The sequence below is a fragment of the Arachis hypogaea genome, chromosome 13 (genome assembly GCF_003086295.3).
Source record: "Arachis hypogaea cultivar Tifrunner chromosome 13, arahy.Tifrunner.gnm2.J5K5, whole genome shotgun sequence".
NCBI lineage: Eukaryota > Viridiplantae > Streptophyta > Magnoliopsida > Fabales > Fabaceae > Arachis > Arachis hypogaea.
Window position 1 is genome coordinate 136,920,927 of NC_092048.1, and position 70,818 is coordinate 136,991,744.

A 70,818-nucleotide genomic window follows, 5' to 3' on the forward strand; every position below is an offset into this window, starting at 1 on the left:
ATTTATAAAAAAATAATAAATTATTATTTTGATTTTTTAATTTATAAAAAATAATAGTATTAATGTTTGATATACTTTTTAAAATTAAATTATAATCTTTTAAAAAGTTATTTAATTGTTTATATTTTATAGAAAAATTAAAAAATATATTTTTATAATAAAATTTTATTATATTTTTTTAAAATAAATATTTTTAAATTAAAAAAATTAAATATAAAATAATTTATTTATAAACTATTTTTAATATAAAAATTTATTATTTAAATTATTTAAAAAATAATTAAATTATTTATCCAAATTTAATTTAAACCCTATTCAATATTTTAATATGCATATTCTTAGTTTAAAGTCGCTTGAGCTCTTTCCATGGTTGATGAGGAGGAAAACCTTATTTCAGTATGTCATGCCACCCACTTTTTATTTTTATTATTGAGATTGTGGTGGTATTTTTAAATAATGTGAAAAAATAGTGTATTTTTTTATATAGATAATCACAAAATTGAAGTACAGGTTTGTATATTTTAATTTTTTTTGTTATACCATAAATTTAAGGGTCAGATTTATGGTTTATCATTTTTTTTTCACAAAACTGACCCACCAATTTGTTGATCCTTTGAACAATTTTTTAGCTCATACATATCTGAGGCTCAAATTTCTCTATTACCCCAAATCTAATCCTAAATTTTGTTTCCGAAAACAAAACTGAGTTTTCGATTTGTGAGTTTCAATTAAAAATTTTTTTATTTCTATATCTATAAAAAACATACCATTTTTTTATAATTGAACATAACACATTTTAAATTTTCATAACTAAAAAAATTAGCCTCATGCCACCACCATAAAATACAATTAAATAATCACCATAAAATACAATTAAATAATTAACATCAGATTCAGAATTAAAAAAAAAGTTGGAAAGAGAGGGAAGATGAGAAGGCTAAGGAAAAGAGGGAGAAGTGGTGGTTTAGATGTGTGTGGTCGTGCAAAAAATAACGAAGGTGCTATCATGGGAAGAGATTTCAGTTACGAAGATTTAAGTGTTTGATAAATACATTGAAAGCACAAAAAATACGTTTAATTTTTTTGAACATTGTAATTTTTATGTGGTTAACTTTTTTTTTCTCTAAATTTTTACGTTTACTTAATCAATTAAAAAATTAATTGACATTCTATCAATTTTGTCATTTAATCTCATTTATAATAAAAAATACAAAAAAAAAAACAATCATCAGAATTATTGAAAATTTTTTTTCATAGCTATAACTATGTTTTATAAATAAATAATTTTTTAATATTATTATTAGTACACTTTGTTAAATTTTAATTTTTATCAATTTTTTATTTTTTTTTGCTAATAGTATGAATATTTTTGTTTATAATGTTTTTAATGTTTACTTATGTATATTATTGTATTTTTTTAATAGATTTTTTAGTATTTATTATTCATATAAATTTTTTTAATCATTTTTATTAATATATATTTTTTTATAGAATTTTATTTTTTTATTTGACTTTGTATATTTTTTATTATATGTTTTTAAATTAGTATATATTTTATTTATTATTATTAATTTTTATAATATAAATTTCATTAGAAATAATTAAATAAAAAAAAGAGTACTAAATTTTAACACATAAATTTAAATTATTTTTAAAAGAAATTATAGTCAAATAGTATTAAAATAATATAGTTTTGAATGATATAAATTTATGTCTTTCTTTAAGTATTTTTTGTCTAAACGTAGTTTTGAATGATGTAATACAAACTCTCATTTGCAAATTCTAATCCAAACACACATTTAGTATTTGTTTGAGCGCTAATAATAAGTTGGTAATTTTTTTTAATAAAAATTATTTTTTATTTATTTTTTAATATATTTAATAAATTTATAATAATAAAAATAAAAATATTAAAAAATAATTTTTTTGAGAAGTTATAATTTATTTTTTTAAAAAAATTATTTTTAAGTAATAAATAAATAAAAAATACTTTTAGATTGTTATATTTAATAATAATTAATAAATAAAAAATTTTTTTATAAGATATCCAAACATAAAATTATTTTTATTTTTTTATAAAATAAAAAAAAACTCAAAAAAATATTTTTTTAAAAACTCACCCAAACAAACTCTTAACCCATACCATTAAGTTAAAAACACATTTTTAATAAAAAATATTATTTACATGCTAAAATCAGCTGTAAATCTAATGTATTTTATATTACATATATATTTTATTTTAATAATTAATTTTGATATACACCTAAAGTAATTAATTTTAATGCACCTCTTAGTGAGCATAAAAATAAAAGTTAACAGTTAAATTTGTTTCTAAAATATTACATTATCTCTAAATTAATTTCAAAATATTTTAAAAAAATTCAATTGTATTAATTATAAGATAAATAAATAATAACACTCTTATTCTAATAATATTATTTATTTTTTTAAATTTATACAAATATATAATACAGTAATGATATTATCAAGAATTAATGATATTATTATTTTTCATAAAAAAGATTAATATTTTAGTGTAAAAAATTAAATAGCTAAATTTTAAAAAAAATATTAATAATCTAAAATTTTATAAGGTATGAAAGTGAAGATTTGTAGAAGAAACATGTCACCACTTTATAGCATCAGCGAATGAGCAGAGCCACCGTGTATATGAAACCAATAAGAAACATCCACGTGGAATTTTGACGTAAGTTTGCGCGCACCGATCCCACTCTCCTATTTTCCAATAAAAAACAAATGCATCGAGACCCAACCCCTCTCCCCCCTTTCTTCTCGTCACTCCCTGCCCCTGGACTGGAGAACTCTGAAGAACGGAAAATAAAAAATCCTAGCCCTTCATCGCCACCGCCGTTCTCGGGTTCTCAGCGCCGCCGCCGTTTTCGGGTTCTCAGCGCCGCCGCCGTCCCCAGGTCCTCAGCGCCGCCGCTTCTCCCTCTTCCCCGTGTTTGGAACCCAGTAGCTCGGCACGTCTTCTTCATCTTCGCTGGCTTCTCGGCACAGAACCCAGGTTAGTGGCTTCTCGTCTTCATCTTCACTGAACGTTCGGTCTTCTTCTTGGTTTGAAGTTCTGAAGTTGTTGTTCTTTGGTCATCTTCTTCAATTTTTGTTCCGTTTTTCTTCAATTCTTCTTCTTCAATCTTGGTTTGAAGTTTGGTTCTGAATGTATTTGTTGATGGATCTGTAATTAGTAATTACCCGGGTTAGTGTTTTAGTGTTTTCTCTGTTTTCAAATTTATTGTTCCTGTAATTGCTGGCTTTGATTTGTTTATAATTACCCAGGTTCTCAATGTATTTGTTGATGGATCTGTAATTGCCCAGGTTCTGAATCTATTTGTTGATGGAGCTGTAATTGCTGGCTTTGATTTGTTTTTAATTACCTTGGTTCTGATGTATTTGTTGATGGATCTGTAATTAGTAATTACCCAGGTTAGTGTTTTAGTGTTTTCTCTGTTTTCAAATTTTTTGTTCCTGTAATTGCTGGCTTTGATTTGTTTATAATTACCCAGGTTCTGAATGTATTTGTTGATGGATTTGAAATTGCCCAAGTTCTGAATCTATTTGTTGATGGAGCTGTAATTGCTGGCTTTGATTTGTTTTTAATTACCCAGGTTCTGAATGTATTTGTTGATGGATCTGTAATTGCCCAGGTTCTGAATCTATTTGTTGATGGAGCTGTAATTGCTGGCTTTGATTTGTTTGTAATTACTGGTTTACTAGTTGCTGGCTTTGATTTGTTTACTAGTGTTTTGTGATTATTGGTTAATGTTTTGGTTTGTTTATTGCTGAATGCTATAGGCAGATTTCAGATATGGTCTTGTCCATGATTTTTTGAGTTTTCATTGTGCTGTGGCTAGTCTTTAATTTCGTATCCGTTTTATTAATTTCAGTTATGGATAATAGTATTTAGATATGTTATTGATAAATTATGATGTTGGGATTTAATATTTAGATATGTTTTTTTACTATTTAACTTTTGAATTTGTATTTTGATAAGATCATGTAGATTTAGTTAATGATAGTTTATGTAGTGTTTTAAATTTGGAAGATATTTTAAGATTTATATTAGACTATAATTATATTTTACGGTGTTTATTTATAATTTATTTATTATTATATTCTAAAACGGTTTTTTCGGTTGAACCATTGGTTGGACCGGTTAGACCAATAAACCAGTAAATCAGTGACTAGAACGGTTTAATGACCGGTTCGGTTCTCAGAACCTTGCTTCCGAAGCACACACATATCGTGGCATTCATTCATCATCATAATTAAAGTACATAAACCTCAAAACGCCGTCGTTTCATTCATGGAGGCTCACGGATCCGGTCTCCGCCGCCTCCTGGTTCTGGGGTTCTGTGTCGCCGGCATCTGGTCTGCCTACATCTACCAAGGCGTTCTTCAGGAAACTCTGTAAGACACGCTGATTCAATCATTTCTGTTACGAATTTTTAAATTTCGTTTCTGAACTCGTTTTTCTTTTTAAAATGAGTCAGATCCACAAAGCGGTTCGGTCCAAATGGCGAGAGGTTTGAGCACCTTGCATTTCTGAACTTGGCGCAGAATGTGATTTGTTTGATATGGTCTTACATAAGTGAGCCCCTGTTTTACTTCTTTGTTTGGTTCTTTCATTTCTGCAAGTTACAGTGTAGAACGAAAGAAATTCTGTTTGTTCTGTTTTGTGTTTGTGCGCGTTTTAGTGTGGTTGCTTACGTTAATTTGATATTGCAAAATAATAATAATACAGTGATTAAGATATGGCCAAGTGGGAGTAGTGGTGGTGCACCTTGGTGGTCTTACTGGAGTTGTGGAATTACCAACACTATTGGTCCAGCGATGGGAATTGAAGCACTCAAGTATATTAGTTACCCGGCTCAGGCATGTTACTTTTCTTCATTGTATGAGCTCTTCAAACTCTTTTTTTGGAAAGAGGCCTTTTAATGGTGGTGATATATTTCTGTGTCTTCAGTATACTGGTTTTTAATGGTGGTCTATTTGCTTTGTTGTCTGCTTGCAGGTACTGGCAAAATCCTCAAAAATGATTCCAGGTCAGTATATGTATATCACTGTCACTATTTCATGCTCCAGAAAAACTGAATTTATTTAGGATAATTCGAATCAATTCAAAGTGGTATAGCCTTTTTATGTCTATTTGGGTTCAAATAGAATCACATTAGGTGGAATACCATGTTATTACCAATCGCGTAGTAACCTTGCATTTATGAGTAGTAATGCAATTGTGTTTAATCATTTCTATTTGTGTTTCACATCCTTTCATATACTTATAATAGGAGATTAAAGATATCTATTTGGTGAAGTTTGAAAAAAAAAAAAACATTGTTTCCTTACTGCTTACCACCTCTAAGTATGTAAAAATGGAGAAGTCTGAAGCCTATGGTCATTTCTTATATAAAAGCGTTCTGCCATAACAAGTACTCATTTTACCATAACAAGTCCTCATTTCTTTAGTAGTTATTTTATATTTCATAACAAGTACTCATTTTACCATGATACAGTTATGTTGATGGGTACTATAGTGTATGGTATAAGATACACTTTTCCAGAATACGTCTGTACATTCCTTGTTGCTGGAGGGGTATCAACATTTGCACTTTTAAAGGTTAGGAACTCATCAGAATAATACGGAAAAAATATAATCTATAGGGATACACTTTCCCATGTTGCCTATAAAAAATTCATGTGGATTGAGAATGCAGCTTAGCTTTCAAATTTCTCATCTTTGCTTATGCTTATTGGCAGACTAGCTCAAAGACTATGAGCAAGTTAGCACATCCAAATGCTCCCCTTGGATATGGACTATGTTTCCTAAACCTTACATTTGATGGATTTACAAATGCAACTCAGGATTCCTTAAAAGCAAGGTAAAATAAGCAAACCTTGTTCCTCGATCTGTCTGATTGCTTGTAAACTGCAAAACTTTTGGATTCTTGTCCTTCCTTGACATAATCCCCCCCTTCTTGATTCACTGACTCTGACTTTTCCCCATTATTCCAAGATAATGATGTGTATAAGTAAAATTATGATGAGAATAATGACGCTAAATGTAAAAAAATTTTAGTTCTACTTTTCGGGTGTTTGAGTGTTGACTTTTCAGCAATGTTTAGATTTTAGAATGGGAGATGATTCATATTTAAGACTATATCAAGTGTTATTAATTTAATTCAATTACTGGTTTTTGTTACTCAGGTACCCTAAAACAAGTGCTTGGAATATTATGTTGGGAATGAATTTATGGGGAACCATATACAATATGATTTACATGTTTGGCTGGCCCAGTGGAAGTGGATTTGAAGCTGTTCGCTTCTGCAAACAGCATCCAGAGGCAGCATGGGATATTCTTCTCTTCTGCTGTTGTGGTGCTGTGGGCCAAAACTTCATCTTTTTGACAATAAGCCGATTTGGCTCTTTGGCTAACACCACCATTACTACCACTCGCAAATTCGTTAGCATTGTGGTATCTTCTCTGTTGAGTGGAAATCCGCTTTCAACAAAACAATGGGGTTGTGTTTTTATGGTATTCACTGGATTGTCATACCAGATCTACCTCAAGTGGCAGAAGCTACAACGACTGCAGAAGAGAAAAGCCACTTGAGGAGCAACCTTCAGCAAATTTGAATTCACACGTTGGTGTTGGCTCATTTGCCCATCAACCATTGTTATATCTTGATAACCTTACAAGTTTTGATGAACCCAATTTAGATTTATAAGAATTTCATAGAAATGTTTCTTTAATATAGTTGTAATTGTACTCCGGGCAATATACCATCCATCCATCATTTGATCTCAATGTAAATGTAGTTCATATCTCATTCCGTTGTGGATAAGTGGTATGTCGGAATGGAATAATGGCTATATTCAATTAACACTACACCCGTTGTAATTTGGTATTGATAAGTGATAACTCCAGTTGAGTAGATGATATTTTTAAATAGAAGTTAAGGTTGAATATTCCGTTTCTTCTTGGTTCATATATTTATTTTTACATGCCAAAATTTCATTTTATGAACAATTCCTTGCCTATTCTTTATAAATTGAGTATAGCAAACTATCTTTATATGAGAAATAAGAGAATATAAATTAGCCGTCAGATCTAAATAAATAGTTTGGATTAAATTTTGAAATAAAATCCACTCACTTGCACCTTCCTTATTTGTTTCGTTGAAACAATTAAATGATTACAATTGAGGCCTAGCTCAATTCGTAAAATCATATGCCTCTTATTACGTTGTACTCATCCTTTCTAGAATTTGCGCATGGGATTCATAACGTGTACTTTACCTCATTTTCTTCATAGAAACAGCAGATTCTGTTGTTGCATCTGTGTATAATTATGTTGGAAAACAATTTTCTTGTTATTTGAATTAATGTGTGATGAAATGCTGTTCTCTTTAGCTAAAGCTTCATATTTTTGCCTCTTTCTGCAGAGCGTAGAGAAGCGAAGATTTGTAGCAGAAACATGTCACAACATTAAAGTATCAGCCAATGAGAAGAGCACCGATATTCTACACATAAAACTCCCTAATGACCCTATCTAGTTTAATTTTATTTCTACCCCGAGACTATTGGCTTGTCTAGAGTAATTTCATGTTAGTTTTCTCTTTCTTTATACCCTGTTATATATATATAAAATGATGTCAATTACTCCACTGTTATGTATGATACCGAATTAACTCAATTATGGATTTGGTGAATCTAACTTTGAGATGGAAAGCGCCAGGGATCTTGGTATGTTGCAACTTGTATATCATTTTTTTTTCTTCTTGACTTTTAGCCAGTGTCTTATTCCAACTCTCAATTGAGTCTTTAAATGCAATGATCGAGATGTTGCTCCTCCTTTTACCTTCAAATCAACAATGATGGGAATCTAATGGTTTTTAGAAAAACAAAAACAAGAGTCCATTTGATATGTCTGGATATTATTGGAACTGAAGAGAGTTGATGGCTTATACTCAAACAACTGGATTAAGAGTCACTATTGTGAATGGTGGTAAATGACGTTAGTGGTGGTAGGATTAGGGGTGTTTGCAGTGTGCTTTGGTTCAATTTAAAAAAAAAAGTTATCGATCTAAATACTTATTTTATGTGCGGTGCAATTTGGACGGAATAATTTTTTTTGTAGAAATTTGATCCGATGCGATTATAAATGATTTGGATTTGTTTGAATTTACGGTTTTTAAATAAAAAATAATAACTTAATTTACAAAATTAATACTCCGTGACATAGTATAAATACACACTACTAAATTACTAATAATCTCATAAACATTATAAAGTAACATGTCCAACAATCCAACATAATAATAAAACATAAATTTCATAAACATTATAAGATAATCTATGCAGCAATCCAACAAATTCAACAAGTTTTGATAAAATAATAAATTTTTAACATAAAAACAAGTTTCAACAACACAAAATTAAATAACATAACAAGTCTTAATAAAAGCATAACATAAAAAACTCTAAATTGAGAGATGAAGCACTGATCACTAATCATATTCATCACTAATCATATTTATTACCAGAGTCTTCTTCATCTATTAATTAAAAAATTGGTTCAAATTCTACAATAAAATATAACAAAATAAATATTAATAACTTAAACATATTATAAAATAGTAAAGTTAATCAATATACGTAGATAAAATAAAACCTTTCTCAAGTTTTTCAAATTATTCAAAAGACTCTTTAAGATTAATTGGCAATGAATCGGCTCAAAATCAATTTTGTGCACAAATCAAAATTTCAACAGTTTTTGGGGTAAGAGAGCTCCTATATTGATTAAGCACTCTACCTCCTGTGTTAAAGGTGGATTCAAAAGCAACCCTTGACACATGCATAGCTAGAATATCATCCCTCGCAATTTGACTAAGAACATAATATTTGTAATTGTTAGAGCTCACTTTTCACCAAGTTAAAATGTCAAAACTACTTGGATCAATTGGTTTCTTCAAGGACTCCATGAGGTACAAATTCATTTTATTTGTGTTGACACTCTCATTGGCTTATACATCATTTTCAAATACTGTTGCAAAGTAAATATCATCAAAGACACTATCATTCATCTCCACATTTTGGTTGTGTTATGCAGATTCGTGTGCTTGATCACTATTAAGAGCAATCCTATAGCTGTTAAATAAGTCATTGAATACTTCTTTTATCTTACCACATAAAAAATCAGCATCTTCCTTCTCAAACAACCTTTAAAAATTTCACTCAACAAACTTAATCTTATATTTAGGGTCAAGTACTACAACAACCAAAATCATTATGTTTATATTTCTCAAGTTACCCAAATATTTTTCATGCCTAGCTTTCATTTTTGTAACCAGATTCTTAAATAATATGTAATTATTATTAACCCAAGTCTTCAAAGAATTAAAAATTAAACAAAAATGATAAAAATATGAAGAGAAGGTCATAAATATAGAACTCAAGACTTTTTTGGCTACATCCAAAAAAATCTTTAAAAATTTCACAAAGAATCTTGCATTATCCCTATTTTAATTCTTTGGAATGCCCCTTGCATCATTATAAATTCAGCATCTCTCTCATTTAATCTATTAAAGGCCTTTTGAAATTTTAAAGTACTATATATCAAATATTATGTAAGTAAAATTTTATTTAGTGGGGACATTTAACTACACACAAGAGCAGTTTTGGATCTAGCCTCTTTAATACAATTTTTAAATTTATCCATGCAATTAGGAGAAGGACAGACATATCTAACAGTATTCCTAATTTTGCTAATTAAAGAATGCATATCTTTCAGACCATCATTCACTACTAAGTTTAAGATATGAACACAACACCTAACATGTAAATGTTCAAAAAAGTAACTATTGAAACTTTTCAAACGTGCTCTAAAGACTCTACTTATATCCCAATTTAAAAAAAATTTCTATTTTTTTACCAATTATTTCACCTTATGATTCTTGATGAGACAAAAGTTAAAAATTTTCTTTTGGAACTTCCAATATTAATCAATAACATGTGCAGTGAGACAAAGTTAGTTTAGATTTTGTACAGAAATCTAATAATTAGTGGTCAAACACACACTTTGCTTTAAATTTATAAAGACATTCTTCAACTTATATTTTTCATTCATAAACAAGTTCTAACAATCCCTAGCAATTGAAATCCTTCTCGGAATATAAAATTTTGGCTGCAAAATACTCATAAAATATCGAAACCCTTCCATTCGACAAATTTAAAAAGCAACTCATCTACGATTATCATTTTAATAAGAATTTATCTACATAAATCAGAATCCAATGATACAGCAGTCAAACAATTATCTAATCTATTTTGTTTTCTTTTTTTTTTATGTTGATACATAACAAGTATATTTTATGTGAATATTAAGTGAATCTTTTAAAAAAATTTTACATTGACACCAAATAACTTTTAAGATTGTGGATACCATTTTTATATGAATTAGCCACATAAGATGCTCTACTTTAGATTAGGGTTTGTATTTGTGGGGAATGGACATGAGGCGTGTGACTGTGTGCGGTGCTATGCTACTGCTAAGTACCAGGGAAAAGGGAGTAAGGGTCTTAGATCATTTTTAGTAGGGAATTCATTTCAATTTTTATTTACGTTCCACATGTTATAAAAAGTAATTCCACATCAGTTTTTATATCATAAAAAATAAATAGAAACTCAAAATATTTTTTTCTTCTCCATTAGTAGGAATTAACTTTAGTTCTTATTGTGACATCACTTAATTAATTAATTAAAATAATTAAAATTAATGTAGTTACTATTTTTTTACACTAATATTATTAAAATTTATAAATTTAAAAATAATTTACTATTAAAAAATATTAATATTAACAAAATTAATAACTTCATATATAATAATAATAATAATACACAATATATAATTAAAATTTATTTCTTTAATTAATTTACCATGTGTCAAAATTTCATTGGATTGGAAGAGTTAGTTCCTTTGAGAAGGGACTTTCCTTTTTTATTCCTGAAAGAACTCAATTTTTTTTCGCTCCAATGCTTCAAAGTCTCTGAATGTCAGAGAATGGGCTCCACTTTTATACCATTAGAGTTGCTCTTATAATATTATTATTATTATATTCAATATTTATATTATTATTATATATGCGGTTTGATTTGTTTTGATTGTGCAGAGTAAAATTACAAACTAAACCGAACTGTAATAAAACTAATTTAAAACCCAAAAAATTTTAAAATTGAGCGATTTGTTCGATTTTTAATTTGAATGGATGTAATTTTGTGTTTATTTTTAAATCGATTTAGATCTAAACACCCATAAATAGGATGATGTTAGTAGTGATGATGGTGGCAATAAATACTGTTCTGTGCTTATGGATGACAGATGGTGTAAAGCTGAAATTAGTAGGAGAGATAGTTGGAGATGGAAGATGGATGACATAAGAATTAGAGTTTAGAATTAATGTTAAGTTATATTTAGTAAGATTAATTATGTGTAGGGTTAGAGTTTAAGGTTAATTAAAATTAAGAATAAATTTAAAAAATATTGTTTTTATTTTTGAGATGAGTCTCAAAATCATCTCTAACATTATTTACTCTATTTTAAATTAGTCCAAAGTTGTCGAAAAAAAAAATAGTCCATTATTTTTTCTTTCTCCAAATCAGCCCTCCAAGGATACCTTCTTTCTCCTCCGATGACTTCCCCGTAGACATTGACATTTATTCGGAATGAGTGGTTTTATGACATGGTATTAGAGTTCTAGATCTGAAAGGTCAAGAGTTCGATCTTTGGTGAACTCCAAAATCAGTATCGGATGGTTATTCTGGATAGTATGAGTGTATTATATCTGATGTTCATTTTTTAACTCATATTAGGTCAAATAAATAGTCCATTGTATTGTACACATTGTACAAATACTCCATTGGAGATTCATAAAGAAAAGGTATTCACCAATTTCTCCCGAAACACTCGCACATATTGTGGCATTCATTCATGATTCATCCTCAAAACGTTGTCGTTACATTAATGGAGGCTCACGGAGCCGGCCTCCGCCACGTCCTAGTTATGGCATCTGGTCTGCCTACGTCTATCAAGGCATTCTTCAGGAAACTCTCTAAATTTGTTGGTTTTTTTTCGTTTCTAAATTCGTTTTTCTTTTTTTGGAATGGTTCAGGTCTGTGAAACGGTTCGGTTCGGTCCAAATGACGAGAGGTTTGAGCACTTTATATTTCTGAACTTGGCGCAGAATGTGGTTTGTTTGACTTTGAAGATATCTTATTTATTTTGTTCTTTCCTTTTTTTTTCAAGTTACAATGTAGATTAGGTGTATATGATTCGGTTCGGTCTGAAAATTTGGCACGAACCCAAACATATTTGAGACTAATTTGGTGTGATTTCATTGAGTTTATAGTCGAATCCGGGTCTAAAAAATAGAGACGATCATTATTTAGGGCTGAAACCGGATCAAAGTAAACCCGACTTCATCCGACCTATGTGTATCCTAAGAAAATTAAAAAAGATATATGTTTTAAATTAATTTCAATATTATGTTATATTAACTATAAGCTTATTGTTTTATTTTTAATCACACTTGTTGAATTAAAAAATAGATCAAATAAGTATCAAATTAAAATTTATGAAAAAATTCAAATTTAAATATGGATATCAATTTTTCGATAACAAAATTTTTCTTTATAGATAAATACATTATAAATAAATTTATTTATAAATAATTTTTTTTTATAAATTATTGTTAAATCTTTAAAGACCCAATTTTTATTTGATTTAGACTCGATATAATTGTAGTCCAAAAATATTTAGATTTTATTTAATTTAGGATCAGATTAAAATCTAAAAAATTAGACCCGATATATATTTAATATCAGATCTAAATTAAAACAAACTCGGTTATAGTCAACTTATATACACCTCCCCTAATATTAACATAAATTGTAGAATGAAAGAAATTCTGCTCTATTTGTTCTGCTTTGTGCTTTGCGTGTGTTTTGGCGTTGTTACATATGTTAATTTAATATTGGAAAGAATTTTTTTTAGATACAAAAATTTAAATTTTTAATATATTTATTTTTTATTTGTTAAATGAAAATATTTAAAACATTCTATTATTAATACATGTTAGTTAAACCTGAAAAAAAGTTTACAGTGATTAAGATATAGTTAAGTGGAAGCAGCGGTGATTAGAGATGGCAACACCATCCGAATCTGCAGGTATTCATTCTATCCATACTTACTTGGGGCGGGTAATTATCCGCCCGCACTGGGATGGATTTTGAATGGATCGGGTTTTTAGGAGGGTCGGGTTTAGGTAATACCTGTCCCTACCTGCCCTGACATATATATATATATATATATATATATATATATATATATATATATATATATATATATATATATATATATCCATTTTGTTTCTTAAAGAATTTCAGACCAGACACTTTAGTCCCCAACTAAAATTAATTACTCGATTGGTCCCTAACAATTAACTCCGTCAGTCACTTAGGTCCTATACTCCGTCAACTCTAACGGAGGACAAAATAGTCCTTGACAACTCTAACAGAGGACAAAATGGTCCCTGATCTCCTCTGTTTGGAAATGACACTGTTCTCTCTCAATTTTTATCATATCTTACATAACACTAGGTAGCGTTTGGTGGAGAGACAGAGACGGAAAGACTGAGACTGAGAGACAGAGACTAAGAGACAGGAATTGAAATAAATCTAAGTATTCTGTTTGGTGCAAAATGGGAGACATAAATTGAAACAAGAATGAAACTCTAATTTAATTTGCATAAAGGGTAAAATTGGAATTAATTAGTTGAAATAAAAGTATTTTAAGTATAAAATGTTCTTAAAGTTTTAGTCTTAATCTCTAAAAATTTCAGTCCCCTGTGTCCCTACTTTTTGGAGGTACTGAAATACTGAAATTTTAGAGACAGAGACAGAAATTTTAGTACCAGTCTCTGAACTAACAAACACGATACTGAGTCTCAGTCTCTCAGTCTCTGTCTCAGTACCTCAAAACAAACGCTACCTAACAAACTAACACTGTAACTTCAAGCTACACAATGCACACTCTATAACTTTAATGTTCATATGGAAAAAAAATCCTCAACTTATTCTCAATCAATTCATACTCAGGAAATTAATGACTATGTCTCTCAACTAATTGTCGTCTTCGATGGATCATATGAATCTAGACAGCAAGTCTAATTTGTTAAGACTCGTCGTCGTCGTTGTCATCTCCCTCCTCCTCTTCCCTATCATCTCCATGACATCACATTGTCCACCACTCCGATCGCTTCCTTCAACTTCTTCTCCGAACCAATGTTCAGTAATCGCTTCAATTTCTATATGAGCAGCAACGGCGACATTGCTCGTTGTACTGATAGCTTGGATGCGAGGTCGAAACTGTCTACCAACTTAGACTCCGGAAAAGAAGGAATGAAGCACTCGGTGTCTATTTCAAATGAGAATTTGCATATGATGTCGAAGGAGAATCTTCTCATGATGTCCTAATGTCCAACAATCTATATTGCTTATCGGAGAGTGGAAAAAGGCGTGCCCTTGGGGTAGTTGTGGAACTTGGTCTTAAGAATGTCGTGAACGTTGTCGGGGTTGGAGGTAATGTTATTGAAGACGTGGAAGTTGATGCTTCTGATGGGTGAAGTGCAGATGAGGTGGATGTACCAGTCACAAAGATTTAGAAAGTGTGTGGTCTATGACATGTTGAGGTATGTGCGACACGTGTGGCAATTATACCATGGCTTAATCTTGGAGCTAAAGAGGAGGAAGAAAAAGATGAAAAAGAAGACTGTGAAGGTGAAGAAATAGAGTATGAATATTAGAGTTATACGAGATATGATAAAAATTGGGGAAGAACAGTGTCATTTTCGAATAAATGGGTCAGGAATAATTTTATCTTTTGTTAGAGTTGTCAGGGATTATTTTGTTCCCTGTTAGAGTTGTCAGGGACCATTTTATCTTCCGTTAGAGTTGACAGAGCCAAGGATCTAAGTGACTGACAGAATTAATTGTTATGGACCAATCGATTAATTAATTTTAGTTTGGGACTAAAGTGTCTAGTTTGAAATTCTTTGAGGATCAAAATGGGTATATACTCTATATATAATATATGTAAATAATTAGCAAATGATTAATAATATTGTATCATATTTAAATTTTTACTTTAAGGCCAATGAATGCACAAGCCAGATTCAAACTTGATACTTGCTTAAGCGGATTAATAAACTACCCACACCATCCCAAGTTTTTTTTTTTGGACACAACCATCCCAAGTTTGTTACTATACTTTTTTTCATTATATGGGCTTTTCAAACATATATTTCTGGAAAGAAGCTTTTATAGAGATTTTGGGCCTATCTCGCACTGCATGGCTGTGATTTATTTGTTTATTTCTGTGTTTTACTGGTTTTTAAGTGCGGTTATTTTTGTTATCTTGTCCAGGTCAGTATATGTATATCACCAGCACTATTTCATGCTCCAGGAAAGCTGAATTTTATTTAAGATAAATAAAATCGATTCAATACCATAAAAAAAATCGAATCAATTCAAAGTGGTATAGAGTTATTTTTTTTATGTCTAATTGGGTTCAAATAGAATCAGATAGGCGGAACACCATGTTATTACCAATGGCATATTAACTTGCATTTATGAGTAGTAATCCACTGTGTTTAAGCTTTCTATTTTTGTTTCACCTTATTTCACATTTTCACTTATAGGACATGAAAGATATATATTCGGTGAAGTTTGGGGGAAAAAAGTTTCCTTATTGTTTACCATCTCTATGTATGTAAAATTGGAGAAGCCTATGATCGTTACCGTTGGGATGCGTTATGCTGTTATGTACATATTCACCTTTAAATACACTAAAATCTTTTATGGAAATACAAACTAAAAAAAAAAAATTATTTGTGTTATTACTTATTTGTGGTATTAAATTAAATATGTAAAAGATCATTTCTTTAATTCTTTTACAACAGTTAAACTAAAACACAGTCCCCTAAGATAAGGGTCTCATAAAGTTCTATGATAACATATGATTGTGTAACTGTAACTTAAATCTAGACTTTGAATCTGTGGCACCAAAAAAAAAAAAAATCTATTGAAAATTGTAAATAATAGTAATTGCAAGTCAATGAAAATAATGAAGGGAACAGTTAGATAGAATTAGCTGGTAGCATCACTTTAGAATTCTCAAATGACAAATATGTTGCTAAAAAGACACTTTTGTTGGATAGAGAGTGCTGCAGGATTGATTGAAAAAGCACTTATTTAGTACTAAAAGTTAAACATTTTATCTAAATTTCTCACCCTTGAAATTGCATACTTGCATGGAATTATATGAAGAGCACTACAGATTTTCAAAAAACTCACTAAAAGTGTTGACTGTGTAGTCAAAAGAGTCATAGGTGCAGTTTGCCTTTAATGAAGAAAGTTAAGAGTAAAGGAAGGCGCTTTATTTTGTAGATTGTTCCCTCCTTCTTTATAAGCTAATGCCTTTTTCATATTCATCATTATATTATGTTATGTAATAATGCCTTCTGGATTCCACTTCACAACCACCATCAACAGCCATGGAACTAACTCATTAAGATGAACTCTTGTTCCACACAGCACAACAAGCACTCCATGAAGGAAAGCTCTGCAATCTGCATGCAGCATGAATCTGCCACAACACAACACAGGGTCCCTCTATCTTATGTAAGTACATAATTTTGTCTAGAACCCTTTTTTCTTCTTCTGTATGAAAGGACAATGTACATGTCTGGTTTCATGTTCAGAGAGTGAGAGAATTTGTTTATGCCTAATTGGGATTACTTGTTTGAAGAATTCTCTAGATTTGGTTGTGTAAGAAATAGATACAACATTGAGCACACCAAAACCAAAATACCACTCAATTATACTTAAGTTTCAGTACATCAGAAACAAAAAAAAGGGGAAGATAATTTATTCTATAATCTATGCACACCAAAAACAAACAAATAAGAATCTAGGTTCCAACTAATTAATGAAAATCCTCTATTACACACTTCTTTTCCCCCTTTTTTTTGGCAACTTTTCTCTTTATGTTTTTGTTCATTATATGTAGTAGGAAAGGCGATATGCCAATGTATACATATGCGCAAGATGACTAATGATAACACACCAGGCTCTGTACATAAAAAAAGGCAAAATGCTGGATTGGAGAAAAACAAACCCAGAATAATGTGAAAAGAAGACAAACCAAAGAATCACACTCTAAAAGCACACTGATTTTTGGTGCCATTATCTAGGAGGTAACCCTTGAGTGAAGGGAAGGATATTGTTAGATATGTTGAAGATGGCAAGAACATACCATTACATTCTTGCCAAGGGTATGCCTTTCAAAGTTTTAGGGCAGAATAAAATTGAAATGTTTCTCAAACTAGGCAAAGAAGGATGTCAAGGATTCAGAAAGGGGAAAATAACCTATGGATATTGAGATCTAGGATTGTAAACTGTCTAGTAGGGCTCTTTTGCAGGGTGGCGGTTGTGATGGTTGAGCACTTGGGTTGAGAGATGGAGACTCCACTCCTAGTGTTTTCCTTAAGAAGTTCCTTTCCTGAAAGAAGTTCAAGAACAAATGGTTAGTCTAGCTTCAAACTTTGATAAATTGGAATGCATGACAAGAAAAAGGGTCACGACTAATTGGCTAATTGCTCATAGCAAGTATACAGATGAAACTAATTAGGAGGAGATAACAAAATATGCTTCATGGCTATGTATTTAGTACTGTTATAATACTCTAGTCCTTCTGTTCTAGAGCTTAGCTTAATTATGATTTAAGCAATGCATATGTCTGTCTTGTATAATTGCAGATGCTGATATCATCTATCAACTTCCACTCTCTTACATTAAAACCTATCCAACACCACACCTAAATTGCACTGCATTATCATGTTACTGCTAGAATGGATAATTTGATAGCTTTCTCGAAGTCCTGCTTCTGATTCATATTGATTATTGATTTTATAGGAACATTGGTTCAGTGCGGTTTCCAAATATACAATGTTATTAACAGTATATTCATACTTGTTAGTTGTTACTATTACTGTGACAGTATTTCTGTTGCTCTTAAAATTGTTTACTCCCAAGATGTTTGGGTAACTTACACTTTCCGAAAATTGTGGGCTGGGAATCCCTGCAGCCAAAGATCTGAATATCGGAGTTACTTGAACAGGGGAACCAAACTCCACTCTTGATGAGGCAGAAACAGTGCTATCATTGTTTATTTGTTCTTCCGAATTCGGCAGCATATCTACTATGGAAATATGTATATCTTATTAGCATTTTGGTTCATTAAAATGGTAAGGGTATTAATAAATGAGGGAGAAAAAGTAATATACTTTAGAAAAATGATAGAATTTTCATTCTTAATAATGAATTATGTTACCTTGATCCAAGGTTGCAGTAACTAGAACACCTCTCTCACATCCATCTACTTCTTTCTTATCTTCAATTTGTGTGGTTTTCATTTCAGTTTTTATATCCCGGTGTGAAGAGTGTTCCATAATGTCACCAGCTGAGAGAGGGAGGATAGTTGATCCTGTACTGTATTCAGAACTGGCTGGAGAGTCTTCATACAGATCCATTTGCCTGAATCATATTAAAAAAATATTAGTCTTCTTGTTAAGCATACAGGAAATTATATTTTTAAAGTCTTTAAAGTACCTCCAACATGGCTGGCCTCCCTCATTACTACTCAAGTCTTCAACCATATTTTTAAGATCAGCAAGCTTTAAACCTTGAATCTTGCATTTCAAATTGTTTGCTTCTTTGGTTCGGTTCAAAAACTCTTGAAGAACCTAGCACCAATCCAAAGTAGTGTCAGTTGAACTCTACAAAGTAATGGCATTTCTCATATCTGCTCAAGAATGACAGTTACTTCAGACTTCTTAAAGGCAAGGTCAACTTCCTTTAATGATTCATGTCTCTTGCCATCTTCATGACTAGAGAGATTGCAGATGTTCTGGAAAGTATATGAATATGAAATGCCTAGTACTTTACAGTTACATTTTGATGCTACAAATGTGACTTCTATGATTCTGCTTTGGTTCTGTTGATGCTGAACTTTTATTAGAGACTAGAAATATGTTGTCTCTACTAGAGGCTGTTCTCATGAAACCAACTACATATTTCAATTATGACAAAAGCATAACGTGCTCAATGCTCAAAATCAAAACAATACAGGCCAAGAGATTATGGAGGTTCACCTTCCACGTGTTTTCAAGACTTTGGTCCATGTCCTCTGTATCAATATTTTGAGCTAGTGAGCTAAGCAACTCTGCTTGTTGCATTAATGCATCTATTTTTGGGTCATCCCTTTTTAGAAATGTTCCTTGAGTTTTATTATTTTGAGCTGCAAAGGCATAATAAACCAGTTTAATATTAGAATAGGAGGATGGCCAAAGTTACATTTGCTGAACATCTTAACTGCAACTTGTTTTATGCTTTAGGTTTCAAAATTTGAGAATCATGTTATGTATGTAACTAATAAAATTCAATTTGGAGATAGTTACCAGAACTACTAAACTTGGCATTGCAAATTTGAAGCTCGTCTAGCAAATTGTTTATGTTTTGTGAGTTTTGAGCTAATACTGCGAATGGTGTCCTTGGATGCTGATTTATCAAAGTTCCATTTCGCAAATGTGATCTATCTCCAAACTTGATCTTCCCTCCATCATCCGTGATATGAGCCCTCCTGCATTACAATAGGAGAATATTTTAGCATCATTCTTTGTAAATTTGTGTATTGGGATTCATAAACCGTACTTTACCTCATTTTCTTGATAGATATAGCAGATTCTGATGTTGCATCTGTATTATAAGCATGTTGGAAAACAATTTTCTTGTTATTTGAATTTATGTGTGATGAAATGCTGTTCTCTTTAGCTAAAGCTTCATATTTTTGCCTCTTTCTGCAGAGTGTAGAGAAGCGATTTTTCACAGCATTATCCGTTCTGCATACAAAGCATGATCAATAAGATTTGAAATTTCCATTCTGAATGTGCATGAAGAGGAGAATGACTTTTGTTACCTTCCTGAAACCACTTTCGCTATTTCTGTCCATCTGTTGCCATATAATTTTTGAGCCTGCAAAGAAAATTGCAGGAATTAAAGCCACAAAACAGATTTACTGAAATATGGATAGGCTAGAGTAGCAAATCAAGCTTGTTCTGTAGACCTTTTCATTGAAATCCAAATTCTTAAAGTTGTGTAGATTCCTAATCTTATACAATAAAGTAAGCTTGTTAAACTCGAATGGAAAATCTTAACTTTTGGAGAGAGGAAGCATGGATATACCTCACACAAAAGCATGTCTTCCTCTGGTGACCATCCACCTTTCTTGAAATCAGAATTCAAGTAAGTGTACCATCTGATATTTTATTAGTTACTTAAGAATCAGATTGGTAACAACAATAATAATAACAACAACAACAAAGCAGAAGATCAAGGAAATTCAAAATACACAATAAGCATTTCAAAATCTCCACCTTCTTCTGCACTGTCTTGTCGTTTTGTCCTTGAATTTAGAAGCAATAATTGCCCAACTGCATATAGTTTTTTGGCAATAACAAGAACCCATTTTAATGTTACATCAAGGAAGGAAAGAAGCAAAAACAATGGTAACCCAGGAGAGGAAGAATTAGTACTTTTCAGTTCCATGGATACCAATCTGCTCTCTCAGTATATCATCTTCCTGAAACTCACATAACCAAGCATAAGACAATATTCAAATGCAAATGGATTCATAAGTAGACAAAGAACTATTATTAAACAATAAAAAAAATGCAATAGAGAGAATAAGTTTTTACCTCTTGAGTCCAAGTTACAATGTGACCCTTCTTCTTAGATTCTCTGTTACACTGTTCTTCCTGTTTCTTCATTTTTTGATTTGTCTCTCAAAGGTGTTTTTCTATTGAGGTGGCTCTCTTACTTGCATGCTAAAACCAAACGCTCCACCTCTGTAAAATAATATAAAAGCTATTATGGTTTGTGGATGAAAAAAATGAAAAAAGGGGGCAAAAAAAAAGAAGGTGGAACCACTTCTTCTTTCTCTTTCATTGGCCTTTACCTATAACAAGCATAAATTCCATTTCCAAAAGACATTACCAAAAGGTACTCAACTGAAAAATATAATAATAAAAAAAAGGAGTATTACCATCTAAAAAAATGGCCTCGGATACTAACTTTTCAGACACCCTCCTTTTGATCTCAGTCTCTATATTCTGCAGTCAAAGAAGAACAGAAGAGAACTGAACACAATCCAATGCTCAAACCAGAGATGCCAGAATAACATGAAATGAAGAAAAATAGAAAATGGGCAGTGAATAATATAAAAGTGGATTGTCAAATGGTAAATGGGATTGGATCAAAATCTTGAATTTCTCCAAACCCAAATAAGTACCAACTAGGCAACTACCAACCAATTTATTTGATGTTGTGCTAATGTGTAACTAATAATCCAGAAAAAAGTGCTGGATCTAAACAAATTTCAGAAACTTTGGGGGATACACAAATGAGGTGAAAATAAGGGTAGGTTCAAACTCAAAAATTTGTTAGGTAGACACAAAATAAAATTGTACCTCAACTATATGAAATTTTGTGCCGTTTGTTGTGATACCATCTGAGTTAAACTAAAAGAAAAAAAAATCTGGTAAGAACCAATCAAAGTGAGCAACAACACTGTGGAGTGTTGGAAGTTGGAAGTGAACCAAAGACTTTAAGACCAAAGTAGTAAGATTGATCTGTCTCATATCATATTTCAACAATGTTTTCGTTCTCTCTCCAACTTTTCAAAACGGTCACTCAGCTTATGAGTTTATTATGAGTTGGGTGGTTCTCTTTTCTTGCAAGAAAGAATCAGAGGGAGAGAAAACATAAAGTCATAAACTAATAGGAGCAAGCGAGCAGGATTAATTAATTAATATAGTTTAACTTAGGTTAGTGTGCGGGTATAAGGGGAAGTTTGAATGTAACGCTGAATTCCATGAGATGAGAGGGTCCTGCAATGTGACTTGTGCAGTGTCAAGTGTCTAGTGTGCACAGTGCAGTTTATATAATAATAATGCCCCACTTTCACAGCTTGCACCTATGTAACACTACCATGTGTGATCAAATCATATGTTTGTATAATCTAAGTTATCTTAGTTAATTATGCATATGCATTGGAGTATATCATAAGGTTATTATAAAAATGATATCTGAGTGAGGGTTGATACTAATGTAATTTTTTATAATAAAAATGTTAAGGGTATATATAATAGGGGAGTGAACATCATGTACAACAGCTGCATGCATACATAATTACTTGGCTATATGAATTTTGAAATTTTGTGAATTTTAAGGTGACATGAGACTGTGCGTGACACTTAACAATCTAGGCTACACCGCCCACTCTTTTGCATTGAAATTTTAATGGTTCATGACTTCATGTGTCTTATTCATCTTTTCATTATGTTCATGCCAAATGTACAACCACAACTTCATGCATTATTTTCATTTCTTCTATAGAATTTAATTACATAGTCATAGAAAATATGGAGTATGCATGTTTTTTATTGTTTTATAATTGATTTTGTTAAAATAAATTTTAGTCAAGATTGATTATGAAACGTAAAGTGATTTATGTTTGGTAACTTCAATTTTACTAAAATTAATATTATTTGAATCTTGTAATCGTAGTTTTAATCATATTTTTAAATTTTTGGACTTTAGCATGTATTGGAATTTTTTTAAAATAAATAAATTTAATTATTTTAAAACTATTTATATTTTAATAAAAATAGGTATACATATATTTTGTATATGTTCAGTTGCTTGGGTCTTGAACGGGTCGATTGCAGTGGAGATTAAGAGATGGTGGGGTGACTGGCTCCGGCTCACTTTCGCGCGTTGGGTCTCCTGGGTTGTTGAGAAGAAGGAGAGGTCAGGGTGTGAGGTCCTGCCGAATAGCGATTTGGTGTAGATGAGGGACCACCTGCAAAAGAATTCCGACGCTCAAGTCAATATCCGTACAAAAGCGACAGTTAGAGTAAAGGATAGGTGACGTACTTTTGGGGAGGAATAGGGCCCTTCTCTTATATAATCTACTAAGGCGGGTCCCACAGGGATAGACTCACCTTTCAAGAAGCTTCTTTCCCAGTTGTCATGTGCCTCGTATGGGGGAGGTGACATTCGGGTCACCACCCAACTCGAGTCGTGCAAGGCCATCGGGTCGGCCGGCCCTTCGGGTCCAGTGATAGGCTAGATGGATTGAGCCGGAACAGTATACAATATAAATAAAATAAATAAAAATAATATTACTTATCTCGTTTACAATATAAGTAAAATATATGAATATCTATTTCATTTATAATGATAAGAAAATAGAGTCATTTGAACAATACGAGTTTGGTGTATTAAAAAGCTTGTATCCATAGAACATCTGCCGTAACATGGATAATGAATAAATAGGAGTTAATATAATTCCAATTGTGTTTAAAAAAATTATTAGTATTTTTGTCATTAAAAGATATTTTTGACTGGTTAGTATTCCAAAAAAAATCATCAATTCTGCAACAAAACCGCTCATGCCTGGCAATGCAAGAGAAGCCATTGATAAGATACTGAAAACTGTGAATATTTTGGGCATTGGGATAGCCATTCCACCCATTTGTTCAAGATAAAGAAGACGTAGTCTATCATAACCTGTTCCCGCCAAGAAAAAAAGCGCAGCACCAATAAATCCATGAGAGATAATTTGTAAAATGGCCCTGTTGAGCCCCGTATCACTTATAGAACCAATTCCAATAATTATGAAACCCATATGAGATACCGAGGAATAAGTTATTCTTTTCTTTAAATTACGTTGACCAAGAGATGTTGAAGCTGCATAGATTATTTGAATTGAACGTAATAACATTAACCAGGGGGAAAATATGGAATGAGCGTGAGGTAATAATTCCATATTAATTCGAACCAATCCATATGCGCCCATTTTTAATAAGATTCCGGCTAAAAGTATACAAGTGCTGTAATGTGCCTCTCCGTGGGTGTCCGGTAACCATGTATGTAAGGGTATAATCGGCAATTTTACAGCAAAAGTAAAAAGAAATCCCATATAAAATATTATTTCGAGCACCCCAGGATACGATTGATTAGTTAATGTTTCAAAATTTAATGTCGGTTCATTAGAACTATATAAACCGATACCTAGAATTCCCATTAATAAAAAAATAGAGCTTCCCGCAGTGTATAAAATAAACTTTGTAGCTGAATACAAACGTTTCTTCCCCCTCCCCCCACATGGATAAAAGTATATAAACTGGAATTAATTCCAATTCCCACATGATGAAAAAAAGTAAAATGTCTTGACAAGAAAAAGGTCCTATTTGACCGCTGTACATTGCTAGCATCAGGAAATGGAATAATCGAGATTCTCGAGTAACCGGTTGAGCCGCTAAAGTAGCTATAGTGGTAATAAATCCCGTCAATAAAATGGGTCCTATAGAGAGTCCATCTATTCCGAATCTCCGGTAAAAATAAAAAAAAATTAATCCATTTATAATTTTCTGTCAGTTGGATTAATGGATCATCCAATTGGAAATGATAACAAAATGCATAGGCTGTTATCAGCAGATCGATTAAACATATGCAAATTGTATACCACTTAATACCGGTAGTCGATGACTATTCATAGCTATTACCTTAACACCAAAAAAGAGTTCGACCCAATGTTTTATTTCTGTCCTAGTAGATCCCGATTCGACATTAGAAATATATTGATTTTTCACCAAATAATATTCATTTATCTATTATGAATATCTATTTCATTTATAATGATAAAAATTATTTACAGTATAATTTGAATTAATTTAAAAAGTAAAATCAATAAATTTATTATTTGTATTATATTAATTTGATTTTTATTTCAATCTAATAATTTATTTTTTCTAATAATTGTGATTTTCATTTATCAATTTAAATTTATTTATTAATCCAATTAGATTCAATTTAATTATCAAAATAATAAACCTGATTTGCATCAGCCCTAAAATATTTACAAATTAACCTCTACTTGAAATCACGTTTTGTAGGTTATTTAATTTTGGATAAACTATTATTTTTATCCACTAATATTCGAAACAATAACAAACTTAATTACAAAAAATAAAAATAATTTCATACTCATAAAAGATGAATTTCGATTAATAAAAATATCTAAATTTTAAAAAATTATCTAAAATTTATAAATTATCCCTTTTAACATAATTTATTTTATATTTTTTTTTCAATTGTTAGTTAGAATACTCGACCACAAATGGAAAGTAAAGTTGAAAGCTCAACGAAACAAACTAGTTGAGCCAACCAAACCACAACAAACCTAATAAGAGGCACTCCAAACTTACAGACCAACACCCATAAACACCAAAACAAACAACCCCATCCTAACCAAACACAACAAATCCAAGATTCTAAAACACAAGTATAAAAAATAAATAGTAGTGATGTTACTAGGGGTGTACATAGTCCGGTCCGGTCCCAAACACTTTAGAGGTTAATTTGGTGTGATTTCACTGGGTCTAGGACTGGATAAGGGTCTTAAAAATAGACTCGGTCAATATTTTGGGTCAGATCCGAGCCATGATTCGGGTCATTCGAAATCGGTCCGATGGCCCGGTCATCATACATAATTAATATTTTGTGTTATTAGTGACGGATGATGGCTATTCTTACGTGGAATTTAAGTATCGTAAACCTTAATATTTTGTGTTATTAGTTATTATAAGACTATAAGTTAATGTTTTATGTTTAAAATGCATAAGATTTTAGACTAATTAATACATAATATTATGTTATTTGTATTGATTTAAATATTTGGAGTTATTAGACAATATTAGTATTGATTATGGTTATGCTTTAATTTTATAGAAGAGTTGGTTCTTGTTATATTTTTCTAAGTGAATTTTACGATGTCAAATAATGGTTGGAATCTTGCAAATTTGGATATTTTCACATGCTAGTTTATAAGAAGGTATCAAGGTAATGTAATGTTAACGACCCGATTTTCACCCAATTTTTACCGGTATGATCGTGGTCCGAAAGTGTATAGGTTTCATCGGGTCTAAGATTAAATTCGGGTCTAATAAATAAGCCCGGTATATATTTCGGGTCGGGTCTGGATCACATCAAATCCGGTTTTACCCGGTCCATACACACCCCTAAATGTTACAATACTCCTGCATTGTTTGAAATTTTGAAACTCTTTTATATTATTAATATTGTAATGTGTGTTAGTGCAGTATTTTAGGAGGTATTCTATTAATGGAGTTTTTATTATATATTGATAACATCATTAAACAATTAATACAAAAGAATTATATTTTTTAAAAAAAGTTAGTATTTAAAAAATTAACACTAACTTAAAATTATATTTTTAAATAAAAATACAAAATAATCATAAAATATTAATCTTTCATCTTTATTTATTTATTAAGCAACTTTTTTTTTAATTTTAGTATTTTATTAGTGTTAATTTTTTTACTGAAATAAAATAAAAAATTTATTGTTCCCATAACAATTTTTTTATTTTTATCTTTTAAGATTTATTTTGTTTAAAATTTCATAAACTCATTACATAACGATTTAAATCGTATTGGTATATTTTTATTTTTAATTAATCTAATTTTATTCGCATAATTTAAAATTTTAAATTATAACATTTTAATTAAATTTAAATAAATATAATTTATTTAATAATTTAATTTAATTTAATAAAAATAAACGTATTCATATTATTATACTTATATGATTAATTATATTTATTCGATTTAAAAAAAGTAGCTATTTAAAACTGTTAATTAAAAGTTAAAAAATTCATATATTCATATTATTTTTAATACAACTATGTTCACAATACTTTTTAATAGTTTGGTAAATCAACCGTCTATAAAATCTTGAATTATTTAATGAATTAATACTCCGTATATTTTTATTTTTAAATATTTTTAAATTTAACTTTTCGCAGTTAAAATTTTCATGATTTTTTTTATATTTATTTTACCTCTTATGCTTTAAATTAAAAAAATCTTTATATTTATTTTGCCTCGTAGTTCTCTTTCTCAAATTTCACTTCTAACCAAATTCATCACCGCCGTTCACCATCATCACCGGTATCTCGTGCAAAGTCACATCTCCTTCATCATTTTTATCGTCGTGTCGCTGTTCCGGAGCCACTTTGCCTCACTGGCTTAGTATCCTGCAGGCCACAACTGTACCCACGTCGTAGCTGTCTTCTCTTCACCGTGGTTATTTGCCGCCTACTTCTCCCCTGTGGTATGAGTGGTGATTCTATTGTGCTCCTCTGTTCTCGGCATATTCAACATTTTTCATTCTCGTGCTGCTGTGCTTTTCTACTGCTCTTCTGCTTCTACTTTTTTGCCGTCGTTCTATTCGCGTGAGTCATGTTTTCTTCTTTTGGTTGTTCTATTTATTCTATCTTGGATCTATTCATGTATTTCGGATCTGTTCTTTTATTCTAGACATGTTCTTGTTTTTATTCTTCACATTTTTGTTTCAAATAAAATATTTTTAGAATATTTTAAAATTCTAAAATGTTTTTAGAATGTTGCTCCGGATTTTGTTCCCCTATTTTAATTTTTTTGTCTTCTACTCTGGATATGTTCTTAGACTGTTTTCAATTTTTGTCCCTATTTTAATTGTTCTGATCTTCTATTTTTGCTTCTATTTTAGTATTTTAAATTAAAATTCAAAATTTTACTTTCTAACTCATTTAAATAATCTAATCCTAAAAGAATATCTTAATATTTAAACTTAATACTAAATAATATATTTAGTTCTATTAATTAAATTCAAATTCACATTCTCTTTTAGTTACCAAAAAAAAAATTCAAATTCAAATTTTTATTTTTTAATTTAATAAAATAACTTTAATCATTTAAAGAGTATTTTTATCATTTAAAATTATATGAAAAGTGCATTTTAGTCTTTTAAAATCAAATTTAAATTTTAACATTATAAATTTATTAAATGATATCAATCTAAATTAGAACTAAAATTTTAAATAAAAAAAGAAAAAAAATTATGCAACGAAAAAAATATGAATAAAAAAAATGTGAATGATAATTAAAATGAGATTAGAATTAGATAAAAGTTATATAATTTGTTGTTAAATTGGTTATTCGAACTTGTAAATCGTTAATTTTTATAAGGACATTTTTATCTTTATAAAATTATCTACAAGAGTATTTAATAAATTAAAATTTAAAATTATGTTTTCTAATTTATTTAAACAAATTTAATTCTAAAATAATTTTTATTATTTAAATTTCTAGTTTTTTTATTCTTGTAAACAACGTCAGTACCAAAAAAATATTTTTGTCTTTTTATTAATATTTAAATAAATATTTTATAATTTTTCAATTAATCTTTAAAAAGGATAATTTTATCTTTTTAAATTTAAATATAATTTAGTTTTATTCTTTTTAAAATTAAATTAAATTTCTAATTCAAATTAAATAACTTTAATTTTAAAAAATATTTTAGTCTTTTAAAATTAATACCAAAAAATATGTTTGACTTTTCAGTTTTTTAAACTTTTTTTAAAATGTTATAATAGTTTCTTTTTTGGTAACTAAATGTTATAATAGTTTAATATAAATAATATTAATCCAAAAATATAATAGACTTAAAATGGTCTAAATTAAAATAATAATATTAGTCGAAATAAATTTTAAATAAAAAATACAAAAATTAAATATAAATGTTAATTTTTGTTTAACTCTTTAAAAAGAACTTTAATATTCCAAAATTTTAAGGAGCATCGAATCGAGCGCCATAAAAACACCCATAACAGAAACCCTCAAGCTCTTAGATGTTAAACTTCGTGGATTACACATCGTAAATTTTATTTTATTTTATTTTTTTTACTTTTTGTTGCTCTTTGCCTTCTTTAGGTCTTTTTTTAGATTAAATACTATCATCTATTTTGATATTTTTTTTAGTCCTTCTTTATATAAAAAATCTACTACACTTTTCTTTTCATTATATTATAAATCGAGTTCAGCCCTAAATTTTTAGGTTCTTCTTACTTTCTCTTCTGATTTATTTATGTTACTTTTATCATTTGTTTTGGAGTCATTTATATCATCTTTTTTTTTTTTCAATTCTCTGAGATGAGAGTTCTGTGAGAAATAATTTGAGTGATCGTAGTGAGAAGTGTTGAAAATTAAGGATAGAATAGATTAAGTTAAAAAAAATAAATTAAAAATTTTGAATAATTTTTTTAAAAATAAGATATTTTTGTCAACTAAAATCTATTTTTTTAAGTACAAACTTATTTTTATTTTTTCATAAATAAATGTACCTACTACATTCTGAATATATATTTGTCAATAAAAATAATAGTTTCTTTTAATTTTAATAGTAGTCAATTATTAAATTTTAATCGACCGTTGTTGTAAAATAACTAAATAAATAAATAAGGAAGAGATAATAAAAAAAGTATAAATAGAAAAATACTATTATCAGTATTTACCAATACTATTATACTTCTATAAAGATAATATATTAATATTATATTAATAGTATACGAAGAGAAAAGTAAATAAGTGCTTTATAATAAGAGAGAGAAAGGAAATATTTTAGTTTTATTATTGCTGTGTAAAAGCCTCAACCTTATTCCCCTATTTATACTAATGCAAAAATTCACTTTTTAAATGTTGGAAAAATATGCACCGCTTATTCTTTAATATTTGTACTTCTCAATAGTACTTTAAAGGAAGAATAAGTCATGTTGAGTAGACATTGAATGGATATGGACATCCATATCGTAACACTCTTCTTTGGATGTCCATTTAGGATTATGCCTCGTAACATTCTTCCATATCGTAACATTTTTCTATTTATACTTTATTTTATTACCTCTTCCTTATTTATTCATTTAGTTATTTTACAACACGTTATCAACACGAGACTCTAATCAAATTTTTAGAAAGACTCGGGTAACAAATTTTCATTATGTCGAATCTATAACTCATCTTGAATTCAATACTCTTGATATATCTGGAAACAATTATTTATCATGGATACTAGATGCTGAAATTCATCTTGATTCAAAGGATCTTGGAGATACCATTAAGGCTGAAAATAATGCATCCCAAAAGGATAAAGCCAAATCCATGATTTTCCTTCGTCGCCATCTTGATGAAGGATTGAAAAATGAATATCTCAAATTAAAAGATCAAGCAGATCTTTAGAAAGACCTTGAAGAAAGGTATAATCATCAGAAAATGGTGATACTTCCTCAAGTCCGATATGAATAGACGCACTTGCGTTTACAAGATTTTAAATCCATAAATGAATATAATTTGCAACATTTCGAATCACCTCACGAATGAAATTATGTGGAAAAAAGATAACTGACCATGATATGTTGGAGAAAACTTTCTCAACATTTCATGCCTCGAATGTGCTCTTGTAGCAGCAGTATTGAGAAAAAAGGTTTAAAAATATTCTGAGTTAATTTCTTACCTTATTGTTGCTGAATGCAACAATGAGTTGCTATTGAAAAATCATAAAGCACGCCCAACTGGCGCCGCCCCATTTCCAGAAGTAAATGCGGCAAATTACCCCATAAGAGGTAAATGGCAAGCTTTTAATAACAAGAAAAATTATGGAAGGAAAAGGAATTATATTCAAAAGAGATGATCTTACCAGAAGTGGGATAAAGAAAGAAATATCGGGTAAAATATATCAACAAAGGATAAGTGTTTCCGTTGTGGTGGAAAGGGCCATTGGTCACGTACCTGTCGTACCCCAAGGCACCTAGTCGATCTTTACCAGACATCTTTGAAAAAGGACGACAAGGAAAAAGAATCGAATTTCGTTTCAAATGATGCTGAAAATTCTACCACTCATTATGATGTATCTGATTTCTTTGAGGATCTTGAAGGAAATATTGGTCATTTGATCAATGATGAAATAGTTTAATGTGTGAGATTGTTAAGTATTCATATAAATAAATAAAAAGAACTTATTATTAAGTTTTATTTTCTATGTATTTAAGTTTCAAATATGATGTATATAAATAAAGAAATATTAATGTTTATGAAATTTTGAAATCATTAAATGTGTCATGTTTTAAAATAAAATTTTAGTATATGACATTATTTTTATGTGCAGTATTTCTTAAAAAAATAATTCCGATCAAGTATTCAATTTAACTGTGCATACTACTCATTTTATTATTATTTATCTTTGAAGAAAATAGTAAGGATATGTAATGAAGATGTATGCTTTGCGGATAGTGCAAGTTCGCACACTATTCTCAAAAGTGATATATATTTTACCCATCTGGTGCCAAAAGAAGAATGTGTTAATACTATTATTGACTCAGGCAATGTGATAGAAGGCTCCGAAAGAGCTATAATTTTGTTTTCCAGAGGAACAAAATTCATAATAAATAATACACTGTTGTCTACCAAGTCTCGAAAAAACTTGTTGAGTTTTAAAGATATCCGCCGAAATGGATATCATATTGAGACTATGAATGAGGGAAGTCATGAGTACTTATGTATCACAACTCATGATTTAAATAAAAATGTTATATTAGAAAGATTACCCTCACTTTCATCTAGGTTGTATTATACCAAGATTAGTGCAATTGAATCACATGCAATTATAAACCAGAAGTTTACTAGCCAAAATGAGTTCATAACTTGGCACGACCGATTGGATCATCCGGGAATAACCATGATGAGGAGAATTATTGAAAACTCCCATGGACATTCACTAAAGAACCAGAAGATTCTTAAAACTAGTGAATTTTTTGTGCTGCATGTTCTCAGGGAAATTTAATTTTAAGGTCATCACTAGTAAATATTGGATTTGAGTCCCCTGAATTCCTAGAAATGATTCAAGGTGATATATGTGGACCTATTCATCCACCATGTGGATCTTTTAGATATTTTATGGTTCTGATAGACGCATCTTTGAGATGGTCACATGTGTGCTTATTGTCTCCTCGCAACCTGGCATTTGCGAGATTATTGGCTCAAATTATTCGATTAAAAGCACAATTTTCAGAAAATCCAATCAAATCAATTCGTCTTGATAATGCTGGTGAATTTACTTTCCAAGCTTTTGATGCTTATTGTATGGCTAATGGAATAAGTGTTGAACATCCAGTAGCTTATGTTCACACACAAAATGGGTTAGCGGAATCACTTATTAAACGCCCCCAATTGATTGCTAGACCCTTACTTATGAGAACAAATCTCCCAACCTCGATTTGGGGGCATGCTATTTTACATAGCGCAACACTTATTCATTTGAGGCCAATGAGTTACCATCAGTTCTCTCCTATGTAATTAGCCTTTGGCCACCAGCCAAATATTTTCCATTTAAGAATATTTGGGTGTGCGATATATGTTTCCATTGCACCACCTAATCTCACCAAAATGGGACCCCAAAGAAAATTGGGGATATATATTGGATATGATTCTTCCTCTATAGTGAGGTACCTTGGGATACAAACCAGAGATGTATTTAAAGCCCGGTTTGTAGATTGTCATTTTGATGAATCAAAATTTCTAATATTAGAGGGAGAGAATAAGTTTCCTGAAAAGGAACTCAATTAGAATGCATCATTGTTTATGCATTTAGATCCTCGATCAGGGCAATGTGAACTAGAAGTTCAAAAGATTATACATTTGCAAAGAATAGCAAATGAATTGCCTGATACATTTTCCGATACAAAGAGGATAACCAAATCTTATATACCAGCAAAAAATGTCCCAATTTGAATTGATGTCCCAGTAAGACAAGTAGCCACTGAAGCAAATTCGCGCCAGAAGCATGGCAGGCCTGTTGGTTCCAAAGACAAAAACCCTCGAAAGAGAAAAGAGATAAATATTATTCCTGTTGAAAAAGACATAGTAAAGACACCTGCAGTTGTCCAAAATTCTGATATAGTTTTAACGCCAGAAGACGTTCAGGTACCTGAAAATTATGAAAATGACGAGATCTCAATAAATTATGTCTTTATAGGAGAGAAATGGGATCGAAATAAGACAATTGTCAATGAAATATTTGCATATAATGTGGCATTAAATATCATGCATGAAAATAAGGATCTTGAGCCAAGATCAGTCGAAGAATATCGACAAAGAAATGATTGGCCAAAATGGGAAGAAGCCATGAAGGCTGAATTAGACTCACTTACAAAACGTGAAGTCTTTAGACCTGTTGTCCGTACACCAGAAGATATAAAACCTGTTGGATACCGATGGGTATTTGTGAGAAAACAAAATGAGAAAAATGAAGTTGTGTGCTACAAAGCACGACTTGTGGCATAAGGTTTTTCACAAAGGCCCGGTATAGATTATGAAGAAACGTATTCCTCTGTAGTAGATGCGATAACATTGCGTTATTTGGTCAGTTTATCTGCATATCATAAATTGCATATGCATTTAATGGATGTGGTAACAGCTTACTTATACGGCTCATTAGATCGGGATATCTATATGAAAGTCCCTGTAAGACTAAAGATATCTAAACCATCCAATAAATATTCACAAGGGTTATACTCAATCAAATTGCAAAGATCTTTATATGGTCTGAAGCAATCTGAACGAATGTGGTATAATTGTCTTACTGAGTATCTGGCCAAAAATGGATTCAAGAATGATGATATCTGTCCATGTGTTTTCATAAAGAAATCTGCATCTGGATTCATTATAATTGCTGTGTACGTTGATGATTTAAATATCATTGGGACTCTTGAATAGATTCCAACAATTATAAAAATTCTAAAAGAAGAGTTTAAAATAAAAGATCTTGGAAGGACTAAATTTTGTCTCGGCCTACAGGTCGAGCATATAAAAAATGGGATCTTTATTCATCAAACAACATACACATAAAAGATCTTGAAGAGATTTTATATGGATAAGTCACATCCGTTAAGTACTCTAATGATCGTAAGGTCTTTGGACGTGGAAAAGGATCAATTCCGTCCTAAAGAAGAAAATGAAGATATCCTTAGTCCTGAAGTACCATATCTTAGTGCCATTGGAGTGCTAATGTATCTTGCTAATAATACAAGACCCGATATATCATTTGCTGTGAATTTACTAGCAAGATATAGTTCATTTCCAACCAGAAGACATTGGAGTGGAATCAAACAAATCTTTTGATATCTTCATGGAACGGTTGATATGGGATTGTTTTATCCCTATGGATATAAGTCACAACTAGTTGGTTATGCAGATGCTGGATACTTGTCTGATTTACACAAAGGGAGGTCTCAAACAGGATATCTGTTCACATATAGTGGTACAACTATATCATGGAGGTCCACGAAACAGACTATTGCAGCAACCTCCTCTAATCACGCTGAAATACTTGCGATACATGAAGCAAGTCGCGAGTGTTTTTGGGTCAGGAGTTTGATCCAATATATCCTGTCATCGTGTGGACTCATTAATCATAAGATAGCTCCAACTGTCCTTTTTGAAGATAATACAGCATGCATTACTCAACTTAAGGGTGGATACATCAAAGGTGATAGAACAAAGCATATCTCTCCCAAATTATTCTTCATTCATGATCTTCAAAATCAAGGGACAATTGATGTGCAACAGATCCGCTCAAGTGACAATCTGGCATATTTATTCACAGAGTCACTCCCAAAGTCCTCCTTTGAAAGATTGGTACATGAGATTGGGATGCGCCGATTTCGAGACATCAAATGATGTTGACAAGAGGGGAAGACTGTACTCTTTTTTCCTTGGTCAGGTTTTTTTCCCATTGGATTTTTCTTTGACAAGGTTTTTAATGAGACAGTCTCTATCACAAAGGATTTTGTACTTTTTTTCCTTCACTAAAGTTTTTTTCCCATTGGGTTTTCTTTAGTAAGGTATTAACGATATGGAAGAATGTTACGAGGCATAATCCTAAATGGACATTCAAGGGGGAGTGTTACGATATGGATGTCCATATCCATTCAATGTCTACTCAGTATGATTTATTCTTCCTTTGAAGTACTATTGGGAAGTACAAATATTAAAAAATAAGTGGTGCATATTTTTCCAACATTTGAAAAGTGAAATTTTGCACTAGTATAAGTAGGGAAATAAGACTGAGGCTTTTACATAGCAATAATAAAACTAAAATATTCCTTCTCTCTCTTACTATAAAGCACTTATTTACTTTTCTCTTCGTATACTATTAATATAATATTAATATATTATCTTTATAGAAGTATAATAGTATTGGTAAATACTGATAATAGTATTTTCTATTTATACTTTATTTTATTACCTCTTCCTTATTTATTTATTTAGTTATTTTATAACAAAAAATATTATTATCAGCATTTACCAATACTATTATACTTCTATAAAGATAATATATTAATATTATATTAAGAGCAATGTTAGGGGCCAGTAACTTTTGTGATTAGTAGCCATCAAATAGCCATCAATGATGAGTTAATAGTGTGAGATTGATGTGAGATTTTATCCAATGATTCACATTTCTCTGCTGGATATATGCTGGCCAAAATTCTATAAAGTTGCTGATCTCCTAGACTTTTTCTTATATTAATAGTATACGAAGAGAAAAGTAAATAAGTGCTTTATAGTAAGAGAAAGAAGAAAAATATTTTAATTTTATTATTGCTATGTAAAAGCCTCAACTTTATTCTCTTATTTATACTAGTGCAAAATTTTACTTTTCAAATATTAAGAAAATATGTACCATTTATTCTTTAATATTTATATTTTTAATAGTACTTCAAAAGAAAAATAAATTATGCTGAGCAGACATTAAATAGATATAGAAATCCATATTGTAACAACCGTCATTTCTTCTAAAAAGTAATATTGGCGGTGGATAGCAAAAGAGTAACGGAATCTATAAATGCACTTTAAAAGCAGGCAAAGCCATTAATGATTAAACAATAGTGATAATAATGTTTTACCATAACTTTGTGGTACTTAACTGCTTGACATATGTTTCCTAACCAAAACGATTTTACCTACCATATGGACCATTCCATGCATCCAACGTGGAGGTGCATCAGTGGAAACACCCTTATCCAGCATCTAATTTGAATCTGAAATGTAATGGTGGACCCCCAAACATGGCATAACATAAGATGATAAATAAAACTATACAAAATGACTACCCGATATATAAATGGTTTCTTCTTCTTGTCCTTGACACCTAAAACTCCCGCCTAAATACATTTGTTGATTTAACTATTCAATTATCTAAATAGGCCTCAATCTCTTTATATATTTATTATTTATTTATAAAAAAGTTAAATAAATTCGGATCTTAAAAGAACAAATAATTAAATGAGTAAACTAAATATGTTTTTTGTTTCGATTTAGTTCTAGCTATAATAATAATGCTTAATTAGTATATTATTCTAGGTGAAAAATGATAACACACTTCAAAAATTTAAGGTGCATACACGTCCATTTAATTAATTAATTAATTATAATACATAAGAATGTGAATGACATAAAGAAACAAGTGCTTTTAGTTAGGAGATGAGAGGACGAATCCGGATGAACAAATATATAGTCCAAGAAATTAATAAAATAAACTAATTAGCTAGGTATAATAAAATTGGGGAAGTGATGAGAAATAGCACTATATGGAATGAAGTCGGTGACATTCATGCCCCCACAAAGAAGCTCTAGCCTAGAAAGATGACCCAATGTGGAACCCTTTATTTTTGGAAAAGCTTAATTTTCTTATTTTATTCACTGCATGGCCCTTTAGTTTTTGAAATTTGATATGAAATATCAAATGTATAGAAAGACATCTCACATGTACCAATCTCAATGGGTAGGCAGCTATTAAAATATGCAAGTATAATACGGAGAAACTTCGCATGTATCTGCTTAACTTGATAAATGTATTATCAATCGTAGTTGGTATCACAACTTGTGATGGGATGAAAATTAAAATATTATATATATTAAAAATTAATCATCAAATTAATTATCATATATTTACGTATAGTATAAATTAATTTAATAATGATTTTTTTATGTACACCTAATATAGTTAATATTATATATACAATAAAAATATAGAAGAATTTAGTATAGAAATTAAATTTATATATATAAAGCTTTTTAAACTTTTTTATTATAATATAAAGAATTTATATTAATTATTCGTAGACATACAGCTGAATTTTTTGGTTTTAATTTAGCAATAAAAAATAACATATAACTTTTAATATATAAATTTCAAATCCTAGATAAAATCTTTCAATTATGTTCAATGTCCATTGAATAAACCCAGATAGCTTGTTATATTTAGAGTAAAGTATCGTTTTTGTCCCCAACGTTTGAGGTAAATCTTATTTGTGTCTCTAACGTTTAAATTATTCTATTTGTATCCCTAACATTTGTAAAAGTGATTCAATGTTATCCTGCCGTCAATTACACATCATGAACGCTGTAGTTTGAGTTTTAAAAATCTCTTCTTGAAGTTAGAATACAAATGTTTGGGATAGAATCGTTGATCCACTTTGAAGAATAGCTCATCAAAAGTTGAAACTAATTCCTACAATATTTACATAATTCACTTTTCTAGGGACATAATTGAATCTAAACACAAATAGTGGATATAATATTAAAATCGAACACATTCAAGTGAGACCTAATTGAGAATGAATATATCCAAATGAGAATAATTAAAAAATATAATCTGATTTATTAGTATAATTGATAGTAGGATAACAATGAATCACTTTTATAAACGTTAGGGATACAAATAGGACGATCTAAACGTTAAGGACACAAATAGGACTTACCCTAAACGTTGGGGACAAAAACAATACTTTACTCTTATATTTATTATTACTGGATAAAGTGTTATTTTGGTTTATAGAATTTGAGTTAAATTTAATTTAGTTGTTAATATTTTAAATTATTATTCCTATTTTAGAAAGTTTTAAATATTATATTTTAATTTTAAATTTTTTTAAATAAATTTAATATTATTCTACCGTTAAATTTGATATAAACAATTAGTATATTGAAAAATTAATAACGTTTAATTTTAATATGTAAATAAATTAATATCATCGGTGTAAAAGTTTTTTTTATTTTGGAATATTAATGATAGAGTTTTAGAATTTGTTTTTTTTTTTTACGAAAAAGAGATCAAAAAGAGGTAAAATTTTAAAATATTAAAATTAAATTAAAACTTTATCCAAATTTAAAAATTAAAATAATACTTTATTCAACGTAAATTTATTTGTCATTTCGCAGCTATTCATTTTTAATATGTAAGTTACTCTATCTTTGTTTCTCTCTCCTTGTCCCGGCTTGATCCTATATATAATTACATATAGAATCTTCTAGATATATAGCTTCCTGCTTAATTTATCTATTCTCCATGGTAATATTAATTCACGTGTTAGTGGATAATAGCTAGAGAGGTGACAAAGTTGATTTTGATTGAAACGCGTTGTTGATGATATTGATTTAAATCTTGGACCCCTTGATTGGTATATATATATATATCCACAGTATCTTTTAATCCAAAAAATGAATAATTAATTTGTTATAAATCTAAACTTTACTTAGATTAATAAATTGCTGCATGCAAAATGCAATATCCCTTAATTAGTATATTTGATGACTTCTAATATCATATCATCATAGTTATTTAATAGGAAAAGCTTGATAAATGGATAATAAATCGTCTGATTTTTAAAAATAGTTATATCATATTATCATAGAGGGATAATTTGTATATTTATTTTTCTTAATTAACAGTTAATTTATTTAATAAAAATTGACATAGATATGGGACACGATACAAGATACGTCGATACACAAATTTTAAAATTTTATAAGACACAAATCAGAGATATACATATATATAAAATATAAAATATTTTTTAGATAAATTATAATTATATTTTATTATTTTATTAATATTAAAATATAAATTAATTTTTAATTATTTTTAATATTTTATTTTAATAAATAATAATATATACTATTTCAAAATTTATTTTAAGAATACATATTAAAAATAAGATTGGACACGTTGATACATGATAGTATTTAGGTGTATCTAAATATGTCCAGAGAAAAAAATTATTTTTTATTAAAACATAATTGGATATCACAGACATGCGTGTTGGACAAGTGTCGATAACAAGTGTCATATCTGATACGTGAACACGACAACTCAACAAAATGTCTAGGTTTCATAAATAAAAATTGAAAATGAACACTTTACATACCTTCTCTTTTTTTTCTTAGAGTTATACTACAGATACAAGTCTTTTTAACTTACAAGTCTTACAAGTTGGCCCAAGTCTAACAAAAACTGCATTCACCCACTGGAGAGTGATAACACGCGCGTCCCTCAACCGTTTCCAAAGCGTGCTCTCACTCACCGTTATGGAAGACACTTCTTCTTCACATTCCTCCTTCTCCTCCTCCTCCTCCTCCTCCTCCTCTTCCTTCTTCTTATTCTCCTTCTTTGCGTTTTTCCTCATTTTTCTTCGCGTGTTTCATCTTCATCGTTGTTTTCTTATTACTGTTGTTGTTGTTGCATTTTTTCCTCCTCATATTTCTATTGATTTTGTAACATTATATATTTTTTTCTTTGTTTGATTTTTTCTCACAAGAAGAATTATAAGAAAACAAAATAAGAAAATGAGGAAGAAGAAGCAGTAGAAGATGGAGAGGATGAAGAGGAAGAGTTTTAAATTATGCAGAACTTATCAGAATAAAAATACACCCAAATATTTTTGTGTTACACCCAAATTTGCTGCAAATACAGAAAAATATTTTATCTAATGCTGTGTTTTTTTCTTCTTCTTCTTTTTCTTATTTCTTCCTTTCTTTTAGTTAAATGAATGTAAGTTCATCATCTTTCAAGTAATTTTGCAGCATTATGTGTTTCTTCTTCTTCTTTATTTGATTTTTTGTTTTTATTCTTGTTAAGAAAGTAAAACAAGAAGAAACTTGAGAAGGTAAAATAAAAAGGAAAAGATGAATAAGAAAAAAAAAGATGGTGATGATGATAAAAAAAAGAAGAAACAGTAGAAGATGAGAAGGAGGAAGAGGTAGAATTTTAAATTATGCAGAACTTATCAGAATAAAAATACACCTAAATATCTTTGTGTTACACCCAAATATCTTTGTGCTACACCCAAATTTACTGCAGAAAAATATTTTTTCTAATGCTATATTTTTTCTTCTAAATTGAACCACACCTTAACCACTTGATTGGATTCAAAATAATAATCAATTTTGTTCTGGTTCAATTGACAATCTGAACTTGAATTATTTATTATCTTTAACAACGAGATAACTGATGATGAAGGATAAAAAGAAAAAAAAGGAGAAGAAATTTCAATAAAAAAAGAAGTAAGAAGAGGAAGAGGAGGAAGAGGTGGTGTTAATGACGACGATAACGAAACAGAAAAATTATAAAGAAGAAGAAGAAGAGGCATGGAGAAAGAAGAAGAAGAAGGAGGAGAAGGAGGATAAAAAGCACAGAGAAAAAAAGAAGAGGCACAAAAAAAAACATAAAAATACGTAAATATAAATAACTTGTATGACTTATATGAAAAATGTTTATACGTAGATAATAACTCATTTTCTTAACCTAATTACTTCTCATCGGGCTTTAATTTCGTGCTTGTCCATTAATTGCCAATGATGATTTACATTTATATACTTATATTCTCACAAAAACAATATTCATACTATCAATTTATTTGGGTGAATTTTTTAAAAAATATTTTTTTTAGTTATTTTTTTTTTAAAATTTTATAAAAAAATAAAAATAATTTTATATTTAAATATCTCATGTAAAAATATCTTTTTATTTATCAATTATATTTAGATATAACAATATAAAAATACTTTTTATTTATTTATTATATAAAAAAATATTTTTTTAAAAAAAATTTAAAAATATGTAAATTACAACTTTTAAAAAAATATTTTTTATTTTTATTATTAAATGTTTATTAAATACGATAAAAAAATACGATAAAAAATAAAAAATATATTTTTTATTATTTTTTTATATCAAGATAATCACGTTCAAACAAAAGACTATGAGTATGAGCCAAAAGTAGCACATTTTCCTTTTCCCTCATGCTTCAACTAAACAGTAAACACTATTATTCTATGTGAAATCATATTAGACCAAGGGGTACATGAGTTGAGTCGGGCAGGTTTAATTATATCTGAATTCGATTTTAATATTTTAAATTTTATTATATAATAAATTAATAAAATTTACTTTAATAAATATTATAACTAAAATAAAATATTTTAAAATAAAAAATATTATATAATATAAAAATATTAATTAAAGTATAAAATATAATATTTTATTATAAATTTTATTATAAAATATGTATATTTTAATTATAAAATAGACTTTGTGCCTAATTTAATATTCTACTCGAAATATAATCCAAATTTATTTTAAAAATTACACTGGATAAAAATAATAAATTCAAACCCAATAAAATATATATTGAATTTGAATAGGATAGGATGTTAATTTAATATTTTGATTAGACGTTCTAAATGATAAATGCTTCTCTTTATGTATGACTGAATAATATAGGTTTAATTATTCTGTCGGTCTCTATAATTTTACTAAATTTTTAATTAAGTTTTTATAATTTTTTTTATTAAGTCCCTATATCATATTAAATTTTATAATTAAATTATTATCGTGATAAAAATATTAAAATTAATAAAATATTTCATTAAATAATATGAATATACATAACACTTGATTGAATATTTTATATTTTATTAACAAAAAATTTCATTAATTCCAAAATTTTTGTTACAGTAAAAATTTAGTTACAAAATTTAATATAATATAAAAAATTAATTAAAATATATATATATATATATATATAAATCTAATTAAAAATTTGATAAAATTACAGAAATTGACAAAATCATTAAACCAATAATATATCATAGACTATTAAGTAGGGTTCCATTGTAAAATCAACGGTTACAAACTCAATCCTGCAATGCATTATTGCCTGTTTGGTGGGGACTTAAAGTGGATATCTTTTTGCCAGCTTTGGCATCTCCTATCTACTCCTCTCACCAACAAAATATATAAAATCATCAGAGAATGATAACCTAAGTGGGCCAAATCGGTATAATTTCATGGATTTTTCTCGCTAATTGAAGGATAATTAGTAAGCGCCATTAATTAATTGTGTTTAAGTTCAAGGTCCTTTAATTTCACTACTTAATTAATGCTTTCCTCTAAAATTTCAAGCTATCCTTCAATGTTCAAGATATAGATCTTTAGATGTAGTATCAGTTGTTTTTCTAAGCAAGAGGCTCAGCGCATCGGTTACAACTTAGTGGGTTCTTTAAGCATCTAATTAACTAATTTGAATTCTGAAAGTGTGGTCAATATTCACACATTTTTTATAAATCTTTGGAACGAAAAATTCAGTTATTGCTATTGGCAATTGATCATATGCCTTGAGTAACATTAAAAAATTTTAAAAAAAATTAAAAATATTATTTACGTACTAAAATTAATTTATGTATATTTATATATAAATATATATAATTTAATTTATTTTTAATATGTATTTTATATTTTATTATATATTTTACACTGACAAAAATTTATATATTGTTAGAGCATATTCATTATATAGAAAATTTAAAGATCAGCACAGAAACTCACACAATAAAATAGTTTTTATTTGGTAAATATAACAACAGAAAATCAAGCGCAAATTATGATGGCAATGAGCAAAGGAGCATGGAGATGGAGTATGGAGTAGAGGCCCAAGTTCCCAAAAGAGAATGATATATATTAGTGTATATTAAAATTAGTTTTTGATTAAAATTAAGTATCGTTGTAAAATAACTAAATAAATAAATAAAAAAGAGATAACAAATATAAAATATGAAAGTATAATTAGATAATTCTAGTAGTAATATTAATTATAATTACTATTTCAATATAATAGAAATAATTCACATGTATATATATTAGTATATTTAGTAAAGTGTATAGCGAGAAGATATTTTGAAAGTATAAAGAGAGAGAAAACTATTTTGTTATTGCTTGCTTGTGTATATTCTATTTGCTCCGTACATGTTTTTATAGGCAAACAAAATTTATTTTTTAAATCTCATTAATTTCCTTCAACATAAAGACTTGTTCCTCCTAACATAGGAAAATTGAATTGCTCGTTAATAGACATCTATTCTTATCTATAGCATCCTCGTCACAACACTCCTCCTTAGATGTCCATTTAGAATTATGCCTCGTTAAAATCTTACTAAAGAAAAACCCAGTGGAAAAAAATTTTAGTGAAGAAAAAAAGAGTACAAAATCCATTGTGATGGGGACTGCCTCATTAAAAACCTTGTCAAGAAAAATCCAATGAGAAAAAAACCTGACCAAGAAAAAAAGAGTACAGTCTCCCCCTCTTGTCGACATCATTTAATGTCTCGAAATCGGCGCATCCCAATCTCATGTACCAATCTTTTAAAGGAGGATTTTGAGAGTGACTTTGTAAATAAATCTGCCAGATTGTCACTTGAGCGGATCTGTTGGACATCAATTGTCCCTTGATTTTGAAAATCATGAGTGAAGAAGAATTTGGGAGAAATATACTTTGTTCTATCACCTTTGATGTATCCACCTTTAAGTTGAGCAATGCATGCTGTATTATCTTCAAACAGGACGGTTGGAGCTATCTTATGATCAATCAGTCCACATGATGATAGAATATATTGGATCAAACTCTTGAGCCAAAAACACTCGCGACTTGCTTCATGAATGCTAGTATTTCGGCATGATTAGAGGATGTTGCAGCAATCGTCTATTTTGTGGACCTCCATGATATAGCTGTTCCACCATATGTAAACAGGTATCCTATTTGAGATCTCCTTTTGCGTGGATCAGACAAGTATCCAGCATCTACATAGCCAACTAATTGTGACTTAGATCCATAAGGATAAAACAATCCCATATCAACTGTCCCATGAAGATATCGAAAGATTTGTTTGATTCCATTCCAATGTCTTCAGGTTGGAGAGGAACTATATCTTGCTAGTAAATTCACAGCAAATGATATATCGGGTCTTGTATTATTAGCAAGATACATTAGTACTCCAATGACACTAAGATATGGTACTTCAGGACCAAGGATATCTTCATTTTCTTCCTTAGGACGGAATTGATCCTTTTCCACATCCAAAGATATCTTACGATCATTGGGGTACTCAAAGAATGTGACTTATCCATATAAAATCTTTTATATGTTCGATCTGCAAGTCGAGACAAAATTTAGTCCTTCCAAGATCTTTCGTTTCAAACTCTTCTTTTAGAGTTTTTATAATTATTGGAATCTCTTCAGGAGTTCCAATTATATTTAAATCATCAACGTACACAGCAATTATAATGAATCCAAATGCAGTTTTCTTTATGAAAACACAGGGGCAGATATCATCATTCTTGAATCCGTTTTTGGCCAGATACTCAGTAAGACGATTATACCACATTCGTCTAGATTGCTTTAGACCATATAAAGATCTTTGCAATTTTACTGAGTATAACCCTTGTGAATATTCATTGGATGGTTTAGATATCTTTAGTCCTTCAGTAACTTTCATATAAATATCACGATCTATTGAGTCGTATAAGTAAGCTGTTACCACATCCATTAAATGCATATGCAGATAAACTGACCAAATAACGCAATGTTATCGCATCCACTATAGGGGAATACGTTTCTTCATAATCTATACCGGACCTTTGTGAAAACCCTTGTGCCATGAGTCGGGCTTTGTAGCACACAACTTCATTTTTCTCATTTCGTTTTCTCACAAATACCCATCGGTATCCAACAGGTTTTATATCTTCTAGTGTACGGACTACAGGTCCAAAGACTTCACATTTTGCAAGTGAGTCTAATTCAGCCTTCATGGCTTCTTCCCATTTTGGCCAATCATTCCTTTGTCGACATTTTTCGATTGATCTTGGCTCAAGATCCTTACTTTCATGCATGATATTTAATGCCACATTATATGCAAATATTTCATTGACAATTGTCTTATTTTGGTCCCATTTTTCTTCTGTGAAGACATAATTTATTGAGATCTCGTCATTTTCACAATTTTCAGGTACCTGAACATCTTCTGGCATTAAAACTGTATCAGAATTTTGGACAACTGCAGGTGTCTCTACTATGTCTTTTTCAATAGGAATAGTATTTACCTCTTTTCTCTTTCGAGGATTTTTGTCTTTGGAACTGACAGGTCTGCCACGCGTCTGGCGTGTATTTGCTTCGGTGGCAATTTGTCCAACCGGGACATCAATTCGAATTAGGGCATTTTTCGCTGGTATATAAGATTTGGTTATCCCATTTGTATCGGAAAATACATTAGGCAATTCATTTGCTATTCTTTGCAAATGTATAATCTTTTGAACTTCTAGTTCACATTTCCCTGATCGAGGATCTAAATGCATCAACGATGATGCATTCCAATTAAGTTCCTTTTCAGGAAGCTTATTCTCTCCCCCTAATATTAAAAATTTTGATTCATCAAAATGACAATCTGCAAACCGGGCTTTAAATATATCTCCAGTTTGTATCTCAAGATACCTCACTATAGAGGAAGAATCATATCCAACATATATCCCCAATTTTCTTTGAGGTCCCATTTTAGTGCGATTAGGTGGTGCAATGGGAACATATATCGCACACCCAAATATTCTTAAATGGGAAACATTTGACTGTTGGCCAAAAGCTAATTGCATAGGAGATAACTGATGGAAACTTGTTGGCCTCAAACGAATAAGTGCTGCGACATGTAAAATAGCATGCCTCCAAACCGAGGTTGGAAGATTTTTTCTCATAAGTAAGGGTCTAGCAATCAATTGGAGGCATTTAATAAGTGATTCTGCCAATCCATTTTGTGTGTAAACATAAGCTACTGGATGTTCAACACTTATTCCATTAGCTATACAATAAGCATCAAAAGCTTGGGAAGTAAATTCACCAGCATTATCAAGATGAATTGCTTTGATTGGATTTTCTGGAAATTATGCTTTTAATCGAATAATTTGAGCCAGTAATTTCGCAAACGCCAGGTTGCGAGAAGACAATAAGCACACATATGACCATCTCGAAGATGCGTTTATCAGGACCATAAAATATCTAAAAGATCCATATGGTGGATGGATAGGTCTACATATATCACCTTGAATCCTTTCTAGGAATTCAAGGGACTCAAATCCAATCTTTATTGGTGATGGCCTTAAAATTAACGTCCCTTGAGAATATGCAGCACAACAAAACTTACTAAATTTAAGAATCTTCTGGTTCTTTAGTGAATGTCCATGGGAGTTTTTAATAATTTTTTGCATCATGGTTGTTCTCGGATGACCCAATCGGTCGTGCCAAGTTATGAATTTATTTGGACTAGTAAACTTCTGGTTTATAGTGGCATGTGATTCAATTGCACTAATCTTGATATAATATAACCCAGATGAAAGTGAGGATAATTTTTCTAATATAACTTTCTTATTTGAATCATGAGTTGTGATACATAAATACTCATGATTTTCCTCATTCATTGTCTCAACATGATATCCATTTCGGCAAATATCTTTAAAGCTCAACAAGTTTCTTAAAGACTTGGTAGATAATAGTGCATTATTTATTATGAATTTTGTTCCTCCAGAAAATAAAATTATAACTCTTCCGGAGCCTTCAATCACATTGTCTGAGTCAATAATAGTATTAACATATTCTTCTTTTGGCACAAGATAGGTAAAATATATATCACTTTTGAGAATAGTGTGCGAACTTGCACTATCCGCAAGGCATACATCTTCGTTACATATCCTTGTCATTTTCTTCAAAGACAAATTATAATAATAAAATAAGTAGTATGCACAGTTAAATTGAATACTTGATCGGAATTATTTTTCTAAGAAACGCTATACATAAAAATAATGTCATATACTAAAATTTTATTTTAAAACTTGACACATTTAATGATTTCAAAATATAATCATTAATATTTCATTATTTATATACATCATATTTGAAATTTAAATACATAGAAAATAAAAATTTAATAATAAGTTCTTTACATTATTTATTTACATGGATACTTAACAATCCCACATATTAAACTATTCCATCGTTGATCAAATGACCAATATTTCTTTCAGGGTCCTCAAAGAAATCAAATACATCACAATGAGTAGTGAAATTTTCAACATCATTTGAAACAAAATTTGTTTCCTTTCCTTTGTCATCCTTTTTCAAAGATGCTTGGTAAAGATCGACTAGGTACCTTGGGGTACGACAGGTACGTGACCAATGGCCTTTTCCACCACAACGGAAATACTTATCCTCTGTTGATTTATTTTGCCCAATATTTCTTTCTTTATTCCACTTCTGGTGAGATCCTCTCTTTTGAATATAATTTCTTTTCCTTCCATAATTTTCTTGTTATTAAAACCTTGCCATTTATCTCTTCTGGGTAATTTGCTACATTTACTTCAGGAAATGAGGTGACGCCAATTGGGCACATTTCGTGATTTTTCAAAAGCAACTCATTGTTGCGTTCAGTAACAAGAAGGCAAGAAATTAACTAAAAATATTTTTTAAATCCTTTTTCTCGATATTGCTGCTGCTGCAGGAGCACATTCGAAGCATGGAAGGTTGAGAAAGTTTTCTCTAACATATCATGATCAGTTATCTTTTTCCCACATAATTTCATTCGTGAGGTGATTCAAAACATTGCAGAATTATATTCATTTATGGATTTAAAATCTTGTAGACGCAAGTACGTCCATTCATATCGGGTTTGAGGAAATATCACTGTTATTTTATGATTGTACCTTTCTTCAAGGTCTTTCCAAAGATCTGTAAGATCTTTTAATATGAGATATTCATTTTTCAATCCTTCGTCAAGATGACGACGAAAAAAATCATGAATTTGACTTTATCCTTCTAGGATGTATTATTTTCAGCCTTAATGGTATCTCCAAAATCCATTGAATCAAGATGGATTTCAGCATCTAATATCCATGATAGATAATTATTTTCAGATATATCAAGAACATTAAACTTAAGATGAGAGAGCTTTGACATAATAAAAATTTGTTACCTGAGTCTTCCTAAAAATTTGATTAGATTCTCATGCCGATAATGTGTTGTAAAATAACTAAATAAATAAATAAAGAAGAGATAATAAATATAAAATATAGAAGTATAATTAGATAATTCTAGTAGTAATATTCACTATAATTACTATTTCAATAAAATAAAAATAATTCATATATATATATATATATTATATTTAGTAAAGTATATAGAGAGAGGATATTTTGAAAGTATAAAGAGAGAGAAAACTATTTTGTTATTGCTTGTTTGTGTATATTTTATTTGTCCCGTACATATTTTTTTATAGGCAAACAAAATTTACTTTTTCAAACCTCATTAATTTCCTTCGACATAAAGACTTGTTCTTTTCAATATAAAAAAATTGAATTGCTCGTTAATACACATCTATTTTTATCCATAACATCTTCGTTACAATAAGTACCAATATAAAATATATATTAAAAATAAATTAAATCATATATTTATATACAAATATATGATATTTAGTTTTAGTATATAAATAATATTTTTATTACTAATTTATGTACTCTCATTTTGTAAACCTCCATCATATCAACCTAATTATATATTAAGCTAATTCCAGCAATTCAGTTCACGTGCCTCATGCATATATGATATGTAAATCTATATTTATCCAAAATGAAAATTCTTATTCATCTTTTAAATTTTAAATAAAAAGTTTTAATTTTTTTATTTTCGAAAATGATATATATTTAAATTTTATTCATTTAAATATTAAAATTTTAATTAAAAAATAAAATAAAATTCTTAATAATTACTCATAATTTAATTAACATAAAATTGGGAAAGAAAAAAAGAAAAAGACAAAAACTGAAAAACGTGGGGACCTTCAATCCAAAACTCAACAAAAGGGGAATGAGAATCATTAGCCTAAAAATAAATTCAATGAGCTTATGATAGCACCCATATATGCATATGGGTCTCTTTCTTTATTACCAGAACCTACCGTTATACCGTATGCTTCCTTTGCTTTTAATTTCTTCTAGCTCATCATTTTACCTATTTATGTCCTCGTATGTAGCAAGAGATCATTATATATAGTAGCTAGGAATTCAATTTGGTTAATAATTTATATGGCTCGTTACCTATATTGTGTCCTTATTACCCAGGTTAAGATTATAAATTAAAATTTTTTTATTAAAATAAATATAAAAAATTTAATTTTTCAATATTTGTTTTATATTTATTAAAAAATTAAAATATTCATTAATATTAATTTTATTATATATTCTTAACACACAAAAATAACTAAATCTTAATTATAATAGTAAATTTTTTTATTTCAAACATGTTATGTGAAGTTTGTTCTCTCTCACACAAACACAAACACAAACACACACAATAATATATATATATATATATATATATATATATATATATATATATATATATATATATATATATATATATATATATATATATATATAAAGTGAGGGGTTGTATTTATTTGCTTTTATTTATTATTGGATAGGAATTGAAATCCTAAATTAATCATGATAAAATAAAATGTTACACTCATCAGTCATCACGTACAATTTTTTCCCACCTTCGGATTACTTAGTGTGGCAGCAGAAATCTAAAGGTGAATCATATGATAGATAACAACAGAAAAGCATGCAGAATATAATTGAAATATAGTTCAAATAGTGTTTGATAAAGTTTTCTTTTCCATAACCAACGTCTAATAGTTAGTTCACTAATTCATTTAAATAAAGTATTGGAAGTTTAAATCTTACTTTATACATACAACAATTCATTATCCAGTAATAAATCTTTAAATGAAATTTTAATTTATGATAAATTAATTTTTAACCTGTCGAACTGATGAATACCTAGAAAAAATAATTTTCTTTTCCTAGGCCTTGATATACCACAGTACAGGTCCCAAATTAAACTTTTACAAATGGAACCATAAAGTTTTTATAATTTGATAGTAACGCCTCATCATAGTTCACACAATGAGCAAATAGTTAATTAGTAATAATTCAGCTCATTTGTTTTGCAGTGAATAAAACAAAAACCATAAGCAAGGGAAACAGAGCACAACAAATATAAAGTTAGGACCAACAATTTTGAGTTTACTATATTTTAGGATGGAAAGAAAAAAGCTCGAGAAAAGAAGTTAAAATCTCATACCTCATTTTTTAGTCTTCTAATCAGGTGTTATTTTCTAAGAACATAAAAAAGATAAAAAAAAATAAAAAGTTTTTTATTTAAAAATAAAAAATAATTAAATGAATGAATTAGGACTCTTAATAATTTTGTATGTTTTGTGTAAGCAACTTGCCTTATGAATTTTGGACAAGATTAACTTGCATTGTCTTCTAGTCTGTGCCTTGTCTTCACAACAACAATATCATTGTTTTAATTTTCTTTTTATTATTATTACTATTATTCTTGGTACAAATCTCTAACCTAAAATTTTTTTGTTTGGTTTCCCACGGTACCCCCCAACCCGACAGGTCAAGGATTAATCCGTTGCGGTACTGAGTTTCATTTAAGGGTTTGCCGCTGGTCAATGGGTTGCTGCATGCACAAAGCGGGATTCGAACCCCCGACACTTGCTTAAGCGGACTAGTGAGCTAACCACTAGACCAACTCAACTTAGTTCTCTAACCTAAAATTTTATTCTTAAAAACTGTTATCAACATTTGTTTAGGCTCTTTATCATGTCCTTTTGGTTAAAATGAATTTTAGGACCTACCAAAAAAAAGCCCAAAAAAAGAGTGTCTTTTTACCCTACTTATAATGTTTGATAATTTCTCAGCAACCAAAACAAACACTCATCAAATTTGAGAGATGCATACTAATTAAAATTTGCGCATACTAATAATAAAACTTATGTTGTTAAGCATACATTTCTCTGCGCCAAATAGAACTTGCCACTAACATATAACATTATCCCTCCTAAGTCCTTGCCTTTCTTTAATTCTATTTTTAAGCCAAGGAGAGGTCTTTTTTTTTTTCAAAAGAAAAACTTTGATTGATGATCACATTACATATGGAAGAAAAAAAAAGGAGGGGAAGTAAAGGTCCCACGTGTGGAACAAAATTTGAAGCATATATATGTAATCAGTAATAAACTGTAATTATATCTCTTTATCTAAATTTTCTAGCTTTATGTATAGTAGATGTTGGTGTCGGTCTACTTCTACTTGGAATTCCTATATAGCATTGTGGGAACCATGCTATTACTTTTGGATATATTGGAGCCACCATTTCCAAAGTGCTTTGGATTTTCACTTCACTCACTTTCTCACTTGCTCTCTCCCTATCTTTTCTACTTAGCATATGCACTTGCAAACCAAAAAATAAAAAGAAAAGAAAAGTGAATTTGGGAATCCTATGCATCCCTCCTTATATTCCCATCTAGGGATGGCAACGGGTCCCCATGGAGGCGGGGACATGCCCCCCGCCCCCCGCCCCCGTCTCCATTATCCGTCCCCGTCCCCGCTCCGTCCCCGTAACGGGTAACGGGGGCCCCGTATCCGCCGGGGACCCGGGTCTCCGCGGATATCCACGGATTTTTATAAAAAATAATAAAAATTAAAAAAAATTAGAAAAAAATTAAAAAAATAGTGTATTGTATATAATTTAATATTTTACTTTCATCAATATCTACTTCAATATTATGAATTACATGTATAGCACTCAAATGCTTAACCAAAAATTCAAAATCAGTAAAATAATAAAAATTTCAGAATAATTATAACAAATGCTTATCCAAATCACAGTAATTATAACAGAAAAAGCAAACAAAGATAATGAAGATGATAACAAATGCTTAATTATAATCATATAAATTATACTTAACCTAACTCAATAATTATAACAAATACTTAACAAAATCATAGTACACACAAATGGGGTATTCTAGTCTTTTTACATAAACGGAGTTTAAACGGGTCTCCACGGGGCGGGGACCTCTATCCCCGTCCCCGCCCCGTTTAATATACGGGGCCCCGTCCCCCGTCCCCGCGGGTACAAAATCGTCCCCATATCCGCCCCGTGACGGGTAAATCCCCGCGGATACCCGCCCCGTTGGGGATTTTTGCCATCCCTATTCCCATCCTTTGTTTCCTTTTGTTGTGTCCTTTTTTTGAGATTACAAGATTCCCATGTTTGCTATATACCCTCATGTAGTATTATTCGATTTAATGGACTAAAGGCTTTTAAAATATGATACTTTGATGAATGAAATCCACTAATTAATTAAAGAAATTATATACATTCACAATTTTGCTAGGTAGACAATAAAAAATTTAAACAACATAAACAACGAAATAAAAATTTGGTCCAATAAAGTTAAAAAAAACATCCCACCCAAATTATTCAACAAAAAAAATCTCATTTAATAATTCAAAAATTTTAACCATCTATTACACTCTAATTTATTAAAGTACCAGCTTCTCTATCAAATCCTCTGCCGTCACTACCTCACCAACCAATCCCTTTTGTCAGCGTTACTCTCTCCCTTACTAGACATCATGGTCGCCTTCTAGGATCTTCACACCGCCACTTAGTCGCCAACTAACTCCCATCGTCGCAGTTGGAATCCTCCTCACCGCTGCTGGTTCGTCAACAAGAACTCTCATCAACATTTAAGGGTAACCATCCACTTTAATCAAACATCTAGCATATTTTAATTGTATCTAACTAAATCCATTTTAATCAAATAATCATCCACATAAGAATTAAAATAACCATTTACATACCTACTAAAATGACCATCCAGCATATTATGAGTTGACCACAACAAGGTGGAAATAAGAGGTGGACGTCGTTGCATTGTGCGCCGTCGGAGGGGCAGTTGGGAGCCTTGGCGAGTTTGTTAACGGAATGTGAGTGCGACGTGAAGCGCGCAGTGGATAGAGTGGAAAAAACAGCATTTGCGATAGCAATGAAAAATGGACACGTGGAATTAAGGAATTTGTTGCATTGGGGGGACGTGCTGCTTCGGGTGGCAAAGGCAGGAAACGTGCACAGGATGGTAAGCTGTTTGATGGTTGGGAGAGTGGACGTTAATAGAAAGGACCAAAACGGGTGGATGGCCTTGCATTAGGCTGCGTTGAAAGGGAAGGTGGAGAGCGTTGAGGTCTTGATTGATAACGGTGCTGAGGTTGATCCCATTGAAGCTACGGCACCATTTTCGTCGCAACTTGGTAAAAGGAGAAAATTTGAATTGAAAGAGAGAGAGGAGAGTTGAGATAGAATAAAAACGTGATGTAAAAAAGGAGATTATATTGCCTAATCCTAATAATTTAAATTTAAAAATTAATTATTTTAATAAATTAAAAATTTGATTTTAATAATTAATTTAATTTTTTTTAAATTATTGTTCACGTTATTTAATATTTATATTGTTTACCTATACTTTCTCATACAATAATAATCTTGTTGTTGTGATGGATTGTCATATTTATGGCAGAGATTTAATTATCTCACCGAAAAGTTAGAATTATATCATAGTTGGATCACTCATTTTTTTTATAGCTTTAGGTTTGTAGATACCTCTCAAATCTCAAATCTTCTTGTTTGCATTAAAGAATGAGGACTAAGACATGTTAATTTAATTTGGCCAAGAGAAAATCTATATCATGGGGTTTACCAATAATGATGATAATGTGCGAGTTCTGGTCATGTCCCAAGAAAATGACACTTCTTCAGATCTCAAAATTTCCGCTCATGATATAGTATACTGGTAGTTTATATGTAGAATAATAAGCCTAAAGTAGGGTTGCTTAGTGTTCACGAAATACAATAATATATTATATATAACCACCCAAATATAATTATATGCTTAATTGCTTATGGTTAGGGCATGAAATAAAGTTAGCGTAATCTCTGTTTGTTTTGTTTTGTTGATCCTTAGATTCAGCTAAAACGCAATGCACAATTCAAGTACTCTTCTTGCCCATAAGCCTTTATAATGAAGACAAGGAATATATATAGTAACTTTAAAATAAGTTAATAGTAAAATTGAAGTCAGACAAAGGTAGGTGAAGTGAATTAATCTAATAATGTACAGATGAGGTTCCAAACGTATTAAGAAATTTCCAGGAAGTTATCTTATATTGTCCATGGCCAAGGCATATATTATTTTAACTAGTATTTTTAACCGTAATAATATTATAAAAATATAAATTTTTTAAAATTACATCAGTTTTATTTTGATATTATAAATTATAATACAAAAATTTTATAAAATTAAATTACATTTACAAAAAAATTATATATAGGAGACAAAAATTTTTATCGAGTAAGAAGATCATGATCTCCGTAGATAAAAAATTAAACAATAAATTTTTTAGGTATTATTTTCATGTGAAAGAGTTTAATTTCTTACTAACAATTAATTTTAACATTCATTATCTAAAACTTAAAAGAATTTAATGTGTATATTTTTACATTTAATTAAGTATTAAGTCTATTGCACAAAAAAATAATTAATTTTCATACTTATTATTTAAAAATAATATATTTTCTCTCTCTCTATATATATATAATTAGATATTAGTATAAAAAATTATATTAATAATTATAAAATTAACTTAAAATTAAATTTTTTTAAATAATTGAATCTTGATTCTAATTATTAAATATAATATTAGTATTTTCTTTAAATTACATGTAATAAATATTTGAAAAAAAAATATAGTTAAAAAATAAACAATAAAAATTAAAAACTAAATAAAAAATATATAATAATAATATTTTTTATGTGAATAATATTATGAGATTATTTTTTAATTATATTTAATTATAAATTTAATATATTTTTTATAATTTTATGAATTTATTTGAATTATATTATTTTATTAATTTATTTTTTGTAGAACAGAAAGATAGAGAGATAGAGAATATGAGAAAAAAATAAAGAAAAAATAGAGAGAGAAATTGTTAATTTTGCAAGAAAAAAATTTATTTTAAATGAAATAAAAGAATATCTTATGATATATTTTGGTTTCTTAAATTAATAATAAAAAATATAAATTATAAGTTTTATTTAGAGCGGGAAGGGTATAGAAAAATAGAAAAGGGGAGAAAGATACATAAAAAAAAAAGAGAAACGGAGTTTATTAATTTTTGAAAAAATATTTCATTTCAAATTTAATAAGAAAAAGTCATGTGACACATTTTAATTGTTAAATTAGTAATATAATATAACTATATTTTAATTTTAATTTAATTGCAATTAAAAATATTATGTTGTACATTATTTTAATTATCAAATTTATAATTAGTCATTGATAATGATATATAAGAGAGATAGGATATATAAAGAAATGAGAAAGATAGAGAAAGGAAGAAAAAATTCTTTAATTTTAATTACAATAAAAAAGTGACATGTAACTTATTTTAGTAATAAAATTACTAATATATAATAGATAATAAATTTTTAAATACAAAATTAAGTTAATATATACTGACTAATTCTTTTAGAAGATTTTTTTTATTTTTTACGATATTTTTTAATCAGACAAATTAAAATTAATCTGGTATGAATCAGAATTTCATTTAAGATTTTAATGTTAGCAAATAAATTTTTGTATGCACATTTCTAAATGATCCATTTCACATGTTCATTACCTGGCCCGTGATTATTTTTGAAAATTTGTAGGGACAGTCCGAATTAAAAAAAAAAAAAAAAAAACACAAGTTAGCACATATGAACAAAGGTATATATGTCTTTTAATTATTTCTCTTGGGTTCAATTTTTTTTTGGAGGATAAAAATAAAACTTATTTACTTAAAAGAGTAGTTTACTTTATGTTTTTATAATATTTGAGGAATTAGTTTTTACTACAAACAAAAATATATTTTTTATTTTTAAAATTTGTCAAAAATTTTAGATATTTTAATTTTCTTTTATTTTAATTTTATCTTAGAAATTTTTTATTTGCATCAAATTTATTCTAACGGCTAATTTTGAAACAAAAATATAACTAATTCAGTAATAATTTCATAAAAATAATATTCAACACAAGCAAATCAAATATAGTTATCATGTATTATTGTTGAATTCTTCTTAATTTTTTTAAAAAATTTAACTGTTAGGAGTATATTTAATACAAATTGAAAATTTCTTAAACAAAATTAAAACTTTTAATAAACTTGAAAGACAAAAAATATATTTTATCCTTAAAAAAACACGAAGGTTAAAAATGATAGTTATTTAGATTGCGGTTATTTTGTGGAATTGATACTGAAACTGAAAATTGGAATTAGGTATTATATTTGATGACTAGAGGCTCAAACTAAAATTTTAATTCTGAGACACAAAATTTAATCTATTTAATACCTCAAACACAATATAAAAACTTAATTTAATCTCTATTTCTCCGTTTTTATCTCTTATTCTCGTTCTCTTAATCTCAATATTCCTTTCCAATACAATATTAGATTATTTAAATATCGTGTCGAGGTTCCACTGTAAATTTTATGATCAGACTTCTACTCACTAAAAGATAAACTTTGATAGGGTTAAAAATTAGTAGTCAACAAATCAAGTTAGGTTGGTCTAGTAATTAGCTCACTAGTCTGCTTAAGTAAGTGTTAGGAGTTTGAATTCTTTCTTATATATGCATGCAGCAATCCATTCGTCAACGACAAACTCTTAAATAGAGTTCAGTACCACAATAAATTAACCTTTTATCTATCAAATTGAAAGATACCGTAAAAAAAAAAATTAATAGCCAACAATTCTAAGTTTGTATATGTATTCGTAATTTATTTAATTTTCTTTTTCATTCAACAATTCATATTTTTCCTAAGTTTGTATATCAACCCAAATGCACCTTCTAACAAGGCATATATTTATGCCACTACTACAAGTCTTGCAGTGCAGCAGTGCCAAATGTTTTAATAAATAAAAAATAATTGGTTAAAAATAGGTTTTTTTTTAAGTATTATTTATCTATTTTAGTCTTTAAAATTTTTTGAATCAGACACTTTAGTTCTCAACTAAAATTAATTATTTAATTGATTGTTAACAATCAATTTTGTTAGTCATTTAGGTCTTTTGTTCTGTCAATTTTAACGAAAGATAAAATAGTCACTGACAACTCTAACAGGGGACAAAATGGCCCCTAACCCCCTCTGTTCAGAAACAACACTGTTCTCCTCCAATTTCTATTGTATCTCGCATAACCTTAACAGTCTAACACTGCAACTTCAAGCTACATGTGCACACTCTGCAACTTCAATATTCACAAGAAGAAAAATTCTCAATTTGTTCTCAACCAATTCATACTCAAGAAACTATTGACTATATCTCTCAAGTACTTGTCGTCTTCGAAGGATCCCATGAATCTAGACAGCAAGTCCAATTTGTTAAGACTCGTTGTCGTTATTGTCGCCATCTCCCTCCTCCTCTGTCCTATCATCTCCATGGCCGCATTGTCCACCACTCTGATCGTTTCCTTCATCTTCTTCTCTGAACCAATATTCCATAATCACTTCAGTTTTCATATGAGCGATGACGGTGACATTTCTCGTTGTACTGATAGCTTGAATGTGAGGTCGAAACTGTTTGCCAGCTTGGACTTCGGGATAGAAGGAATGAAGCACTTAAGGTCTATTTCAAATGAGAATTTTCATATGATGTTGAAGGAGAATCTTCTCATGATGTCCTAATATCTAACAATCTATATTGCTTGTCGGAGAGTGGAGAAAAGCGTGCCCTTAGGGTAGTTATAGAACTTGATATTGAGGATGTGGTGGACGTTGTCGAAGTTGGAGGTGATGCTGCTATTTAGGACGTGGAGGTGGATGCTTCTAGTGGGTGAAATATGGAGGAGGTGGGTGTATCAGTCACAGAAATTTGAAAAATGTGTGGTCCATGACATATTGAGATAGATACAACACGCGTGACAGTTACACCATGGCTTCATTTTGGAGCTGAAGAGGAGGAAGGAGAAGATGGAGAAAAAGACTGTGAAGGTGAAAAAGAAGATTATAAATGTTAGGGTTATACGAGATATTATGGAAATTAGGAGAGAACGGTGTCGTTTCCAAACAAAGGGAGTCAGGGATCATTTTGTCCCTATTAGAATTGTTAGGGACCATTTTGTCCTCCGTTAGAGTTAATGGAACAAAAGACTTAAGTAACTGACGGAGTTAATTGTTAGAGACCAATCGAATAATTAATTTTAATTAGAGACTATATTGTTTGGTTCAAAATTTTTGGGGACCAAAATGGGTAAATAATCTCTTTTTTTTTTTTTCTTCATATCTCAATATCTCAATATGTAAATAGTTTTTTTTGACATGGGTGTCAGTGGATTTTGTTTTTGTTTGGTGTCGGTGGATTTAAAGTATGCCATAATTTAGTAATTTGGTTGCTTTTGTGTTTTCGTTGAAACACTGAAAAAAATTTTTTGGGTCATGTTGAGACACTGAAAATAAACCTTACAAAACCTTTAGTTGGGCCAACTGCGAGGGCTGAAAGGCTAAATGGGCCACCCTCCATGACGAATATCACAGCCCACACTGTGTAAGTTTTTTTTATTTTGTAGTTGCTTTGGTTTTTGATACCTTTTATAATCACCAGCGACCTACTGACCAAAAGCAAAAAAAGTACCAGCGACCTTTTTCTGACCAAAACCGAAGAAAGAAAGAAAAAGCGATCGTTTTCTTCTTTTTTTGACCGAATGTGTCCTCATAATAAAATGTGGTTCGTATAATTTAGAAAAAAAAATTGTCTATAAACGAAAAGAAAGGTTTTTCGCCATTTTTTGTGAAATGACCACATTCATTATTTTCCCTTTAATATCTTTTTTAAGTATCTATTCTATTATATAAAAATCGGATGTCTGCACTTAATGATAGAGCTGACGTGGCATGCTCTGGAGAGTGTTTCTCGATTTAATTATTTTGACTCATTCAATACAATTTATTACTATAACTTAATTATATCAGCTAATTGATTTGATTAGATATTTAAATATTAATATAATTTATTATAATATATATCACTTAATTAATTTTACTACATTAATTGTAATTTGTTATATTAGTTAATTAATTTATTCATTTATAAAGTCTGAAATAAAATAAATAATTTGTTGTTTATTCTAATTGAATTCATTAAATTTAATTATACATTATATACGAATTAATAATAATTTATAAATCACTCTAATTTATAATATTCAATAAAATAATTTGTAAATCATTTTATATTATATATGTATTAACAAAATATTATATATGTCTTAATGTGTTAAGTAAATATTATATACGCACAAAAAAATAAATACAAAGATAATTTATATAATATTGATAATATTATATTGGCATGGTAATTTTTTTTGTTTTGTTTTGATATCATAAAGTATTGATAATGATAATATTATTATATAGTATTATATAAACTTTCTAATATTAGTATAGAAAATTAAAAAATTATTCTTTATGACAATCATTCTTAGTGGAAAAGTGTATCCCTTATATAGTATCGATAATTATTGCTTAATTTAAAGTAATTGTATGTTGGTATTTTAAATTTATTTTTCAATAATGACCTAAATAGATAAATCTAATTGAATTGAATGATTATATAAAATATTTTATATTATTAATATACTAAAATTAAATTCATTTTTCGGTACAGAATTTTATAGGTAAATTTTATACAAGATTAAGTTATTTTTTATTTTTTTTATTTGTTTTGTCTGTGTTACTTAATTTAATTTTAAGTAGCGTCATATTTACAATTACCGCCAGTATGATATTTTATAAAATATGAAAATCAATTTTTTTTATAATTTAAACATCAATGTTTGAGTTAATTTTAATTTAACTTTTTTAATTTAACGTTATCTTTCATTTAGATCTTAATTAATTTAAAATACAAAAATACTAATATATTTAGTGTTTCTTTAAATAATAATAACTTTAATTTATTTACTGTCTTTTTTTTTTCTTTTATATTTTATTCAGCAAAGATAATATATAGATTAGTATGGAGTTAAAAAATACTCTATGTGATGCATGTTTGGCACTGATAAATTCATATGAAATAGAAGAGAAGAAAACATAAAGCTAAAGAACACTGAGTTGAATGGTGTAAACAGATTCATTGAAGCCAAATGTCTGTGTGTTCTCATGTCTCATCTCATTTTTCAAAGTTCAAATACATTTTAAATGTATGAATTTTAATTATATTTATTTTTTCCCTCTTCAATAAATACTACAATCTCTTCCTATTTTTGCTATAGATTTGTCTTTTATTTAAAAAAAACACACAAAAAAATGTAAAAAGAAAAATCAAAGAAATTAAAACGTTATTATATTTTAAAAAATTAAATTCTCTTTTAATTAAATATCTATGTAATTCTTATCTAAATATATAAATTGTATTTTAATATATTGAGTGGTAAATATAAAAAAATATATAATAGATAAGTTAAAATAACGAATAATGAGATATCTATCTATTCTATTTATTCTATTATATAAAAAAATTAGATTTTTTCACTTAATGATAAAGTTGACGTGACATGTTTCTTAGAATATTTTTTGATTTATTTCTTTTAACTCATTAAATACAATTCATTATGATGGATTAATTATATTAACTAATTGAGATATTTAAGTGTCACACAATTTAATATTATGTATATCAATTAATTGAATACAATTGTTGGAGTATAATTAGGATCAATTAGATCAATTAGCATTATTTAACATATCTAAATATTTATTATAAGATATTACGTCTTTATTATTTCGATTCTCTTAGCACCTATAAATACCCTTATATATTGTATCATTTTACACAACTTGAATACACATAAACCTTTTCTCTATTGCTCTCTCTTACCCTTTCTAAAAATAATAAGTACAGTTTAATTTAGTTAGAAGTTCATTATTTTATAGTCTTCTATAAAATAATCTTTTTATCACTTTGGATATTTTAACTCTTTTTTTTCTCTTTACATATAATTTTGTTGTGCATTAACTTTGTTTATTTAATGATAAAATATACTCATGTTAATTCTATCATATAATAGTTTATTTTTCTCCTATGTATTTTGATTTGTATAGTTACTATTGATCTTACTGTTTTCGATCTTGCTGTTTTCATTTTCTTGAATTGTTCTTTATTTTTTTATGACTTGATAATTTTTTTTTTAAAAAAAGCAAAGAATAGAAAAAAAATGGCCAAAGACGAAGGTTAGAAGCCTAAAGCAGCAACATCATTCCTCAGTATTATTATTATTAATATGAACTTTATTATTTCTTTTCTATCATTCTTTAATACAAGCTTTGTTTCTTTTTCTTAATTATTATTAATACTTTTATTCTTTTATTCTCTAATTATAAATCTCCTTATAATAATTTTTTGATCGGATATTTTTTTAGTCTAATAAATTTTTTTCTCTATTTTTTGTCAAAAATAATTTATATTAGAAAAAAAAAGATAAAAGTAAATTTTAAGTGTGACATTATATACTTTTTTAGATACAATAAATGAATAATAAAATTGAAGTGAGTAAACAAAATTAATTATATAATAAGATACAATTTTTAGAATTTCTAGCACAATTAACAAATTTTTAGTTTCAAAATAAATGTTTACTCTATTTTTTATCTTTTATTTAATTTTTTATCATTTTTTTATTTTTTTAATTAATTATGATTGTAATAATTTATCATAAATTTGTGTTTTGTAAAAAAATTTATCAATCATAAAATACAAAAGACTTAACCAAAAAATTTTAAAAATATTGATTAATCACAAAATAAAAAATTATAAATTGTGATATTTACTTTGTTCAGTAATATTTTTTTAATTTATTTAATCTGATTAATCATCTCTTTCTTATTTTATGCTAATTTAACTAATTAAGGTTAATAAATTTCATTTATTTTAATTCTTGCAATTTTTATTATAATAATGTATTTCTATTAATGTATTAATATAATTTTAATATTTATATGTCATTAATAATAATAATCTCATTTTAAAGTGATATTTTATTCTCAATATATATATATATATATAATATGTCTAATTGTAAAAAATTTACTATTTTTTATACGATTAGATTAGACATATTTATATTTAATTTATTTAATTGTTTAATTAAAATTAATTATATTAAAAAATTATATTAAAATTATGGTAAACTAATTATATTATTATTAATTAATTATATTAAAAGATTAAGATTATGATAGATTATCATCATTTTTTATTTTTTGATATTAATTTAGATGTTTAGTTTTTTTTTATTATCATTTTTTATTCTCTTATTCTATGTGTTCATTCCCATAAATCTTGCTAAATTAAATAAAGTACTGTATATCTTCTTTTTATTCTTCTTTTATATACACATATAATTTATTAAATTATTTCTCTTTCATCTAATAATTTTATTTCTCTTCTATTTATATTTCTTTTCTTCTATATTTTATTGGTTCTTATTTTTGTAAATTTTATTTTAATTTATGTATTTGTTCTTACTATACCTAATTTTTTTATTTATGTGTAATATACATTCTTATATATGTTATAGAAATATGATTTGATTCCATTAACTTGCCAAATTTTTTTGAAAAATCTAAAGCTAAAGCATAAAAATATATTTATAGATATTTTACTTTAATTTTTTAACTAAAAAGATATAATATTTTTTGTCATATTTGTTGGAATTCTAAGTTAAATATGAATATTAATTTTTGAAATAGAATAAATATATTTTAAATTTTTTGCATTTAAAAATAATATTCTATCAATGTTAGAATTATTTAGATGAATAAGTAATAGTGAATATAGAATTATTTACGATGGATAGAACTAAGTACATCTTTTTATTGAAAATACGAATTTAAAAAGATTATATTCAATTCTCAATAGTCAACCTCTCATTGAACTATTGTATTTTCAAAAATTTTTTGAAAAAATAAAATAGTTTTAGGTATATAATTTTTGTAAAAAATTATTAATTTAAGATATTTATTATCGTTGATTAAAAAAGTAAATTGAAATGACAATTTAATATTTCTATACTCTTAAAATATTATTTATTTATTTTTCTAACATTCTTTATCATCCAATGATTACATTAATATAATTTAATTCAATAAAATTATTTATTATCATTTGATTGAATAAAATTTTTATTTTAGCTAAAAATTTTAGGATTTCTCAGCCTCAAGATTATCCATGTTAAATCATTAAAAAATATAATTAAGAGCATCTCCAACGAGAAGGAAATTGGAGCCCGGTTACTGTTGTGTCAGAAAAAAAGAAGAATTGGAGCGTTGGAGTGGGTTGAAAGTGAGTTCCCTCGCTAATTTCAAGAAGAGGAAGTCTCTCTGAATGGGGACGCCAATCAACACTTGCCATTTGGCAAGTTATATAAAAAATAAATAATTATATAAAATATTAATTAATTAAATAGTTATGTTAATTAATTAAATAGTTATATTAAATAATTAAATAATAAATATTTCAATAATAATGATAATAATTAATTATATGAAATACTAATATTTTTATTTAATTAATAATTTATATTAATTATTTAACAATGCTTGTCGTCAATTATAGAGTTGAATTATGTTTTTCTTTGTATTAAGTAATTTTACAATTTAGTGTAATTCCGAATTATATATTGTGTATTATTGTTATATATGAATTTATTTAATATTAATATCTTTTAATAGTAAATTATTTTTAAATTTATAAATATAATTTATATAATTGAAAAAATTAATTACATTAATTTTAAGTATTTTAATTAATTAATTATGTGGGACCACAATAGGGACTAAAGTTAGTTCCTCCTGATGGAGAAGAGAGAGATGTTTTGAGTTCTTATTTACAGTTATAACGCAAAAACTAATGTGGAGTTACTTTTTATGACAGGTGGGCCATAAATAAGAATTGGGATGAGTTCCCTATTGGAGATGGTCTAAGAGCGCGGAAGCGTCTCTTCATTCGAGAGTATGATTGAGATCAGAGAACTTGGCTCTTGTGGTTCTTTGATCTTCATCAACCAAAACCTTCTGTATTTTTGATAGGGCTGAATCACAATTTTATTGTGGGAAAAGAGCTACGAAGGCGAGTTTGATGTGTTGGAGACCAAAATTCTAAAGTCATTATTTATATTTGAGTGTGACACTCATTAAATCCTAAAACTAAAATTGTGACACTCATTAAACCAAAATTCTAAAGTCATTATTTATATTTGAGTGTGATGCTCATTATTTATATTTAATTTTTTAATAAAATTTTTAATATAATTTTATGTATTATCCCGTACAAGGTACGGGAACATATACTAGTTAGATAAAAAAAAGCACTATTCATATACCAAACATTCTTAATATCTATAAAAATATGATTGCTACTAATTAATTATATATTTAAATTAATAAAATAAAAAGAACACATATTTGATTGTTAAACAAAATACTAGTATCAAAATTATGTTTATTACAAAGGATATAAATGTTAGTGTTGCAAGTGTGAGGAGTGTTGAAGTTAGTTCCACATTAAAGAAAGCAAGAAAGAGTGAGAAGTTTATAAGATGAGAAACCCATTAACTTGACATCTTAAAGTTTTGAGTTGAATGTGATGTCTTCTCATTTTATTTTTTCTCACTTGATTCCTCCTCAGTTGTCGAGAGTGCGAAAAAAAAAAAAGTAATGAAAGTAATTTAAATCGCATCTTATAAAATAAAATATTTCTCTATTATTCCAGAATCTGAACAGTAACAATCCAGTTTGGTTATACTTATATCCATAATAATTAATATAAATGGTAATGCATAGTTGGCCACATGACCTAATTAACCTTGTATATATATATTGTTCAAAATTTACACCTCATACATATGTGGATAAGCTTGACATTAAAGAGTTCCTTCATAAGAAAATCTAGCATAATTTTTTAAAGTGGCCTTTGACAGAATAACTCTAAGCAAGATTTTATCTAAACTTAATTGTAATCACCAATCAAAATTATTGATTGCACATTGACATTTGAAGAGTCACATATAATCCCCCAAACATCAGGGAATGCGCAATAGATGGCTCTCACAATAATAATCCGAACCACTTTATCAAACATTTTCACTTAGGAATCATCAAGCACGTGGCCACTAAATCGATCTTTAGATGAGTTATTTAATTATTATGTCCCCAGACAGAACTTTAGCCTAATATAATTAATTAATTAATTAATTAATTATATGATATAGTTGGCTTCGTAGAAAGTCTTGTCAAATTAAAATGACAAAATCTTCATGCGTTATGGTTCACATGATCCCATAAGCATAACAGTGAAATACTTTAATATAGAAATCGATACTTTCGAAGCAGCCGCAGATGTTGTCACATGCGTTGTTTATTAATTAATTATTATTAGTTATTCTCTGTAATCTCAATATCATATGTGCATCTAGCTGCTGGATAAGGTTGGCGGTTACTCATCTCTCTTCGCATTATCTTCATTTCACAAAATTCCTTATATAATCAACTTAAAATATTTGTTTTAAATACAATTGTAAAATTAATGAAAATCAAATCATCTTTTTTTTTTTTTACATAATGAACTTTAGATTTAGTTTATGGAAAAAGTTTATGAACCGCAACATTTTTAGATCAATATTCGGACAATTTTATCCTTTTCATTTTTGTTAGTTGAAACAAATATATTTAAATTTTTTATTACTATATATCAAAAAATATTCCCTACTTGATTAATTTTAATATAAAACTTTTATATAGAAAATACTGATCATTTAATATTTTTTTAACATTAATTTGAAAGTGAATTGCATGTGCATGGGATCTATTCATTGCAATTTCACAACTACGATTTTAAGGAGTAAATACATAAAACAAACAGAGATATATATTTTGGGGTTGTGTAAATTAGACAAACAAATAATGCCGTATTACATTTATATAATGAGTTAAATTATTATATTTCTTTCTGTAAAAAAGTTATCATTCTCACACAAATTCCTCGATTATGACTCCTTTTTCCTTCCCATGACATCATTCTAAGCAACTTTCCAGTTATTATTGTCGCTCTGCCAACTTAACACTAGTCACAAATCAAAACATTTGGGAGTATCAATATTGGGTTAATTCCTTGAAATTTTAAAGAACTAATTTGAGACACGATACAAATATTTTTACTTCAATAGTCAATATACCTGCATAAGTTCCTACGAAAATTCAATTTAAGCTAATTTATACATCTATAAAGTAAATATATTCCTTCTAGGATTCGGTTTGCCACTAGAATGACATTTACATGTACGATGTATGAACCTGTTTAGATAGGGACTTTTAGGCACCACAAGAACAATGTTTTATTGTAGTGAGGGAAAAAAGATAAAAAAAAGGAGTTAATTTTAAAAGTATTTAGATTGCTTTTATAAAAATATTCTTGTGATTAAAAAATAAATAAATTTACCTCTTATTTTTTCAAGCTAATAAATGTAAGCTTAAAAGAACAACGAACATTCAAAAAATATATTTTTCATAATTAAAAATACATCTTAAATTATTTAGCAAACAATCTAATAATTATAAATGATTATGAAGAGAAGCCAAGATGTTTTTTACTGAAATATAAACCTGTGAAAAATTTTTGATATACCAAGTTAGCAATATAAAAATAATTAGTAGTCTGTATATTTTAAAACAAGAAACTATATATTTGGCATTATTTGCACTGTCTTAATTTTCGGTATATTTTAGTGGGTACATTTTTCCTTTTTTCTGGGAATAAAAGTACATATTTAATTTTTATATTTATTATATAAGAGAAGAAAAAATATATAAAAATATTTGTAAAATAATGTGTACAATAACACAAATCTATCAATTACTAAAACGTTGAAGTTTTATTAAAGTGAACTGAATTCTGTTGTGTTTATTATTTAATATTTATTTTGTATTTATTTTATTTTTTATAATAAATTTTAAATATTAAAATTTTTTATATTTTTAAAATTAAATATTAACTTTTAATATTTTATAGTAAACTAAGTACGGCCTTTTAAAAATACCGTAACAATGACCTTTTATTAATTGCACAGCAGCATGTATTGACATGATGAGTTGAAGTTTCTCCGATCCAATGACATTTGCATGGTAATGAACAGTATATTTGTGACGTAAGAATCATCAGAGTATCTTCACTAAATGGATTGTGACAATCTTACAACAATATGCTTTCTTTTCAGTGCAATTATTTTGACCACAGTCACTCTGCCAACCATGTTATGTTATCCGCACAATTCAAACTCAAAAATAAAAATAATAACTATAATATTTAAGAGATGATATCTAATTTATTAAAAAAAATTAAAAATAATATTTAATTTAAAAATATAAAAAATAAATAATTTTTTAAAATTTAAAATTTTATTATAAAAATAAATTAAAAAAATTAAACACCAACTTATTAACACTATAAACTTAACCAAATAAGAACTTAGGCCAAATAGGCACACACAACACAAGATAGAGAAAATGTAAGAAAACTAACATAGGATTAGTAGAAATTGGTCTTTTGTTCAGAATTTTTGAATATATATATATATATATATATTATTTTTGTCCTTTTTATTACAAGTCACATATTTATTAAAAGTAAAATTTTTAAATAATTTATAAATGTGAGATATTATTTATTTTATGAATTAATTTTTAGATCGAGTTAAATTTACTTAATTTTAATTCTAATATGAAATTAATTTTTTTTAATTTAATGTTGTTAGTCACCTATCTACAAATATTTAAGTTCTAGATTATTATTTCTGAATATAAAAAAGATATATTATAAAATTTATATTTATCAAAGATAAAATTTTTAAAAATAATTTATAAATATAAAATATCTCTAACTCCATAAATTAATTTTTATAATTGAATTAGATTCACTTAATAATCTCAATTCTAATATTTTTTAAAAGTGTTTTAATTTATACTAGTCAAATTCCCTTATTACAGCAAAAAAGAGAGGAACCAAAGAAGTGACCTGAAAATTAAAAGGGAGGTTGCATTATTGCAATTACACACAAGATTCTAAAGGGGGAAGGGGGGGATTCAAAGCGAGAGACAGTGATCGATCACACATGAACTACTACCACTGCACTTAGAGAAGAAGAATTGTTTCATGTTAATAATATATAGTTATTTTTGCTGAGGAATATAAAGTTAAAAGTAAATTATTTTGATTATTTTTAAAGGAAAAGTATAGGGAGCCAATGGTCTAAACGTACAATGTGTACAATGGAGGTTTAAAAAGTATTAGAGATATGACCATTAGTGTTACATTGTCCTATCAGATTACGCTTTTGGAATGAGTGGGTTCATGACATGGTATTAGAGTTCTAGATCCGAAAGGTCTCGGATGGTTATTCTAGATAGTGTGGGTGATGTTCATTTTATTCATAGACCAAAGGTTTAGCCCATTGTATACATTGTACACTTAGGTACAGTCGACTTCACGTGAAATTGATATCTGAGAGTCGTTAAATGATTTGACTAATTCGACTAAATTTTATTTAACGAACTCTGAGATATCAACTTCACGTAAAGCGACTTCACCTGAGTTTTTACTAATATTTACAAGTGTTTTTTTTTCTTCTCCATAGTGAGGAGAATGCATGAATGCAATAAGCCAAATCCACTGCTTTTTTTTCTTTGTTGTATTGAAGAAGTTCCCTTGTATGACGATGAATATGTTGATGAATGATGACCCATTCGCCATTCCCTTGTCACCAATACCAGAAAAAAAAAAATTATAACAAAAAAGAAAAAAGAAAAAATCGACAGCGTCTCACTCACGAGAATGACCATTTTCCAACTCTCCTTGTTTTCTTCCCCACAACTCTTTTCTGTCTCTTTGTCTTCTTTCTCCTCTTGGAATGTGTGCTTGATTCCCCTCTTTTATTTTTCTTTTCTTGTTTTAACTCCTTGTTTTGTTCTTGTTAATTTTACATTGATTTTTTAAATGAAAGAAAAATTTTTTTATTGGTTGATATGCATACATGTATATATTTATTACGGAATGAAATATAAAACCCTAAATTATAACTATAATAAATACCAACTAATGTAACAAAAAAAAATTTTCTTAATTTAATCACATAGCCTATGCACTGTATACTATATACTAGATATAAAGTATTAATCTGGTAAGTGTATACTAAAATTAATTATTAATATAAAATATATATTAAAATAAATTAATAGCATTTTTTATAAAGTATATGTATATATATAGCTTCATTCAATGGCCATGCAAGCAAAAATAATAGGAAATAAAAATTGCTCAAAACAGTTCTAATAATAATTAAGGTTTGATATATAAAAAAGCAAGCAAAGATAATTGGATAGAAAAAAAAAATGGTAAGGAGAGAATCTGCCTTTATTTTAGTGGCACTTTGGCTGAAGCACAGTTTTTTTTTTTTTTTTTTTTTTTGATGACTTAGTTGGAAATCTTGTCATTAACTCTGAAAGTTTTGAAGAAAACTGATTCAGTTGATTGAGTGAAATAAAAAAGAAAAGAAAAAAGGTGACTAGCCCTTTATTCCTTTTATACAAAAATTTGTCTAGCCCAATCGCAAAAAAATCCTACTTGATCATGATAATAATATAGTCTCCTTGTTTATGCAATGCATCAAGTTTTCCAAAACATGGGGTTTAATCCAAGAAACTGATGACTAACCAGCATGGCAAATTGATCTATCAACAGCTAGCACCCCTTTCAGTCTCTCTCTCTCTTTCTCTTGAAGCCTTGAAATGTAAAAGTAAAAGCATGGAGGAGGGTGGATATAGATCAATTGAAATTTTGATGCTCTAACCATGGCCAGAGGCCAGTTTGGTCATCAATGGCACAGAACATGTTGCTCAAGCTCTCTTCTTTGACCATGTGATGATGATGATGATGATGATGTGGAGTGGTTTGAAAAAGCTGTGCAACTTCTGTTGGCCTGGCAGTGGCAGCAGCAGCAGCAGCAGCAGCATTATTTGATGGTGATGGAAACAGTGTTCTGCTGTTATTGTTGTTGTTTTGATGAGTGGATAGAGGACTGTCAATGGCTGAAGTAGTAGTAGTAGTAGTAGGTGTCCTTGTTGATATATCCAACTTGATATCTGAACTGTTGTCACTCCTGTTGCTGCTTGATCCCTCTGTCTCTTTGTTTAGGTTTATTGATTCTGTTGGTTCTCTACTTTTCAGTGCCATTATCTGCATAATCAAAGTGGAAATTATTATGATTATTATTATGTCCAAATATCCCATGCAAGCAAGCATTTGAAAGAACCTGAGTGTGAAGCTTGTGATTCTGGGCTTGAAGAGCATCATTATCAGCTTTAACAGCATCAAACTGGCGCTTAAGAAGATCATAATCCTTCTCCAATTGCTTTGTCTTCCATCTGGCCCTTCTGTTTTGGAACCAAATTGCAATCTGTCTAGGTTGAAGGCCTAGAGCCCTTGCAAGCTGCATTTTCCTCTCTGGTTCAAG

At 28.6% G+C, this 70,818-nt stretch overlaps 3 protein-coding genes across 11 annotated transcripts in view; 1 reads left to right on the forward strand and 2 right to left on the reverse strand.

Moving 5' to 3' along the window:
* Nucleotides 1-2,704: 2,704 nt before the first annotated feature.
* On the forward strand, nucleotides 2,705-6,987 carry LOC112791908 (UDP-galactose/UDP-glucose transporter 3). 8 transcript variants are annotated; one of them, XM_025834936.2, is made up of 9 exons: nucleotides 2,765-3,028; nucleotides 3,340-3,447; nucleotides 4,182-4,431; nucleotides 4,515-4,612; nucleotides 4,766-4,896; nucleotides 5,036-5,066; nucleotides 5,535-5,638; nucleotides 5,779-5,900; nucleotides 6,226-6,987. In XM_025834936.2, the coding sequence occupies exons 3-9, from the start codon at nucleotides 4,328-4,330 to the stop codon at nucleotides 6,629-6,631; spliced, it is 996 nt and encodes a 331-aa protein (XP_025690721.1). In that variant the 5' UTR covers nucleotides 2,765-3,028; nucleotides 3,340-3,447; nucleotides 4,182-4,327; the 3' UTR covers nucleotides 6,632-6,987. The 8 variants fall into 8 exon arrangements, with proteins under 8 accessions (XP_025690720.1, XP_025690719.2, XP_025690721.1 ...); XM_029297252.2 differs by having other exon boundaries at nucleotides 2,767-3,028; nucleotides 3,301-3,447; XM_072212744.1 differs by having other exon boundaries at nucleotides 2,773-3,028; nucleotides 3,301-3,447; nucleotides 3,528-4,431.
* Nucleotides 6,988-16,921: 9,934 nt separating this feature from the next.
* LOC112791909 (transcription factor MYB88) lies at nucleotides 16,922-22,103 on the reverse strand. 2 transcript variants are annotated; one of them, XM_072212742.1, is made up of 14 exons: nucleotides 21,660-22,103; nucleotides 21,236-21,302; nucleotides 20,889-21,038; nucleotides 20,727-20,773; nucleotides 20,568-20,624; nucleotides 20,377-20,449; nucleotides 20,111-20,166; nucleotides 19,851-20,033; nucleotides 19,593-19,774; nucleotides 19,287-19,432; nucleotides 18,745-18,878; nucleotides 18,467-18,669; nucleotides 18,186-18,331; nucleotides 16,922-17,635 (listed from the first exon to the last, which is right to left on the reverse strand). In XM_072212742.1, exons 3-14 carry the CDS (start codon nucleotides 20,958-20,960, stop codon nucleotides 17,519-17,521), a joined length of 1,416 nt encoding a protein of 471 aa, XP_072068843.1. In that variant the 5' UTR covers nucleotides 20,961-21,038; nucleotides 21,236-21,302; nucleotides 21,660-22,103; the 3' UTR covers nucleotides 16,922-17,518. The 2 variants fall into 2 exon arrangements, with proteins under 2 accessions (XP_072068843.1, XP_025690723.1); XM_025834938.3 differs by having other exon boundaries at nucleotides 18,186-18,334.
* A 47,708-nt stretch (nucleotides 22,104-69,811) lies between these two features.
* LOC112791911 (homeobox-leucine zipper protein ATHB-23) overlaps nucleotides 69,812-70,818 on the reverse strand; it is a 2,406-nt gene continuing 1,399 nt past the window's right edge. Inside the window, exons 2-3 of the mRNA XM_025834942.3 lie at nucleotides 70,618-70,818; nucleotides 69,812-70,541 (exon numbers count right to left, since the gene is read on the reverse strand). The exon at nucleotides 70,618-70,818 is cut by the window's right edge and continues 185 nt beyond it. Coding sequence (XP_025690727.1) covers nucleotides 70,131-70,541; nucleotides 70,618-70,818 — 612 coding nt within the window. The 3' untranslated portion in view covers nucleotides 69,812-70,130. The remainder of the gene's footprint in view (nucleotides 70,542-70,617) is intronic.

Coding starts and splice junctions, on each gene's coding strand:
- LOC112791908 (XM_025834934.3), top strand. CDS start 2,758: ATGCATCGAGACCCAACCCCTCTCCCCCCTTTCTTCTCGTCACTCCCT. Junction 5,639..5,778: donor CAACATTTGCACTTTTAAAG/GTTAGGAACTCA, acceptor GCTTATTGGCAG/ACTAGCTCAAAGACTATGAG. Junction 5,901..6,225: donor CAGGATTCCTTAAAAGCAAG/GTAAAATAAGCA, acceptor TTTGTTACTCAG/GTACCCTAAAACAAGTGCTT.
- LOC112791909 (XM_025834938.3), bottom strand. CDS start 20,960: ATGAAGAAACAGGAAGAACAGTGTAACAGAGAATCTAAGAAGAAGGGT. Junction 20,167..20,376: donor AAGACATGCTTTTGTGTGAG/GTATATCCATGC, acceptor TTTTCTTTGCAG/GCTCAAAAATTATATGGCAA. Junction 18,879..19,286: donor GTCTTGAAAACACGTGGAAG/GTGAACCTCCAT, acceptor GATTGGTGCTAG/GTTCTTCAAGAGTTTTTGAA.